The sequence below is a fragment of the Pseudoliparis swirei genome, chromosome 21 (assembly GCF_029220125.1).
Source record: "Pseudoliparis swirei isolate HS2019 ecotype Mariana Trench chromosome 21, NWPU_hadal_v1, whole genome shotgun sequence".
NCBI lineage: Eukaryota > Metazoa > Chordata > Actinopteri > Perciformes > Liparidae > Pseudoliparis > Pseudoliparis swirei.
The window spans coordinates 6522023-6594111 of NC_079408.1; the positions used below are offsets into that span (position 1 = coordinate 6522023).

Genomic DNA, 72089 nt, shown 5'->3' on the forward strand with positions numbered 1-72089 from the left:
CTCCTCGCTCATTACTCTTCACCGTCCCTTGGCTCCTGGAGGCTAGGTGAGACCTGCCAACTGCTCCCAACCAAGAAAAATGTCTGAATTTATGTTCCATATATTGTTTTTTTTTCCACTTTAGTTTCCGTGCAGATTAGAAGGACGAGATATAACATGTTGATTGGAGGTGGTGGTAGATGGCGTGTGTATTTTCGTACAGAGCCATCAGATGTTTCCCTCTGTTCCCGAGGTTTGTGCTAAGCTAATCGAACTAGCGAGCTAACTGAGTGGTTTATTTTTGTATTTTGTTGTCAAGATGCTAAAAAAATATTTATCAAGACAACTTTATCATGGTGCAGCAGTAGAATATTATTCACTATGACGTCTGTTTTTCTTCAGTGGCAGAACAATATCTCAATAACCGTTTGCTGTGTGTTTCTACAACGGGCTACATAGCAATGGAAATGTTAGCAAAATTGAGGAAGTGTGCTCCTCATCCTCTGTCGCACCTCAAACACTGCCTGCACTTAATTTTCCATTCTGCTTAAACAGAGTGCCGAAGCTCTTAATCCTTTATTGGCACTACTTTATTAGCCTGCTGGTCCTGTAGAAAGCGTTCAGTGAAGGGTCGGTATATTCCCATCACTGCCAGCTTAGTCTAGGTAAAGTCTCAGTCATTCATTTGGTGAACCACAAATGAAAAATACACAAGTGAAATCACGTGTGTATTTTTCATTTGTCACTGTTGTTGCTCGTCTCAATGCAACGTATGTACAACATATGTATTTTATTATTGCATCTTTTTCATTACATTTATCTGCAGTCTGTATTCAGTGTTGTTGTTATTACACAGTGTGCTTTGTGGATTATTTTTTATCAACATTTATCGCGTCCACCTTTTAACCCTCCTGTTACCTTTAGGGTCAATTTGACCCCATTCAATGTTTAATGTCGGTGTTCTTTGGGGTCAATTTGACCCCAGGCTGTTTTTCACTGTGTCAATCATATAAGAAATATAAATTTTTATATATTTAAAGGGCTATTTAGGTAGTCAACAAACAAACAAAGTACCTCACACTTAAACTTGGGAAACAATATTAATTCTAATTTTCTGGAGGTTTTAATTGCTGGGGTCAAATTGACCCAGAGGGTAAAATATGTTAGTAAATGTGAAGGTAACAGGAGGGTTAAATGAAACATACATTTCATCCGAGCTATATGGAAACTGTCCCTTTTGTTGTGTTTCAGCACCAAGGACAGCTCCATCCACACAGCGGCGGGAGGCCGGCTTTACACAGGATTGTCGCTCACATGCATGTGCTGCATTTACACAGATCTGTTTTCACATTGATATTACAGGCATGTTCCCTGATAATAAAACAAAAAGAATACTCTGTATTATCTCCATCTCCATGGCTGCAGCCTGCTGACAGGTTGACGTTGTGCTTTATGAGACTGCGGGTGCATCTTGGTAAACATTAAGGTTGACGTACAGTAAGACAGTATATTGTCGGCATTTAATGGTTACAGAGAAAAACAATCCCCAGGCATCATGAAACTTAGTATTTCCACGTTTCAAGGAGAGTATCTCAAAGGCCCATTTTTCTGACAAATAAGCCACATGAAGTCAACGTCAACCAAACAGTGAGTTAGAATGCCTCTGTCTGGAAATGTCAGGGATAGGTCAGAACTGAACGTTTTCTTTTCTCCCAACACATCTACCTGTAGAGTGGAATTGTCAGGGGCTAATAAATGGTGCTCATTCTGTTTTACAGCTTCATCCTAAAAGCAGACGTTGCTACAAGTTCACATAAACTACCGTGGACAGATTTCCAGTACGCTCCCTGGTAATCAATGTAGTCAGAAAAAAACCGTTTCACTGTTTTTTTTTTTTTTTTTTGGTTGAAAAACCACAGTTCTGTCGGCCTTTACTATTATTCAGACATCTTTGTGTCCCGTCCTTTGACTGGTGAATGGAAGGGGCAGTGAGGTAATGAAGCTCATCATGAGGCATAATAGATACAAGCAAGGAGTATGATTTGATGTACTTGGCCTCCATCTCTTGTCCCCATTCACCTAGGTGAAATTAATGAAGTCGAATTCAAGCGCGGCACCAAATTAGCTTTTTTTCTTTCTTTTTTTTTGTAAAATGTTACAGCATCCGGGGCACCTTCGATTAATATTTAAAAAGGCTCTGGACCATGCAGTTTCAATTACCTAAGAGAAGTGAAATGCTGAAAAGGCCTCAAATTGATTTTCTTCCATAGAGCCCCTTTCTTCATAAATAAGTGGAGACCTTCATCAAGACTTGAACATGACTTTATGATTGGTTATGTTTATTTTTGTTGTTGAACTTGCATTTACATTTTTAATTAGCTTAATGAGGGCAGTCAACTTGGCACCAGAATAGTTTCAGTAAGACACTTTTAAGTGGAGAATATATCTCATAAAAGCCGATTGAATTTAGCCGTTGGAAACCAGATCAAACCTTTATTAAATTATATTTCATCATCATATTATTATTATTATAGATATATGGTTCCAAACCTGTAGATAAAGACTGCACAGCGGGTCACAAAATGATTCTAAAGGGTCACCAGAAAAATAATGTGTTTCATTATTTTAAACTTTTCTCTAATCTTTGCTTTTTTTATTTAAAGTCAATTATAATTGGAAGAAATAAGTAAGAGTGTAAGATTCAGTTGAGCTGGTTGATACTAACATACTTAGTGGCCCTTTTACAAAGCCAACCTGTAATTACAATGCAAACCAACACAGGTGTTGCCATAGTTTATTTAAAATTAAATGATGCCTTTTATGTTTAGTTGTTCTTTGAAGATGTTAATCATATCGTATATATTACACAATTGAGGTCATAGCTGCCCCTTATGCGAGTGCAAAAAAATACCTCACAATATAATATAGCTCATTAAAGCACCACCTTTAACCTCAGTGATAAACATATGTATATATATATATATATATGGAATATTTAAACATAAGTTTTCGATGAGACAGGTTTTGTAACGGGGCTGTTGTATTGGATTGTTAAGGTGTACCAAATAAAATGGCCACTTCATGCATGCAACCAATGAAACGGGCTGCAAGCTAGAAGGGCCATGTAAATGTAATGATCTGAGATATACAGTTTAGGGTAGTTCAGCATATTCAAACCAAAACCTACATTTTATTCAGAAGCTCGCAAGACATTTTATTCCTGGAAGTCGGTATGTTTTCCAAGTAAAGCAGAATATGATACACTTGGGATGACCAACAGGTAGCAACTGAGCAGATTGCATCACCTGTAATAAACAGGAATAAATCAAACTTGAAAACCTCCTTCCACAGTCACAATCCGCCTCAGAAAATGAAAGCATTACAATCCACATTTGACTGCATGCATTTACTGTGTACAATGTGTCAGCCTCAGAGCTGAGATGAGCTTCTCGCTACGTATATCATCTAATCCTGCATTTGACTTTGGACATAAAAATGACCCGACATTTGACTGCAGAGGTTTTTAATCCCAGTGATGCAGATCATTTGGAATCTAGCATTACTTTTGAAAGCGCCTTACCTGAAGTTTATTTTGTCCAAATACTGTAAATGTGCTTAATGAAATATTCTATTATGTCAGTCTTTTGACCTTTTTTGTGGTTACTGGTAAAATGGTGTGCTCACAAATATAATCCATTAATTTAGTCACTAATATTTGCTGTAAAAAACCTTTTATTTTGTTCTGCTAACCTCAGATCTGCATGTCTACACTGGTACATGCAGGCCCATACACATTTGCCACATAGTCAGTGACTTGCCATAAGGTGGAGCGCAGATTTAGGAGACTAAGCAGATTTGGGGCGTGCGCCTTACTTAAAGCCAGATCACTCGGTGGCTGTAAACAGGCTTTGGAGGAATCAAACCGTTAAATGGGAAATACATTTATTAATTAAATCCGCTTAGTTCAGGTTCAGCTTCTTTCCCCTCGAATTAAGTGTGCCGGATTTCACAGGATATTAGCAGGCAAGAAGAAAAGAGGGGCATCAGGGTGGCTGCCTGGATGTCACTGTAACCTCGACTCAGAGACCCTCAGACTGAAGAACAGCGGCGACCACACAAAGGGAATAAAGCAAAACTGCTGTAGGAAGATTGAGTTTTCAAACGGCTGAGTGGATAGCAGGTGTACAACGTCTGTATCGGGTAATATTAGATCTAAAAACCTACTTGATGTGTTAGATTTACTATACACAGTTTCGACCATGGTATCGTTTATGGCTTAAAGGTCACGAGCCGACCGTCATTCACTTGCTGAATCCTACATGAAAAGCAATAATGTATGAATAGCTGTCACTCATTCAGACACCAGTTGGTATTCAATAGTATATTTTTCATTTGATGTGTTTTATTCAGCCTTATTAACTGCAATAAGCACTTGATGGTTATGTGCACTGTAGGCATCTTTAAAATGTAAAGCCCACACTGACTAAGTGAAATTGGTTTCTACAAACATTCCCAGCTCTGTACACAGAGCAAACCACCATTCCTCTGCTGATGAAGGTCATGCGATGAGGTCAAACGCTCTCGGGCAGGTTGCACTTTAAACGCAGCTCGTCTTTTTCAATTATTGTTCAAGGTTAAACATAAATTGTTGCTCTCAAGACTGTTTTATCACATTTCTGTTAGATGTTGTCTTTGTGGTTCATAAATCAATATGTGTCAGGCCTTAGAGAAAGCTCTTATATGTTGCTTTAACCGGCTTTAAAAGCTTTTTTTTTTACCCAGAATGCAACACTGGTATGGTAAAAATGACTTTCTTTCTTAATGTATCGAGCTGTAACTAAAGGACCACTGATGGCATGTCTTTGGTATTCTTTAAGATTTTTTTTCAGGACAGATTTTTAGACTATCTTAAACACATATATAGACTAGAAGGGGCACTCGGTAGAGCGCATACCTTCGCATATCACAAGATTGGGCATTGAATTATGAACATTTTGGCATTAGTTGCATGCCAATTGGATAAAAATTGACCGCGCTATGGTAACAAGAAGATTTTGACCTTTTCATGACCTTGACCTTTGACCCGATCGATCCCAAAATCTAATCAAATGGTCTCCGGATAGTAACCAATCACCCCACCAAATTGTATGCGATTCGGTTTAATACTTTTTTTGTTATGCGAGTAACACGCATACAAATAAATAAATACACGGCGATGAAAACATAACCTTCCGCATTTTCAATGCGAAGGTAATAATTGAGGATTTATTCACTAGGATTTATTCATGTTGGGAAATAAAACAATTTTAAAAGTGCTAATTTCAGTTTAATTAACCTCTGTTACAATCCACACCTATCTACGGTGTCTTCTCAGTGATGTCGTCCCTCAGCCAGCTGCAGTCACTTCGTATCCATGATAATATAAAGAGAAGAGGAAGATGAAATATTCCGCCGGCTCACACCGGGTCGAGAAGATGGACGACGGTGAGAGACAGAGTCATCTACTGAAGCCCGGCAGCGTGTCAAATCTTGAAACTACTGAACTACTGAACTACTTTGAACACAGATCTTTCGGAGCCCACTGTCAATGTGCCGAGGTCGAGCCCCGAGGCTGCACTTGAAACAGCCGAGGGCCTCATGAAACATGGAGGACGCCTCACAGCGCCTCGCCATTTCTCTTTGGCCAGTTCGCTTTCACCTCTGCTGCAGCTCTTTCAGCCTAACATTGTGTTCTCTGTCCTTCTCACGTTCCCGTCCCTGAGGCATTGGGTTTCATACTGTCCTCCTTGACCCTGGGACTATGATTTGCAATATAAATATATATTTTTTCATTTGTTAAAAGCTCTGCGACAGATTGTGTAAATGATCAAATCTTCCGTGCAAAAGATGTCAATTGAAATCCCCGAAATGATTTTTGTCGTAGAGTCTGCTAATTCACCCGAAAAAAATAATACATTGCTTTAGCATCGGTACAGCTAATCACTAGCCTAATGGAATGTGTGGTTACTGTATTGATCGGGAGAACAGCAATCACTCATAACCGTTTCTCGAATGATCTGGTGTAGAAACACGTGATCAGCACCTGCTTGTGACCAACAATCGATATCGTCGGAAAGAAAAGCAATTTCTGGAATCTGATGCTGGAAATGTCTCGGTAAGGTCAGAGTTATTGTTGCAGGATTTATGTCAGTATTCTGTAAAAAAAAAAAAAAAAGAATACCTGACAGATGTTGTCATAACGCTGTATTGTCGTGTTTGCACTTGATTGTGTATATTGTTATCAGTGAGTCCGGTAATCCAAATATGTTTTCTTCTCAGAAATTGATTATTAATAAGACGGCACTTTTTGGGGGTTACCATAGATTTGGTAAGAGTGCAAGGCCTTGATCAACGATCAGTTAGTCGGGAATAAAAGTGTCTGGGCTTTGTGGCTTTGGGCAAGGGCGCTCTCTCCCCAAAATAAATTTTTCTCATTTCAGTACTGAGTGTTTCAATGTCCTGAGCTTTTGTAGATGACAATATCGAGACACATTAGAGAAACTGGTTCTTTTGCTTTCCGTTTGATCCATTTAAAAACCAATTAAATCTAAATAATGATGGTAATTGGAAGGAAGAAAAAAAAGGAAAATAAAAACAGTATTCCCTGCAGGCTGAACCTCTCCATGCCCTTCTATTAGTCATTTAAAAAATACAAAAAACGTTTTCATCTACAGCTCCTTAATTGGGACAGACGCTTGCATTAGAGAACTTTAATATGTTTATGTCGTTCCCGTTTGTCTCTTTAAAATACTTGTTCCAATAATGTTATCAAAGTAAAATGGAAAGATGTGGTCATTAAACACAGAACGTTGTGGAGTAAAAACACAAGAGAAAGCTCTTATATTGACTGTTTGGTGAATAACAGTCATATTGATGTAAGCCATAGTCTATAACAAAACTTAAAATTTAAGTACACACATCTTGAATGTACTTCTGGTTGCATACATCTCTGCAGCAGTTTGTCGAAGCCAATTTAACCTTTCTCAAAACTCACTTACAGCAATTTGGAACTCAATTAGCACCAACCGTGCGTTAGTTTATTACAGAAATCACTGGTTTGTTATCATTCAGAATGGCTTTCCTCCTTCTCCGTCTGCCTGGGTCTTCAGAAATCCCTCCAGGGTTGTTAGATACCATATTGTTGAGATAACGTGAATCAACAAGCACAACACAACGCGCGTCTGTGGAGGCAGGTGTTGAGGGCCGACCTGCTAAACGCACTCTGGTGGGTCTGGTGCACCCTGGAGAAGCAGATTAAAGCCCTTCTCAAGACACAGCACGGAGCCAGGGGTGCTAATGTCCTCCCACAGCAACCCACTACTTCATTAGCACCAGCAGTCCTGTGCACTGTGCACAGCTTCATTTACATGTATTTAGATTAGTACATCGAAATTGTCTGTTAAAAGAAAAATGAAGTCCTCACGTCACTGCGGTATAAGTAGCAAGGGACCTAAAGCAGAGCGTATGGCTGTAGACTGTGATGTGATGCAGGTTGGTATTTTATAGCCCTGTTGGCAAAGGTCATGAAGAAGTCATTGGTGCTGAGGATTTAGCTGGATTAAATGCACTGAATGTTAACTGTGGTGGTTCAAATAAGCCTATTTTTGGAAATTTGAGTCAGTTCTTGGTGGTTTTATTTGTAGATAATTTGGGTCTTGTTGTTTTTCAATCCATTTTCTTTCTTTGTTCGGTCCTTTTGTGGATTTTGGCATCTTCAAACTGAGACTCAGGGGTCCTTTATACTGCCCAGTAGGCCCTTTCTGTACTCTGTCCATAAGAAATGGGATGAATATCTTTTTTTAAATGTTAATTATGTCAGGTTCTTGTCACGGAGTGAGGCTCAGGCGCAGAGAAACAGGCAGGACTCAATGTAAATAACAAAAACACTTTACTGAGGCCAAAAAGTTTACAAAAAAACAACAAGGTCCAAAAAGGGGCAGGCAGAGAATCGGGGGTCAGGGCAGGCAGGCAGGGTCAAACAGGCAGGTCAGGAATATCCAGGGCACAGGGACGACGGAACCAAAGACAACAACTATAGACGACCATCCAACCGGAGACAAGGGAAAGACTGACACAATATATAGGGGGGGAACAGGTGTATGACATCGGACAGTAACGAGACAAGAGTGCAGGGAATTAACCAATCAAGACAGAGAAGACACAGAGGAGACATAGGAGACACGGAACAGGGTGTTACAAATTAGCCATATATCCAACTGTTTGCAACAATAACGTCATCAAGAGATATCGTGGAAATGTTGTTTTTAAAGACTTTATAAATCAATGTATTGCCGTGTTTACATTTCACATTTAAAAATATCAATTTATAATGTATCTCTTACATTCTAATTCGAAGTCTAAAGAAGTTCACCGTCAATAGAATGCTGTTGAACTTCAAATTGAGCAAGGACAACATGATGTGCATATATATATATATACATATGTATATATATGTATATATATTAGTGCTGTGAAAAATAACGCGTTAACTCAGTTAATTCAATTACAGGTTTAACTAGTTGGTTTTTTTTAACGCATTTAACGCATGCGCAGAATGAGCTTCCAATCCGTCTGTTGTTGGTCGTCGGGACGAAAAAAAAGTCACTTGCAAAATGAGCTTCCAATACACCACTTCAATCTGAACTCTGTCCGCTCTCATGCAGACGGTCTGTTCATCGGTAATGATCCTTCCGCAGGTTCACCTCCGGAAACCTTGTTACGACTTTTACTTCCTGTAGATCAGGGTCTCAACACGTCGATCGCGACCTGCCAGTCGATCGCGGCGTAGTGTTGGTAGATCGCATGACATTAAAAAGATTGGCCCGCCCCCTGACATGTTCTCTATAGCACGTCTTTGTTCTTTTATTAAACTAAACGTCTGTTGTTGATCGTATCTCCACAGCAGCATGTCATTTCTGTCTCTTCGCGTTGCGTTAACACTTATCGATCTCCGTCTCGCGCGCCACAGAGCTCCGTGCGCGCGCATCGGGACCGAGCAAAAAAAAGTCACTTGTCAATCTGTCCACCTGTCCGTGTCCGGTGAGGTTTCTCGTGTTGAGTCACATGAAGCCGCAGGCTCCACTCCTGGTGGTGCCTTCCGTCAATTCCTTTAAGTTTCACCTTTGCAGCGGTGTCCCCGCCGTCCCTTTCATCACGGCCCAGTTCATGAAGAAAACCCACACAGTCAGTTTGCCTCAGCAGCTGCTAAAAGAAGACTAGAGGCCTTTAGATTGTATCATGGTGGAGTTAATGGTTGACAAACAAGAGAAAAATGTTCTGTTTAACCCTCCTGTTACCTTTACATTTACTAACATATTTTACCCTCGGGGTCAATATGACCCCAGCAATTAAAACCTCCAGAAAATTATTAGAATTAATATTGCTTCCCAAGTTTTAGTGTGAGGTACTTTATGTTTGTTTGTTGACTACCTAAATAGCCCTTTAAATAAATAAAAAAGTTGATATTTCTTATATGTTTGACACAGTGAAAAACAGCCTGGGGTCAAATTGACCCCAAAGAACACCGACATTAAACATTGAATGGGGTCAAATTGACCCGAAAGGTAACAGGAGGGTTCAACATTCTGTTTAGGATGAAGATGCATTAATGTTCCATATGGAAGAAAACTGCTAAATAACTGCTGAGTTGCAGCACCATTGTATAGAAGAATGTATAAATGTATATATCCGCCTTTTGTCATAAATCTCTATGTTCTCACAAAATATACCGAGAATATCGGTAATATGTGATTAATCATGATTAATCCACAAAAACCTGTGATTAACCCGATTAAAAATTTTAATCGTTTCACAGCCCTAATATATATATATTTGTGTGTATATATATATATGTTTATATATATTTGTGTGTATATATATATGTTGATATATACAGGAATGTCTCAGAAAATTAGAATATTGTGATAAAGTTCTTTATTTTCTGTAATGCAATTAAAAAAACAAAAATGTCATGCATTCTGGATTCATTACAAATCAACTGAAATATTGCAAGCCTTTTATTCTTTTAATATTGCTGATTATGGCTTACAGCTTAAGAAAACTCTAAAATCCTATCTCATAAAATTTTAATATTTCCTCAGACCAAGTTAAAAAAAAGATTTATAACAGCTGAGTGTTTGTCAAGGCTCAGGAAACCCTTGCAGGTGTTTCGAGTTAATTAGACAATTCAAGTGATTTGTTTAATACCCTACTAGTATACTTTTTCATGATATTCTAATATTTAGAAATAGGATATTTGAGTTTTCTTAAGCTGTAAGCCATAATCAGCAATAAATCAGAATAAAAGGCTTGCAATATTTCAGTTGATTTGTAATGAATCCAGAATGCATGACATTTTTGTTTTTTTAATTGCATTACAGAAAATAAAGAACTTCATCACAATATTCTAATTTTCTGAGACAGTCCTGTATTTGTGTGTATAGAGATATATATATATATATATATATATATATTACGATGCTGTGTCACTTCTAATGAACGTCTTACTTCCTGCTCATCTCGTTTGTGTTCTTCTTGTCCAACTCTGCGGTGAAATAAGAACTGTATCAGGTTATTGCGACAAAGCGCTGATACAGGTTAAAGAAGATTACCTTTCCGAATGGCGTGCCTTATTAAAACTCCTTCGCTTGTTGTCTCATCTTCATCGCGGATGACAAGTGATCTGAACATCTCCCACGTAATCATCATCCATCTCCGAGTTGTTTTCCTGCTCCTCGTCTCATCTCGCTTCGCGCTGCTAATCGTCGTTCTGATGTTGCTCTTAATTGGCCTTGGCTCATGGTTCTTGACATCTTTCTCCTGAGTTTCCGGCTGTTGATCATCTGTCAATCTGTCACGTTTAACGCGTGGCTCCACTTCTTGAACCGACTGTCTAAACGTCTATCTTTTTACTTTTTTCAGCTTAAGATATTTGTCCCACCCATCTTTGTATTCATGCCTCCACCATTTTACTTCCTCCACACAACCTCATCCGTCTGCTTCTCGCACTTTTCCGGATAGTGCTGGAAGGCTTTACCAAAACAGCAATCTGTCCGGGCCATAGGTTACATTTTGCCATCTGTTCTAAGATTAAATTAGGTGAGGTTGTGTGTTTCTTATTGTTTGGGCCGCCTCTGCCCTCGACAATATTTCCTCTCGCATCAGCTGAGAGTTAAAGAGATGGAGGGAGATGAGGGAGATGACCTCAATGGTAACCGATGTTGAGGTGAACCGTTGTGCTCTGCGTGTGTCTGGTAGCGAGATTAGTTGGCATCTCATTGTGCCAATTTCATATCATTTTATTTATTTTTTTAACCGGCAATGCAAACTCGGACACCTCGGCTACGCCTTATCGCGACTTCATTTTGTTCCCGATATGGGTATTTGAGATGGTAATTACAGTAGTTGCATTGAGTGCCAGGGGAGTGTGAGGTGGAGTCTGTTACTGTACAATTCAGCTGAATGCTTTCTCAACATCTGGCCCATCAGTCAAGCAGAGAGAGAGAGAGACAGTGAGAAAAAGAGAGAGACTCTCTTGAATGCCCCAAGGCTATGTCTGAGAGCACTGCATGCCTTTTGGTCATACAGACACGCTCCCTCTTACATGAGCAGCTTATGAAAAGTGACACAAATACATGTTGCAGACTGCAATAATTGAATGAAAGCGTCACAAAGGCAGAAAAAAACCCGACCGCTCATGTCCGATTGTGAAAATGGCAACAAGAAAAGACGTGAATCTGCATTAGAATAGAATAGAATATACACTTTTATTAATCCCCAAGGGGAAATTAGTTCTCTGCATTTAACCCATCCTTAGTTATTAAGGAGCAGTGGGCTGCGGTGAAGCGCCGAGGACTAAGGGGTTCAGTGCCTTGCTCAAGGACACTTTGACTTGCAACTAATGGGGAGAGCGGGGATCGAACCCACAACCCTGCGGTTGCAGGACGGCCCTCTTACCCCACTGAGCTAAAGCCACCCCAAATAGAATAGAAATAGAATAGAATTACATGTTGAAAGTTGTATTAATTTCACAAACCAAACACCAGTATCAAATTAAAAAGTAAAGTAAATGTAGCTTTTTAAAACTAAGTTGTATTGTTTCTTAGCAACATGCATGGTGGATCCTTATATAACACATTTGCAAATGTGATTTTTATGGGGTTTAGTCCCGTCTTGTGTTAAAGCGTGTGCACCAGGAGATTAAGATGCGTTTCGATAGGTCGGGTCAAGGTGCAACAACACAATGGGTCCGACACTTTGCTCCATTCAATTTGTTCGCATTAGTCCTTCCTCGGTTTGGACACACTCAAGTCCACTTGCAAATTTGAAATAGACCCGTTTATCATTGTTATTGTTGCTAACAAGTCTGTCACACTTGCCGAAGCTTAGCCAAATGCTTTAATGGTGCGCCATTTTCATAATCTTCCCCGAATATGCAGAAAGTTCAAAAGAAAAAAAACAACCAGCTACAAAGCAAACTCTCAAATTTGCATAAAATGTATTAACGTCACACCATGCACAATGCACACACTCCCATATGTTGACCTCGAGCTTGTGGTCGCGCACAGTCGCCTCCCGACCTTGTGAAGCGTTTTCGTGACGTCGTAACTATCGCACCGGTGCGGGTCTCGTCTCATCTAACACCCTCCGCTCATTTCAGCAGATGTGTAATGTGCTTCACCTGCTAAATGACGTGGAACAAGCCTGTGTGAAATGGACTGGCCAAATGAAGCTTGGACCTCTCCCTGTCTGTCCAGGCAATTAGGGAAGGGATTATCCCAGCCACAGAGAACAATCCACTCTCTGCTAATAGACCAACATCTCAGCCGCATATAATGATAATGATGATAATGATAAAGACACATGAGCAGAATATTTATGTCCATATGTACCCACGCAATATATATAGGTATTCTGTGTGAGTGCATATGGACTACTTGCTCATGTGTCTCTATCACAGAATACAGAATACTTATATATATAAATATGAATGGATACAGAATATATATATATATATATATATAAATAGATACAGAATATATATATAAATATGAATGGATACAGAATATATATATATATATACAGTGCATCCAGAAAGTATTCACAGCGCTTCACTTTTTCCACATTTTGTTATGTTACAGCCTTATTCCAAAATGGATTAAATTCATTATTTTCCTCAACATTCTACACACAACAACCCATAATGACAAAGTGAAAACTGTTTTTTGCAAATCTGTTAAAAATAAAGAACGAAAACATAACATGTACATAAGTATTCACAGCCTTTGCCATGACACTCAAAATTGAGCTCAGGTGCATCCTGTTTCCACTGATCATCCTTGAGATGTTTGATTGGAGTCCACCTGTGCTAAATTCAGTTGATTGGACATGATTGAGAAAGGCACACACCTGTCTATATAAGGTATCACAGTTGACAGTGCATATCAGAATGAGGAAGAAACTGGGGGAATTGGGGGTGCGTGAGTGTACACTGAAGGGAATACTGAGCATGGGGGGGGAGAGCACAAATTAGAGAGTGGTTTTGGGGGTAAGGCGTCAACTGACGGAATAGTCCTCCAGAGGGTGGCGGTAATGCACCAATTATATGGATGCCAACCGCCGTAAAAAAAAAAAAAAATGCATATCAGAGCATAAACCAAGCCATGAAGTTCAAGGAATTATCTATAGACCTCCGAGACAGAATTGTATCGAGGCACAGATCTGGCGAAGGGTACAGAAAGATTTCTGCAGCATTGAAAGTCCCAATGAGCACAGTGGCCTCCATCATCCGGACATGGAAGAAGTTTGGAACCACCAGGACTCTTCCTAGAGTTGGCCGCCCAGCCAGACTGAGCGATCGGGGGAGAAGGGCCTTAGTCAGGGAGGTGACCAGGAACCCGATGGTCACTCTGACAGAGCTCCAGCGTTGTTCTATGAAGAGAGGAGAACCTTCCAGAAGGACAACCATCTCTGCAGCACTCCCCAAATCAGGCCTGTTTGGTAGAGTGGCCAGACGGAAGCCACTCCTCAGTAAAAAGCACATGACAGCCCGCCTAGAGTTTGCAAAAAAGCACCTGAAGGACTCTCAGACCATGAGAAACCAAATTCTCTGGTCTGATGAAACAAAGATTGAACTCTTTGGCCTGAATGCCAAGCGTCATGTCTGGAGGAAACCAGGCACTGCTCATCACCTGGCCAATACCATCCCTACAGTGAAGCATGGTGGTGGCAGCATCATGCTGTGGGGATGTTTTTCAGCGGGAGGAACTGGGAGACTAGTCAGGATTGAGGGAAAGATGAATGCAGCAATGTACAGAGACATCCTCGATGAAAACATGCTCCAAAGCGCTCTGGACCTCAGACTGGGGCGACGGTTCATCTTCCAACAGGACAACGACCCGAAGCACACAGCCAAGATAACAAAGGAGTGGCTTCGGGACAACTCTGTGAATGTCCTTGAGTGGCCCAGCCAGAGCCCTGACTTGAACCCGATTGAACATCTCTGGAGAGATCTGAAAATGGCTGTGCACCGACGCTCCCCATCCAACCTGATGGAACTTGAGAGGTTCTGCGAAGAAGAATGGGAGAAACTGCCCAGAAATAGGTGTGCCACGCTGGTGGAATCATACCCAAGAAGACTTGAGTCTGTAATTACTGCCAAAGGTGCTTCAACAAAGTATTGAGCAAAGGCTGTGAATACTTATGTACATGTTATGTTTTCGTTCTTTATTTTTAATAAATGTGTAAAAATTTGCAAAAAACAGTTTTCACTTTGTCATTATGGGTTGTTGTGTGTAGAATGTTGAGGAAAATAATGAATTAAATCCATTTTGGAATAAGGCTGTAACATAACAAAATGTGGAAAAAATGAAGCGCTGTGAATACTTTCCGGATGCACTGTGTATATATATATATTGGATACAAACAATCCATTCTGATGTGTGTGTGTGTACATGCATTACATGTTTGTGAGACACAATAATGGTAAAGAAATAGCCAGGAGCCAGAATGTATACTTGCACAAGCACACAATATGGAGCACAGATGAATATCAATGGAAGCAGGGCAATTGTGTTGAAATTATTTGAAAGATGATAGGAGAAAGTTTCCAGTGTACTGAATGATAAACACAAATACAAAGCCAGGATGGTAGAGGTGGACTGGGAGTGAAAGAGTGAGGAGGTCTGAATGGGCGCGTGAGGCAGTACAACCAGACACACACACACACACACACACACACACACACACACAAGCATGGCCGACCCTTCTAGTGACATCTGGACAGCGGTAATAACACGGTGCAAAATGCCATCGCAGAGAAACTGCATATTAACACCCGAGTAGTGGCATGCTAATGGTAGTCATCACAGACACTCTGCTCAGCTGTCCCTCTTACAGAATGGGAGAAATAAAGTGAGAACAAAATGTTTTTAATGATATGTACCATGGGGATATACCATTGTCATTAAGCTTTTTTATTATTATTATTTAAATGGTTGAGTAAACTTTATTACTCCTAACGATGGCTTTATGCTGGTGCATTATCAGTGTTTGGTAAGTATTGTAAAAGCTGTAGTCTGCATTGAAATTTAGCAAAGACATTAAGTCGTTGTGTACTGTGCAAATATACAAATAAGGAAATAATATTGATCACAACTGGAGTTTTGTACACCGTCGATGGTAATATTGAATTATGACGTCAATATTTTCTCACATTTAGAGAACAATGTGATGACAACATTGAAACTACGCAGTAACAACAACTGACATTGAATGTACAATATCACAACAGTTACACACTTCAATTAGTGTGAGTGTTATTCCACATTGCTTTTTTTATTGTATTAATGCCTCGTGTTGCTTCACTCGGCAGGAACACTCTGTATTTACAATCCTTTCTGCGTGTCAGTGAACAGGTCGGTGCACCGGGAGAAGGCGACTGTTAAGTGCTCCTGTGGGGTTCCACACACCCGGCGTGGCAATAGATTTGATCGTGGCTCGTGACCCTCTCGTGGACTTGGAGTACGACGTAGGACTGATATTCTAGAACAAAGCTTGGTCTGCAAGAAGCAAGACACGGACACAAATTCAAGTAATTGTATGTATACTTAACATAGAATAAATCTATATCGTCAAAATACATTTTTTATTGGCACGTACAAGAGCGCTTCAGTAAAAAAAATCTATTAAAAAAGATTAATGTTTATTCTAATACATTTATAATGGCAATTTAATCTATTAATAGTAATATTTCATACGCAAAACATTTTTAAAAAATACATGTTTATTCAACGTAATGGTCATTCTTGTTTTTGTGTATGTATTGAACGTTATTTGAATTATTCATTAACAATATTTAAATGTTAGGCCAGCATGAATTTGCTCTTCCAGTGTTTCGACCTCATCTTGCTGTGCTGCTATACTCTACCGGGTCATTAATTGTAATCAATTGAATTCACCTCGTGAACCCGTTATAGAAGCATCTAGAGTATATGAAACCGAGGCACCGTGTCTTATTTACGTTCTCGCGGTGTCTCAATGTGTGTGTGCCGTTGTGTGTTGTGAATGCGGCTGTGGGGGGAGTTTCCATTTCTCACGCACTACTGCACGCTTTAATCTTCTGCTGGTACCAGGCAAACAGCAGCTGGCCTTCCTATCAACAGGGTAAATAAATCCCCATCTTAAAATGCACACAAAGACCAGCTCCAGCACAGCTGCAAACCATACTGTACACACTTAAAATCAGCATTTGTGCGATGGGGCCTGGCCGGGCGATGACACTTTGCAATTACTGGGTCCGGAGTGCGCTCACGTTGATCCATCTCATCGGAGCCGAGCAGCAGAAGGTGGAGCAGTGGTTTCATGTGAGACCGTGCTGTGAGGAAACCGAGTTGGTCGCTATAAGTCCGCTAAAGTCTTCCAAATTATAACAGAAGGGTGTCGCTGCTTCCCAAAATGACCCACGCAGTACGGGTGTTTCCTGATCTGATGGATCGCTGGGATCACACTGATCAGGCCAGCTGCGAAAAAAACGTCCAAATGTAGAGGTCAGACGCACCTTGGAACAAGAAGGCAGTTACGGCGAAACGACATCTGACACAAAACAAACAGAAAATGAATTGTAACTCTGGACTACAAAGGCCTTCATTGCCGTACAAAAGTATTACAAATCACTGATAATAAAAAACAAAACGGTTCATCTGACGGTTGTCTGACTCGACTAGAAACAAACTGAGACCTCCAGTGTCCAAGTCATTCACTTTCATCCCCCTACCTCCTCTAGAAGGTTTTGCGGTGCAAGAAACATCAAAGTATTTGCTTATCCATATGGTCTCTACATTCTCTGGGGACAAAAGAACCAACTGAAAAATTAAAGGCAATGTTTCTCTCTAGGCAGGATCTTTAATGCTTCCCCTTCGCGATGTTCCCTATATTGTTATTACATAAATCACCAGAGTTGAATGGTGCTCTCATAGCAAAACAAAGGTTTGAGACCTAGCACGCCCACAGTTTCCACTGGAGAAGGGCTGCTTAGCTATTACTGATAATCAACTGGACTCACTCTTAGAAAAACCCAGAGATGAGGGGAGAAATATTCGCAGTCAGACAATCAGACAAGTGGTAACTGTTCCAACTCATAAAATTAATCCCTGTAGTTGAAAGAAAAACAAAAATGCTACAAAATGCCCGTAGAATTACCCTGATTGCAAAGGGTGGTCTGAACTGTCATGGATATTTATGCCATAGAATGGACAGTTTATAATAATTGTATTCGGTTTTAACTCATATGATGGTTTAATTGTTCTTGCTGACCAACATTTTTTTAGACAATGCATTCCCAGATCCAAGCAGTTAATGTTACTTTTGCCATAAGGAATGAAAATCATGAAAGTAAAACATTTGGATAAACCAAGAATTATAAATGAGTAGATGCATCTGCATATTGCTGAACACAACTTTGGGTCAGTTTCCTTCTAGCTCTCTCATATTTCAAATGAATTTCATATTCATTCATATTCCCTGTCATCATAGACACTCCATCCTCTAAAAGTCCACAAGGAGATTACAATCAGAGGCTTGTCATGTTCAATTTTAGAAGTGATTTGTCTCATTTGCTATCTTCCCATTTCCTCATTTCATTCACTTATGTCACTGTGATCAAAGACGTTCACCTTAGTTTACTTATTGCGAGGGAAAGGACAGGTATTTACACTGGCGCTTTCTATAAGGCTCCCCTGACAGGCTCAAATCATCATAAACAAACCTCGGGACGAAACGAGGTGCAGGATGCAATATTGGACAATATATCTGGTGTTCTGAATCCTAATCATATCAGATGGTGTGGGTGTATTTTTGGGAGTGAGGCAAATCAGAGAGGACATGTCATGATTTTAGAGCTGTGAAATTAAGGAGGGGAACAGAATTGAGGTCAACCCAAGGAAAAAAATGAAATCAAAAAGAGTAATACCGTGATATGTTTAGCGATCATATAGTAAATGCAGACAAAAAAGGTCAGCGCATACAAACAATGCAGCGGCCCAGAGGCCAAACCTTTGGCTCTGTTCGAAACTGATGCCATGTGAAAGGGCCTGAACTGTGATTAGAGACTCCGAGTTGAAACATGTCTCTTAAGGCTCAGCTGAAAGGGCAGCGGGGCGGTGATCTCTTCTGGTCAACAATTACGAGCGAAGCCTCTGGAACAAATGGAAAAAAAGACCCCTGAAGCAGTATCAAACACCCTGTCTGAAATTGAAAAAAAACAACATAAGGTTGAAGAAGATCAGTGCAAATGAAGAGAAACGGTGTCTGAATGAAAAGAGAAGTTGCTGTATAAAATCTGAGTCATTGCTCGGTCACCTTGTTACCGACGTATCTCCTTATTCTCCAGGACACGCGCACGCTTTCCAAACATGAAGCACGACAAGTGGAACTGCACCACCCGCCTTCTACTTTGTCAAAAACATTAACAAAACTGACGTGGTCGCGGTCATAGCAGTGCCATCTCTAACTGACCTTTTTGAAGGACTTTCACCTCAAATTACATTAGTTAGTTTAATTTTTCCGAACAGCAAACCGTATTTAGTTCATCTCACTATACTTGTCTATTAGATATACCTGCGTGTCACACACCCATTATTGTCATCCATACAAACATGTTAGGAGACTAGTCCCATCTGAATCTCTATTGTTTCCTAATTGTGTAATTTTCTGACATATATCCAGATCCCTTCCTTGAGGATAACTATACATATTTAATTGCAAGTGGAGCTCCAAGGAAACGCAAGTCAGTTGGATTTCTCCTCTGGGGACTATGAATTTCTGTTAAAAAAATTCCGGCAATCCCTTTAATCACTAAGATTATTCAGTCTGGTCCAAAGTGGTAACCTGAAAGACCGTCATTCTCGTAGCTGACACCAGCATGGCTTAAAACAAAAGTCTAAAGATGAAAGAGCCTCGAACATAGCAGCTCCCAGACTGCTTAATGCAACCACGTTTTCAGTTAAGTCCGTCAATGTGAGGACCCGATTTAACTGCATGAAGGTCTGTTCTCTAGTTAAATGTCCACAATTGGTCAACTAGCATCACAAGGCAAGAAATCGATGTCAGGTGATCGAGAGCGATATTCCCTAAAGTCTGAACTCGGTACAATATCTTGTTATTTTAAAGTTTGACCACACCGCCCGAATGCCACTTGGAGAGATAAAGCAACCATGTGGTATACTTTATTGTGGGATGCACTTAAGTACTCAGAAAATAAGCATTATTAAAAGTATTCAAGATTCAAGATGATTCAAGAGATTCAAGATGTTTTATTTGTCACATACACACACAGGGTGTGCAGTGAAATGAAAGTGGCAATTATTATTGTCTCATTTCTGGGTGAATGTATGGACATGTCTTCAGTGTTGATATTGTGAACATAATGTGATTCCAAGACATACTATGCAGTTTAGCATTCTGGTGGTTGCTGGATGAAATATTAATCTCAGCTTTATGCTGTCACTTTGAAGTGTGAAAATCATCCACAGGAAAGTGGATCGAGCTTGACTACATAAGTGTCCGACCAATCGGCAAACAATGAGACACGTTTTGACGTTGACGTGACTTACTGCCGCTCAGAACTGCCAAACCTCATCATCATCTGTTGGAACTAGGTGTTACAAATATGAAACGACGCACTATTCTGCGACTGTATGGCCTCTTTTACACATCTGTCCACGTTGAAAACTCATTCTGGCAGATCGTTGAGGAGGAATTCGAACATTTCCGGAACTGCTCAACTCAATTTTCAGTTGAATTGTGAAAAGCAATGACTGATCTCATTCACGTGAGAGGTGCGTGTGTCAAGATATCCGAGAGAAGTGACATTGTTGGCAGCTGCGGCTTCCGTTGTGCCCACCTGACAATATCCCCCGACTGGTTTCTGTTGGTCTCATTAGTATCCTTGAGAAAACATATTTTCCTCTGGGTTGCTGTGAAAAATAAACTGAAGTTGGGGTAAAAGCATACCAGAGACTGTGTTGACAAATCAATGGAAGCAACCTTTCTTTAACACCCTCTCTATTTGTGTCGAGTCTTTTGAAAGTCCAGCAAAAGCTTGTGCAGGGACGAGGTATTTTTGTCATTGACCATTGGCGATGTGTAAATGTACCTAGTCGATGCCCTTAGTGGGCACTTCAACACACTCACAGGAAAGTATGCACAGACTCACAGCGACTCGCACTTATTTACTTACGCCGGAAATGCTTGCCTGGCCAACGTGACGAAAAGCAAACACAGGCAGGAGTGGGATGCAAACAATTAAGTGTGCTAGGAATTAATTGCAAAAAGGACCAGAACAGAAAGTAGAGAGAGCGGGCGATGGGCTTCAATTTTACATCCCACCACTGTGTGTCTAACATTTTAACTTCAGTTATTTACTTGTGGTAATATTTGTATGTTTGCTGATTTTCTAGTTATCTGACAAGATAAAAAATAAAACTTTGAATAAATCTAAGAATTGTCTATAACACGACTCTTCAATTAAAGTTAGAAAAATGTCTTCCCAATTAAGGATGTAAGTTCATTTTTTTCTAAATTGGATCCTAAAGCCTAACCCTACGCCTATCAAATAAAAACTCTGCCATTTCATCATGTCTAGTCTATATGATATAATAACTTCCATGCCACAAACCTCTAAATGTGTATTAGTCCATAGCTGAAACCGATTATATATTCACTCCTGTAACCTTTGATCAAAACAACAATACCTAGCAATTTCAGAAAGGACCAAACACCACATGGTGGGCAGCTTTTCAAAGATCAGAAGTTTAGATTTGTATCCACGGGAGTCTAGATTAGACTTTTTGCGGGTCCTGAGCTGTTCTGTACAGGCAGGTGTGGGCCTGCAATACTGGACCCGAGAAGCTCTGGCGTGGGGCCCGGGCTCTGTCGCAGTTTCTGGATGAGAAGACAGAAGAGCAGATGGAAGAGTCCATTGCTGCCAGAGTCACAGGAACCAGGCTATAAGTGACAAGTGACTGGGTAATTGTTGAAATATTCTCAAAATTGTGAAACTAATTATGTGCATGTTCATCTGGACAGAGCAGCAATGCTCTCAGTATGGGTCACGCTAAATGAGAAGTGGGTTAAGCCCACTACAAAGCATATGGCTGAATGTTACTTTTATGACTTGAGACACTTGTCTTTTAGTTTCAGTTATCGTGTTTCATTTGGATATTAATTAACAACGGGTTTATTGAGAACAAAGGTATCCAGCACACACCCACAGACTAAGCTGCACTCCAAACTCATGTGTACATGTGCTGTTTTTATGACGACCATATTGATCATTACAGTTCATGTCTTACCATGAAACACTAAACCGGTTATAAGCACCTCGTGTTTTCTATCTAAAAAATAAGGTGCTGCAAAATTCCCTGACAGATGAAGTAGAGCTATTTTGTCTCTCTCTATTAACAGAGCTAAATAATAACACATTTAAAAAAAATTCCAATTCCAATTAAATGTTTTGCCCATTATGCCTACAGGGTAAACTATATCAATAATTCTGAGGTTTGGACAAAAACAGCCTCTACTTTATGACACTTCTCATTAGTGACCATGTGAACTTACATTAACCACATGTGGGAAGCAATTAGGGCCTTGTCATGATACAACAGGACGGAGGACCATCTGGTTGCATTGATAAGCAGGGAATCAGGTAATAATACCATGGGATGCTGCATTATTGGTTTGCAAAGGAATAATGTATCTTGTATTGTGTAGTTTTGTTTTATCATATATTATAGGCACTGGTGTACTCTCTACTGTGTTTGCAGTTTGAGATAGAAAGGCTTACAGATACCACAGCAAATGCAGGGTTACCTCTGTTTGGTCTCACTGTCTTAAAAACAAAAGATAAAAAAACAACAAATGTTCAGAGAAGAAAATAGTTTGGGCACCATACACCGGCAGATATAGTAGTTGCACCTTTGCCTAATTTATTGTTTGTTTGCCTCCCTTTTGTCCACTGAGGGTAGCGTCTCATTGGAGATAGAAACCCAAATGAAAGGCTCCAGCGCGAGACGTGACGGAAACACTGCAGAACCAAGCTTTCTCCTTAGCCTCCTGCAAACTGGCCAGTTGAGAAAACAGCGGGAGGAAAATATTATGTTTTTAATTGGTCATATATCTTGGTCTAATTAGTACAGTAGCAGTAGAAGACATCTAATTAAAAAAAGTGCCTTGTTCATTTTGTACTCACCCTAATGAGCGTTAGATGAAATGGTCGATGTTATTATGACGCTATCGCTAGTAGCTGTCGCGTTAGCTTAGTATGAAGACTGGAAACGGGGGGCACCATCTAGCATGGCTCCGCCCAAAGGAAGTCCACTTAGCAACCTCTCGAGAAGCTTACATATCAAAGTGTTATGTCCTGTGTGTTTACCCATTGCAAAGAAAACAAAACAAGACGTTACATCTTAATAAGTGTGACGTGGCGGGAGGCCGATTTGCTGACGCCCCAACCGAGCGAGGCCAGTTTCCCGTCGTTGTGCTAAGCTAAGCTAACTTATTGCTAGCTCCAGCTTAATTTGCACTGTACGGATATGAGAGAGGTATCAATCTTCCCGTCTTACTCTCGGCAAGACAACGAAAATGCCCATTTCTTAAGATGCCAAACTATTCTCGATAATAAACCCATTTTTTTCTTTTATCCTTAAAAAATAAAGTTGACCCTAAAGCCACCTTTTGAAGAGACGATGGCCACAAGAGGCCTACAACTCAAGTAGTTTCCTCACAAAGAGACGTGAACAAAAGCACGAACACAGAGACGAACACCAGCTCACTGCCCTCTAACAAACCAAAACACAAACATGCTGCCATTTCACCCCCGGTGCATTTTTTTCTTTCCTTCGTCCTCCTTTGACACCCCAAGCACGGAAATCAAGAGGCAGGATATGTAACACGAGTTGACACATCATTCCCTCCAGCTACTCTTGGGTAGTTTTTTCCTCTTTTACCACAGTGCACTAATGAGTAGAAAACAAGCATTTGTTTGTTGACGTGGCTGCTCTGTGGCTGTCTGGAGACTCTTGACCGGGGCCCTCGTCTCCTCCAGTGAGCGGGGGGGCATCTCGACACCTCCTGAGCCTCGTGTACACTAGATCCATTATCCCTCCAACTGCCACAATTGCTTGAGTCGAAACACTGACACGCTCTTGACCTCATTTCAAGTTCTAATTCTGGAATGCGTTTCAGCCTAATTTAAGCAAGCTGGTACATATAATTACAAGGAAACAGATTGTTACTTAATTGGAGTTCTTTCTTGAGGCACAGAGGCGGCCAATGTTTCATGACTCGGGTGGGAGACGAATGTTGCGGCACTCGCAGAAGTTTGAGATTTCATTCAGTAAAAGAATCTGATTTGGGGAGCGATGGTGAAGGATGTGAGATGTAGTTTGTGTAAATACATAGCCCAGTGTGAGCAATTTTGGAAAATGCCAGATAGGCTGGCCACAAGACCACCAGCGATGTTGTAAAAAAAACGACTACTACCTATTCTGAAAGCCAAGGGATACTGACCGCCATCACTGCCTCTACCAATTCAAGTGGGATCCGTACATCATGTAATGTCAGAGGTGAGACATCAAATACAATCGAGACAAAAACAGGGAGTTGAATGAAAAGACAAATGTAAGGGGAAATAAGGGACTGAAAAAGCGATAAGGCGGAGCTGAAAAGATCAGAGGAAAACTATGATTGAGGTCGACACTGGAACATATTTTAAGATGACTGATTTACTTCCCGTCTGTGATGCCTCATTCATGTCATGTCACATCCACAGTCCATGTAACAAACACTTGCATGTGTTAGTACAAACTCTTGTTGTGCAGCACAAACGATATTTCTTATATAATGATACCTTCAATTTGATCATTTACTATAATTGGGACCAGGGTTATACTGAGTCCTTGGGACCATAACCAATGGGTGTTCTCCACAGTGCAATAAGACATAATTGTATTATTTTTTACTGTTTCTACATCGCTATGAATATCCTTGTGATACTTCTATCCCAGTATTGTTGCTTACATCATTATTTTTTCTTTATGTAGGGGTCTCAGTTGAGAATAAAACCTGTAACAGAACCCAGCAAGTTAAAGAAAACAACAATTGTATTCCACTATACAGATTAAAAAGGACAAACTTCATTTTACTGTACCTGCTGTAGGCATCAACTTTCTCCACACAGTTGATACTTGAACCATACAGTGTATCCTTCCCCATTTAGGCTTTGGACCGTCACCAATCTGTCTAAAAAGTGTCCTCTTCCCCCATCACACACAATCACCACCCCTCCCCAGAAGCACAAGGCCGGGAGGACGCCCCCTATGTTCTCTGGGAAGAAGCTGATTAACACTTGGACCAGTTTGAGAGAAAGAGAATGGACTAAATAACGGGCAGGGTATTGGTTATGTGCAATAAAATGCAATATATTATTCATTTCATGTATTATAAACCACAGTGCGGGAAGAACTGGGAACATATGTGAGGGTAAAATAGGGTCATACTGATGTACTCGGATTCCGACTCGAGTTTTAGCCAAAGTCTTATGTAGATTTGACATCAATGATGGAAACACATGATCGTAAAATAAGGAATATATATGCAGTGTAAACAATCACTGCTTTTATTCAGATTTACACAGACTTTCACATGCAGCGAGAGACGTTTGATTGAGACCAGCGGTGTGAATATAAAACTGTGTACATTATTCAGTGGCAAAGAGCGACGCGTTCTCTCCGTCCTTTTGTTCACGATGAAGCGCATATCGGTAAGGAAGCTAACGCGACGGGGTAAACACAGACGGATGTGGAATTTACGGCGGCTGCAGGCGCAGTAATGCGTGATGATAAAGTTTCACGCGGTAAAAAACAAACTGCTCTAACTATTGCACAGACGCTCAATACGGTAACGCACACAACGTCTCCGCACATCTATTTCCCGTGTGAGCGGTTTCCAGCAGCTCCCCGTACAACCGCTGCCAGTTTTTCAAACGATCACATTCCCTCGGCTTGTATCATCATAATCATCAAAATGAAATAACGAAGGAAACAACTGCTATAGGGCATTCTCACTTCCGTAAAATAATTGAAAAGCAGTGTGGTGCTTTTGTCTGCATGACTTCATCGGGGGCCGTCGCAAAGCATTTATTCCGTTACATCATTAATGGCATGTTTTCTGAATCCGCGCTGAATAATTTGAATAACAAGGTGCCTGAGTTATTAATTTTTTTCCTGTTTTTCTGAAAATAGTGTCTAAACTTTTGTTTGAATGTTTCTTGCAGCCAATTAGTGGTGCAGTAGTGGGGTCTGTCATCTTTTTGCCTTTCGCCAGGGGACATTAAATACAGGGACATTTTCTGTAAAACACCGTCGAAATGAAGTAAAGATAAAGCATGACTCGTGGATATGTCGCCAATTAGGATGCAAAAGACTTTTTTCTTTTGCTTTGCATTCATCTCTCCTTAGTGGGCCCGGAAACAGCAACAGACTGTGCCGATCATAAATAAATAAAAGTAATCTTGTCACTTTAAGCGGCTGATAACTCATTTTTTATTGTTCATAATTATCATTTTGAGAGCTGCTTACTTACTATTTGTTCCGTCTAAGAAGCATATAGCTACGTGTAAATTGAGTAACTGACATGAGCCATAAATGAAGTCTTTTCCTGCACGCAATTATTTAGGAGTTATATCTTTTGTATTTGTCTCCCTAAAGTGTTTTTATTGCTGAAAACATAAGTCACTGACTTTTAAGTGCAGAGAAAGAAAGGTTGGAGTACTTTCTCTATGCAAATAAGTCACGTCACGTTGCTTGTTGTTATCCCGTCATGCCTAATCATATGCAGAACATCTCTGTTGTCTCACATGCTTTTTAGATTGTTTTGTTTTATTTGAGTTTTTTTATTTCTTCGTGTTATTCTCTTCATCTGCGAGAATCAAATTCTTTTTGACATGGTTGTACATGAGCTTCTATATTTTGCTGTGTTTTTTGTATCCGTCTTTTGTGATCACCGTTCCTTGACAGAAAGAAACCGTACTCATGCCATAAAGTTACACGATGTCTGACAGGGTGAAAATAACTATCCGAAAAAGGCACAACGTGAACATTGTGCTTAATTTGGGTTGAATCTCGATGAGCCCTTCCCCGGATGAAGCAATCAATCGTAAAAAGGCCCCATTTAGGTGGCAGTGTGTTGTCCCCGGTGTGGGCGGGCGAAGAGGAAACCGAGTGCCCAAGTGGATCAATAGCGATCTCCGTCTCATCATCAAGCTGCATGATTGGGATGTTCAGCTCTGGGCCCCGTGCACCAATGATAGCCTCTTTTATCAGCTGATTTAAATCACATTGTGCATCACGATCGGTCTATTTGTGACTCGAGACAAGATCAACAACAACAACAGGCACAGCTCTGAAGAACATATGCAGACAAGGAGACACCAATGTCAGTCGGCGAAGATCAACACCCTTAGGGAAATGGTTTGGGTCTATACGTTGTGGATCTATAAATCAGAGCTAATTATCAAATGTGGAATAAGTGGTAGATTGTGTGAAGTAAGAACTCTGGGTAAATTGCATTTTGCTGACCTCGCTTCTCTGATTTTTCTAATTCTAATATCTTTCTTCGCCATCAAGATTGGATTTCTTCCTCCCCTTCAGAGGACTGGGAACTTAGTCGGGAAAGCTGCCAACTCTCTGCAACAGATCATTCAATCTCCAAAAACTCCTCTGCATCTCATAAGCCCTCTGTGTGTGTCGGACCCTTTTTTTCTGAAGGCAAGGGACCCTTTCTATATTATTTCCTCATCTCATCTCCCCCGATTCACTTCCCGGTGCTCAATGCAGCTCAACCCCTCTTCTCTTAATCCTGCCTTTCATCTGGTGCTGGGGGACCTTTCAGCCGAAGGTTCACTCAAGATATCAATCAGCTGCACAGCTACCAACATGGCGTAAATTACTTACACACACACACACACACTCACACACACACACAAACACACACAGACAGACGATCTTATGGGCTTCCCGCAGTTCCCTGATGGCCACAAATGCAAGCAAAGGAAAGAAACACTACCAGCCTTGCCTTTTAAATTAGCAGGATCTGAATAGACTGAAGTACCCGGTGACATCACCCGAGGTCATTTCTGGTGTGTGTTGGTAATTAGAGGCAATGTCGACAATGAGAAGGCCATCTGTACGACTCCACAGGTTCAGATGTGTAGGAATAGAGAAACGGACCGTCTCTTGTTTCTCGGTGGCATCACGACTCAGGCCTCATGAGATTGTTTATGCTCACAAATAATTCAATATGTACCATATTAGGTATTCTTAGGGATCAATGGCATAGCATGGACTTCTATTTTTCGCTGGATTTTCACTTCAAATAAAACATGTCATTTTTGCAGACACTCGCTCTTGGGCTGGCAGTGTGTCTCTGGACGGGGTTTTTCTCATTTTTTCTATTCCTCCAGTACCGCTGGTAAACAAAGCGTTAGTGAGTGGCCATTTAAAATTCTCTTTTCCCAGCAAGAGGTACAAAACAGTGCAGTTGCTAGCATTTTAAAAGCATTAGCCCCAACATGGCTGTGAAAGTTACGCTGTCATGTTTCATCAAGGCATTGTCTAACTGGGTGAATGCTGGGAGCGTACAGAGCCATAACCCAACCCTCCCCCCTCAGCAGGCTTCTGAGCCTCATCCTACCACAGCCTTCACATGGCATGAATGTCATGCAGATAGTTCCTGGATTTGAAAGGGTTATCCTGTAGACATTCGGAAGACGGGCAGTATAACATATGAGTTGGGAGTGAGTGCTTTGTGGGAGGCACTAGCAGACAAGTATCAGTCAGTTACAGAGAGGTTATCTTACAATGCAGAGACATAATAGATTGTCATCCTCATTCCAAATTATTACTGCGCTTATCTTTTTTGTATGGAAAAGTGTGAGACCAACCTACGGATAATACATTTTTAACCCTTTTTATTGTTCTGGGGGGCTCATTTTCAACACTTATTCAGTCTGCATCTTGTTTTAGTGGAACAAAAAACTTTAATAAACCAACGGCACACGAGCAGCCCACAGCCACATGGCAGACACACAAAGTTACCACACAAAGAACATTGTGCAGCTCAGGAGACGGATGTTTGCCCCAGTTGGTGATGGAGACCAAAGAAATACCCAAAAAACAGATTGAATATTGGGCTTTTAACGGTAAAGTGCTTGGAAACAAGACTCCAAATTAACATCACTCTACTTATGTCGGATGTTTTGCTGCTATGTTCAATATGAAGTGATTGCATGTCAATCCCTTTTTATTCATTCTGACTAATTTGAATTTGAGTTGATAAAAAAAAAATGTTGTCTGTAATTCCCCCCTGTGGCCACAAGTGGTTTATCTGCTTATCATTTAATAATATGAAATATCTGTCAAGCTTTGATCATTGCAAAAGAGAAAAATCCCACTCTTTGAAAGACATCTGCCCCATTGGCCCTTAACCGCTGCACACAGGATCAAACCGTAAATCATCAAGCACACGATTATGAATAAAAGGATGCTAATTCCTCTGGACTGCATACAGATACACAATATCCCCACTGTACGCGCCTGGCACTGCCCAAAAGCCACCAGACTCCAAACAGAGGACATTACAGCCGCACGAAGTTGAGATCTATTTACTGCCCGGATTTAAGAGAGGACCTAAACAACTCCACGTTTGGCACAGACTGAAAACACAGCCACCGGCTTGAGATAAAAGATTAATTGAATATAAGCACTGTTTCAGTCAATGCGCAGCAGCATGTGGGAGGTGGGGGTGTTTATAAGGTTAGAAGAATGTTACTGAACAAGCCCCTATAGCTGAGGCCGACTTGGACCCGCCTTCAAAGAGTTGGCTTTCCTCCTAAAAACGCCACTAAGCTGGTTTGTGGCGGTTTTTTAAGCTCCGTTCTTTTTCTCTTCTTTATTTTCCCCCACCAGCTCATCAATGACACACTTTCTCCTCAGCTACAAAGTCATATGGAATCATTGTACAGTATATTCAAAGTGCCTCCATAGGGAACTATCAACATACATTTTCTCTGTTGTTTTGCCACGATGTTGATTGTCACGCTGGCGGTACGTGTTAAAGAAGGATTATTTAGCGGTTGCATCGGGCCATTTAACTTCAGTACCACGGCCAATCAGGCAGTTTATCAAATGCCCAAGAATAACACAGTTTACTCAAAAGTATAGTATATAACGCCTAAAGATAAAATAAATATGTATGTAACAGATTGTAGTGGAAGGGAAGAGCTTGGCCTCTTGGACATGTAATTAAAGTGCTGGGTGAAACATCTCATGTGGGAGCTAGAGAGGGTTGAACGTTCTTAAATATCGGTCCCGGATGAGCAAAGGTTGATGATGAGGTGAAGTCTTGCTCAAACACTATCACTGTGTTCCAAATCGCTTGCTGTTTCTTTTTACTTTTATTTCATGCTCCAGCTGCTCTGACAAAGCAGCTCTACTTTTACATGCAGTGTGCATTTAATTGGGACGTACTACTCCGTCATAACATTGCACCTTGGATGTAGCCCCTCCTTCTCATCTCCACACTGCAGATAGCTGAAGATTGTGGGTCATAGTGGCGATAAAAACATGCAGGCTTGCCAAATGAGATCCTATTAATAGGACAGCCTGGTATTTTTTGGCATTGTATTTTCTTTGGCACTATATTTGACATATTATGCTCGGGGGTATCATCATTTTCTGGCATACTTAATAGTATTGTGTTATCTGTATACATCTACTGAGGTGTCGTGATCATAGAATTATTGTTATTTTGTAACGAGCCTTCTCAATTATTTTCTTCCCCAATGTAAACTAACTTTTTTTAAAGCACAAGGTTAATTAGGGTTACATTGAGAGGCAGTAAAAAAAAAATGTTTTAGAGGAAATTCAAGAAATGTCAGCCCCTTTTTTTTCTTTTTTCTTGGTCAGTATGTCCTAATGAAGTCAATCTCCCGCTGGTGCAGAAGAGTCAGGAAGACTATAATTAATAGCACCCTCGGGTAAACGCACAAGTTCATTATATCCAAATACCAAGTTGTAATAGACCGAATTTAGAGGAACATCCTTTCAAATAGTGAGCTCTATTTGGCCGCCTACTTTTTAGATTGGAACTTTAGTTGGAGACGATTCTTGTTTATAGATTAGTTCATACCCAAGGTAAGGCTATTTTCACCTGGATACATGCTTGTTTACAAGCATTCATGTGTTTGCTCTTGGTAATCAGATATATGAAACAGACTTCCACCTCTTTATCAAGATATGTTAGCCTTTTAAAGCTTGATTCACTTAAATATTCCCCCTCTCCCCCCCTCTAGCCTTCAGTAAGTCATGTTCCTATATGCATCGTTGTTTTCCCGCAGTTGATAGCTCGCCTTTGTCAGACAATCTCTCACACGGGCCGACTATATCTCATTGACTTGCCAACATGGCACATGATTTCAGCCAAGATAATGCAACTGCTGTTCCATGATGTTTTCCCCTCTCTTTTTTTATGGCTTTGAGTCTCCAGCATTTCATTGAGCCATTCGCTCTCTGAATTGCTTTTTTTAACGCTTTTCTTCAGAGCAGCTGTCCCAATGTATTGACGGAGACAATGCAACACATTTCTATACCCCACGCATTTCCCTGGCAGGTAAGAATGATGCCTGTGAACGTGACTATTTTCAGCCACATCTGCGTTGCAGTAACGGCACATGTGTTGATTGATGTGCTCCATCCGAGTGAACTTAACTTCAGACCCGTTGTTTTTTCACGTGAAAGTAATTGGTGTGACATGCAGATGACAAGATACACACATATATATTTATATATATGTAAGTAGCAGAAATATGGCTTTACTTATGTGCAGTGCCGCTGCTAGCCATGTTGGTGCCTTAAGCATAACTCCTTCATGATGCCCCCCCTGAGATAGGAAAGGGCACCCACGGTGAGCGGGGGGGGGCACTGCTTATGTGACACGTTATTTATTTATTTTCTATCATAAACTCCCTATGTGGCTAATCATGGTGTGCAAGAAGACAGATCTTGGCTTCTGCTTCTCTAATCTGAAAATAAGCGCCGCCATGAATGTGAGGAGCTACATTCAGATTAGTTTAATCCCCGTAATGTATGTTCTTCTTCCCGCGGTGGTCCTGACAAACTGCAACCAAGCAGAAAAGCAATTACAATCAAAACACTCTTAACATTTAGAGCAAAACCCCCCCCCCCTTCGGGTTTCCCTCCAAAACTTTCCGGTCTTCCATCCGACACACACACACACCATGCTGAGCATTATAATGTGCACACCTCTGCACTTTGCTCACAAAAAACACACGTCTTCAAACACACTTACAGTCGCCAAACCGTTTGATGTGGTGAAACCAAGAGGCAGCTGTTAATTAAAACTAATTGAAAGGATCACGTTGGTCTCAATGTATCCGTTAGACTTTATTTTAGATTTCTTGAAAGGCATCTCATTATAAAAATTTGAAATGGATCCTAGTGCCCCACTTTTCACGTCACCTCTTCCCGCGAAGAAATGAAGGAGATCGAAATTAAAGCAATAACGCGAGCGGCGCCGCATTTCAAAGACGATGACTTGTGAGCGGTGAATGATATCTTCCACGCCTGAAGTGCAAGAGTTCAGCGTGCGCTGATCAAGGCCCTAGTGTGCCATTTTGTAAGGCAGGTGACTCCTCACATTACCAATACACTCGCACCATCAGAGCTCCTGTCACTTTCTTTTCACTCCAACATTTTGCCATTCTACCCCATTTTCAGAGCTTCGACTCGGTAATTGCCAAACGGGTTTCACTGCCTCAAGGAGGACATTTGACATGTTGCATTTAAACTTAGCGCATCACGTTAACAAGTTGAATTTAATGCCGACTGCTTATGAAGTCAAGTTTTTCAATATTTGAGTTACTTTTTTGATTCTGTAGCTTTGAGATTAAACTACATCATTCCATTTGAAGATATGAAAACAGTGAGGACAGACACTCTGAATGACACCTGTAATGGCTTTCATTCTAATGGTCCATTACGTATATTATGTGTACTTTATTTTCTTCTTTTTTGTCTATTCTTTTGGGCGACGAACAATTTTAATTGGTATGTATTTAACACACCTGGAAACTCAATATCCATGACTAAATATACAACAATTGGAATAAAAATGAGGAAACAAAACATTATTTGGGGATCATTCACCAAGGGTTCAAAGATAACTTAACACTTAATCCATTCATTTAAAATGGGTCGGCGTTATAGTGTAAAATGCTGCAGAAAGCAGCAGCTCTGAATCTCAATGTGAGCAGTCGGTGAGGGTGGAGACATGAGGATCCGTCAGATCTGTAGCAGTGCTGTCAAATATCAAATGCATTTATTTTATTTTTTTCTGAAGAGGACACGCACAAGGTGAAAAGGAAAAGTTGCTCTTCAACAATCAGAAACAACATGTTTTGACTGCTTGGCTGTGCTTTGAACAGAGTTGTCTCCCTGGTAAAACACACGCAAATAATCCCATAACTGTCGCAAAATTATGAGACGATTGTGAGACGGACCAATTGTGAGTTCTTATTGGTGCATATGACATCTTTTTCTGAGTGGGCTCTAAACTATGCGGAAAAAAACGTGTTCACAGAAGACCTTATTATCCGACTCAGATACACTATTATCCTACTAGTTTTAAAATTGTATATATTGTGTAAAATGTTCACGTGAAATAATAAGTAAGTAATTTATTTTCCATTGGTACATACATAACGTGTACATACTGACAGACATTAACAACAGAAAAAATGTACAAATGGAGGACCGTCCAAAGACCGAGGTCTGTAGGCTCCTCTGAGATGAGGAGTTGGACGGCCCCTCCCCGAACCCTTTAGCCCCGCCTCCCAACTACTACAGGCACACAGACAGTACACACACACATGGATCAAAACATAAAATGTTGTACAAGCAACAACAAAAAAACAGGAAAAAGAAAAAGAAAACCAAAAGAAAAATTCATAGCACCCACTGATTTACTAGTGGTAACCCATGTGTGCAGCATAACAACAGATGCCTGTATTTCCCTGTTGTCACGCCAAAAATACAACAGCATTCAGCCTTCCTGTTCTTCCTTCTTCCAGCTGCTGCTTCATGTGGAAGAAGATGTTTCACAGAGTGGAATACTGACACTACTTCTCGTATTTACAAATCGCATTCATTGAATCAATATTGAACAGTGAGGGTGCCGCTAAGAGCCTCATTTAGCATAAACAACTCATTTCCCGCCGGATCTTAAAGGCTGTGATTGGCGTTTCGTGCGCCTGAGCTTGTCGCTAGCTTCGCAGCTCAAGCCCATCCAGGCGCCTAAATGCCTCGGCGCCGTCAATGGACCATTCAGATGTATTTATGTTGCTCTAGCAGGTGTCATTTACTCCGAGCAGATTGTGCTCAGAGGATGCCGATAGTGAGAGATTGCGCGACTGGGTCTCTGTCTGTGGCTGCAGATGAGGTAAACGGTGGAGGACAACGTGCGTTTATTGTTGATATGATCAGCCGCTAATTATCCACGATGACAATGACGGAAATAGAAACGCACCCAGGCAAAAGCATGAGAAAATTTCTTCACATCTTCAGAAGACGGGAAGAAAGTACAAAAGACCAAAAGGTTAGTAATATGCTTAAGATCCTTTTTAACGCATTTTTCAAAATTGTCAACCGTACAATGAAAGAGTCAAAGTAATCTTCAGTGTTAAGAATGTCAAAGTAATATGCAGAAGACTGTCAAAACTCCTTTGTGCACCTTGCAATTAGATGGCTAAGAATATATTCTTTTGTCGAATGTCTCCCACATGCACTGGTAGAAATCTGTTGCAGTAGCCTAGGAAGCCATTCTTTATTTCATACAGTGAAACAAAGAGATTGCTCCTTAAATGATGTTATGAAATAAATCCATTATTAATCGCCTACTCTGATTTCTACGTTCCATATTGTATCAAGTACCATTTAACTCTGTTTTCCTTTCAAGCGGACTCATTTTAAGGTTTCCCCAGCTTAATAAAGTATGAAACATGAACAATATGCAGTGATTTATATATATGTTTCAACAGGATCTTGAGTGGGGATTCAGTTTAAAAATCAATGCTATAGCTTTTAACAATATCATAGTACCACATACTTTACATTCACCTTGATTTTTTCTTGTTAAAACTAGTGCATTATTGTTATGTCAATTAAAATATGACTATTTTGACAAATAGTCCCATTCATAATCAATCCATGCAATCAAAATAAAAGTGTTTCCGATCAATGTGTATATGCTGGTAGATTTCCCTCAGACAACCTGTTTAACCGTGTGGCGTTAGGTCGCGCAGCCTGATGAACATTGTAATAGATGTGGGGTTAAACGTTGTCTTCTTCAAGCTTCCTGCGTCTACTTTGACAAGCCATTCTAAACAAACTAAAGATCCTTGAGCACCCACTTGTGAAGCTCCAGGTCAGACTCCCAGTAATTACTGGGGACCCATAACTCAATACTGCAGCTATAAAGCAGGAGAGCCTATATAGAAATGCCAGATTACAGATGTATTGATTTCTGAGGTCCAACCAGGTTGGCGTTGCCATAGCTACAGTGCCGTTAGCAAAACATGTCTTCAATGGGTTGATTAGTCTTTAAAAGGGCAGTGATAACAGCATGATGCAGCATTATGAATACATGACTTGGCTGCCAACAACACCAGTGCTATTCAGAGTCCAGCGCTACTAATCTGGGATTTGATGCCCTTGACAGGCTACCAATTTACTTGCCATGCGTTTTTGTCAGGCCTGTCACTTCATGCATGTGTGAATGTTCAGTGAACCCATTTTCTACAAGAATGTGGAATTAGGAGGGTGTGTGTTTAACCCTTTAACTGCCTGCTCTACATTTTGGTAGAGCACATTTTGAGTCACTATATCTAATTGAAAAAATGTATTGACCATAACTTAACCTGATTGAGCTATCTCTACCACTTGGTTGAGGTATCTTATTGTAAAAAAATCTACTAGATGTCACTGTGTCTTTAAGAAATAGGCCTTCTTAGCTTGCCTCTTCACAGGAAGTTAGCAAGACAAATTTTCCTCCAGACATGTGGACATTATTTGGTGAAAATCTCAAAGGTAAGTGAATTTATTTGACATATTACAGCACTTGAGGTCTTACTGAACAGAATTATGTAACTTGATACCAAAAAAAAAACCGGAATAAGGGTCAAATAATTTCCAAAAAACATGCTCTACCAAACGGTTTAATTGTCAGTTCATAATATAGGTAGCGAGTTAAGCTAATGTAAATAAAAGTCAGTATTTGCTTTGAAATAAAACACATCTGATTATTCATTGTTGTCAATATGATACAGTTAATGTTATTTCATCTTATATATGCTAAAAGGATTTCATAAGTAGGATTTTTTCCTGTCGAAATAACTGTTGTTACCGAATGGTTGATTTAGCATGTTATGGTAAACGTAGTGATTCGAAGATAATAAAAAACAATAGATATGAATATTCACTGCAGTTAATATATATGTAATGGTATTCCATTCCTTTCTGGTTTACAAACAACAGATGGATGCTAAATCTTTTTACGGTGCAAGGCCACGCAACTTTTTGGCACTTATACCAGAAAATCCTCAAGACTCTGATGCTGATCTGAGTGATGACGATGACCAAATTGAGGATCCTGATTATCAGCCCACACATGCAGAAGACACTGGGGACACTTCTTTTGAATCCATGGATAAGGAAGAGGTTGCCTCAACAAGCACAACTTCAACACTGCCTCCTTGTAAGAAGAGCAGAAAAGGGAAGAACACCCTAAAAACAGTTTCCATGGAGGAGCCAGAGGACCCACCTGATCCAAACAAAAGCACAAGGAGAATCTGGAAGCATGAAGACATTGAGGAATTCCAGGTTCCTGAATCAAGATTTGAACCCCCTGAGGCTGTAAAGACACCCTTCCAGTACTTCAAAATGCTCTTCACTGACGAGATGATTGAACATATTGCTCATCATACCAATCTGTACTCTGCCCATGAGTTGAGTGATCCAATCAAGACTAGCCCTGAAGAGATTGAAGATTTCCTGTCAATACTACTCTTCATGGGTGTGTTCAACTTCCCAGCCATGGAAGACTACTGGCACCACGAGTCACGTTTTGATCTGATAGCTGATATCATGCCGAAGAAGAGATTCCAGCTGTTACGCCGGTTCATTCATTTTAATGATAATCAACAGTGTAACGACAGTCCAGACAGATTTTACAAAATCCGCCCCCTCTTTGATATGCTTCGTGAGCAGTGTCTCCTGATTCCATCCACTTACAAGCACAGTGTGGATGAGGTCATGGTGGCATATAAAGGCACACGGGCTGGCACTCTCCGCCAATATATTGCCAACAAGCCAGACAAATGGGGCTTTAAATTGTTCTGCCGAGCCAGTTCATCTGGCATCATCCATGACCTACTGCTCTATCAAGGGGTATCCACATTCAATGTTGCCCTAAGTGAGGAGGAGCAGGGGCTACTTCTAATGGTAATAACATTATGCAAAACCATAACACAGCCACGTCTTTCTGTTGTCTTCTGTGACAACTACTTCACCAGTTTCAACTTGATCCAGAAGCTGAACGCAAACTTGGGTGTCAAGTTCATTGGCACTGTCCGACCAAACCGCATTGGTGGAGCTACCTTGATGGTAGACAAACAGCTGATGAAGAAAGGACGTGGAGCTTTTGATTACAGGTCTGCTGAAGGGGTGATCGCAGTGAAATGGTATGACAACAAATGCGTCAACCTTCTGAGCAATGCCTGTGGGATCATGCCTCTTTCAACTGTCAAACGGTGGAGCAAAGTGGCCCGTGCAAAGATTAATGTCCCGTGCCCATCACTCATTCCTGCCTACAATCAGCATATGGGAGGCATTGATCTTTCTGACATGCTGGTACACCTATACAAGACCCCTGCCAAGTCATGGCGATGGTACATTCCCCTCTTTGGATACATCCTTGACTTGTGCATCTCAAATTCCTGGCTGGTCTACAAGAGGGATTGTGGCCTACTGAATGAAAAACCAATGCCTCTCAAAAGATTCCGCCTGGCAGTTGCCCACAGTTTGATGAGAGTCAACAAGCCAGCACCCAAAGTTGGCCGACCATCGTCCTGCTCTCCACTACCTCAGAAGAAACGCTACACCCCAAGACCCTCACAACCACAACCAGATGTGCGTTACGACAACTGTGGACATTGGCCGCTTCACTGTGACAAGCGTGGGAGGTGCAACCTGTGTCCAAAGGGTGTGTCAAGATGGAAGTGTCAGAAATGCAATGTTTTCCTGTGTTTGAATGCAAACCAGCAATGCTTTGTAGCATACCATGAGAAATAAAGTGGATCTAATGCACAGATGAGGAGTATTGAGACTGAAATGATCGAAATGCAAAGTTGTTCTGTGTTTTGCAGTGTTCCCTTTGTTTGAATGAAAAACAAAATAGCATATCACCAAAAATCAGAAGTGTATCTAACATTTATGCTGTTTATTACTGCCATGTTACATTGTATTTGACTAATTCTACTATTTTGGTACTTTTACCATAAAGTGACATCTCAACCGTTTGGTAGATGCCTGTATTTACAAAATTGTGAGGTCTGTATCCAAAAATGTTTTTGATTGTTGTTATTACTGCCCCAAAGAAGTAAAATATGCAAAGAAATAATTTTTCCATTACTTTTTTCTTGGTGAGGACATTAAAGGGTTAAAGTATAGGACGTTGTGGCGGCTGTCCTGTGCTCCAGGAAACGGATATCTCTTTTCAACCATTACTGGATGGCCTCCTCCTTTATTACACAATTACAAGCATGTTTATTTCCAAGACAAACTGTTATAATACCGGGCATTACTAGTAATAATAATATGAATAGTAATAATGGTGTTAAGACTGTATTACAATATCCAGGTGTGATTACATAGTGAGGTACGAATGTACTATATTTTTCCTGATGTAATAATGCATTATTATTCCAGAATGCATTGGTATAGTCCCCCTGAACTGTCATATGTATCATCCATATTACTGAAATAGCACTACTCTCGTCATTGTGTAATCTGTTAACTATTCAACATAATTGTGTGTGGTTTTTTATGCATCACATTTTAGAACTGGATTGGATATTTTTTTGTAATTTGTCACAAAGGCTGTCAAATAAATGTCATTAAAAAAAAACATACCATGAGCCTGGAAAGCATCTCAAAATGGTGCTTATGTATGTTATAGCTCAAGAGAAAATCCATAAGAAGAGCAAGGCCTTTGACACCTGGCATATGTTAATAAGCACATTGTTTATTGTGCTTTAATTCACTGCAGACTTCCTCTTTATCAAAACCAAGACCACCTCTGCTGGAAATTCATTTTGGTCACTGCTTTGTGTGTATATTTTGTTTCCTCTGTATATTTAGTATTAGTATTTAGTATTGTGATTGTTTTTTGTGTTTTTATTTTCTATTAATGCTCTAACTGCTGTGATCCTGAAATGTCCCCACTGTGGGACAAATAAAGGATTATCCAATCTAATCAAAGTTTTTTTCGCTAACAGAACTGGGAAAGCTTAAACATGTCAATCCAAAGATGAATAAAATTGCTTCAGTGGTAGATCTGATATTTAAAAGAAAATAACACACCTAGCCAGTAAAATCTTGTTGATACATTGAACAATGTTTGCAGAAGGCCGATTTCCCTCGCCAGATGTCGAGAGTTGACCGTGAGTCTCGTCGAGGACAAAGTGGCCGCTCACCAATCAGGCAGCTACTGCTTAGCGGCAGCACGTCCGGGTTCTCGTGCGACCCTTTTCATCCACGTCGCTTTCAATAAATTACCTTCCTCTGTAGCTCCTATACATCTCAGCGTTTGTTGAGGAGTCTAAGGGAAAGAGAGGGGGGGGGGGGGGGAGCTGAATGGATGCATCCCCACTGAGCCTTTTTCTTTTTGGTCTGCGGAGGCAACAGCAAACCTGAAGTGGCTACAGCCCTCCTGTAAATCATATTGCCTCCCAGTGATCCCCCTGCCTGCCTCCATTGTGTCGGCCCTGTCCGCTCCGCTACCCCGTGTGTCAGGGCGGCTCACTCCCGCAACGTGCAGCGTCTCTCCCCTGGCTGCTGCCTCTTCCTGTGAGCTTCACGCAGCTGTCTGTTTCGCTTCCTCTAACGCCCCGCATCGCCATTCCCCCCCCCCCCATCTCTCACTTTGTCTTTAGCCATCAACCCATCTCTCTCTCCTCTTTTCCATCCCCCTCCTCTACTCTCTTCCCCTCTCCACCCTCCACCTCTGAGTGATTTTATGCCCGCTGAATATGCAGGTCGGAGTGACACGCCATTGTAATAATGCCTCATCGCCTTGCTCTGTGTCTGTACAGACTTGAAATGAGCTCAGAGAGAGAGAGACCCCCCCCCCCCCCCCCAGGGTGGATTGTTTTGTCTAGTGATGCCTCTCATTTTTATTTTACATACATTTCGTCCTCTTTCTTGTGGAGAAAAGAATGGAAAAAGGACAATTTGACAGAGCAAACAATAAACAATTTGCGTTTTCTTTTTTTCCGTACCGTAATGAACTGAAACCACAAGACACAAATGACACATTTCACACTCGCTCTGTTTGATCCTTTTTCTCTCAGCACCCGGGACATTGCATCGCCGCTTCTTGTCGTCCCCCACGTTTCTCTCCGCCTGCCTATATCCCTCTGCATTCTCCCTGGAGATGGCGTGTTCCACACTGTCCTCTTTTGGATGATTAGAAAACTGCATGCGCTGAGCGGAAACCCTGCAGTGTTGAAAGCATGAGCGGGAAAGAAAAGAGTGATGGGCAGAGGAAGAGAAAGACCAACAGCAGCAAATGCTCCCCCCCCCCCCCACCCACACCGTCCCCCCGTCTCCTCATTCCCGAGTATATAAACTGCGTTGCATTGTCAGCATGCTTGTTTGACTTTGACTATCAACATCAAATCTATTTCTTTTGAAATGCACTGTTGTCGCGACGCACAATGAATTGTTTGTGTGCACTCGGCACTAAACAGACGGGTTTGTGTAGCCTGCATGTCAACAATGAGACTCTCTGGTTCTGTAACTATAACAGACTGGTCCTCAATATTGATGCTCTGCTGTCTTCTCTGTGCACGCATGCCCATGAGTGTGTGTGTGTAGACATGATCATATTGTTGGACGTTGAATGCATGTGATAATCATTGTCTGTGGCGATCAGGGTGAACACCTGCATCGAAGCTGCGAGCTCTCTTGCCCTGGCAGCGTGATGAATGGCTCTGCTGGGAATAAAAAAAAGTCAAATCCAAGTCTTTTACAATTGACCGGGAAAAGAAAAACAATGTTCCATTTGTCAGTGTCCAACAGCAGAGGTAGAAGCACCTGTTGATTGTGTTAGAAAGTGTGTTATTCCTGGGAAGCAATAAAGGGCATGTATTCAAGTACTGTACATTTTAATGACTTGAGTATTGAATGTAGTTCCTTCATACTTCTGTTTCACCACATTTCAGTCGGAAATATTTCTACAGCACGCAAAATTAAAATAAGGTTTTTATGAACAAAAATATGGCATGAGGTAAAAGTGGTTTCTGATAAAGATATTAGAATTAAGGTGCCGTCCCTCCGTGTGTGTTGTCATCCTCCCAATCGTTTATACAGCACCTTTAACTACGATGTGTACCATTCAAGCTTGGAAGATTGTTAGAACATTATTTTTAATGCAAAGACACAAACTATGGCCGGTTTTACAGAGTGAGAATTAGCTGTATTTCCCTCTCCTGAACTGCAGTACCTTAAATAATTGAGGTTTACGCTTTTGGGTTCTACTTAATGCGTTTTCATTTAATTGGAAGAGTCACCATTTCTCTGCATTGCGTAGTTTGTCTGAAAGAGCAACTTTCAATTCACAAACTGTACCTTTCACATCTTGCAAAAATGTAACCCTCACAACTCCGTCTGAATTGCTATCTCAACCGTGGTTTACTTTTAAGCCGAGGTAACGTTAGCGGGATATAGGCTACACAACCCTGTATCACAAAAATTACGTTCCCCCAGACCTAAAATACAATTTGCAGTTACGTTTGACTGAAACGTATTTCTCTCCAAATTACGTTTAAGTGAAACGTATTTCTCTCCAGATTACGTTTGCATTTGACGTATTATAATTACAAATACGTCTCTGATCAACGTATCTTTGCCGTTTGTTCTCTCTCTTTTCTACAATGCTGTTATGAATTGTAAAAAGCGTCCTCTAGTCTTATTTATTATTATTGTATCTGTTGTTTCGCCTGCGTATTCTGACAACAATAAGCGTTGTAACGGATCATATGAATTGGCGTGAAGACTTACTGCTGGTGACTCTCCTTTATTTTCTTTTTTTAGGTGACAATACATTAATTAAAACTCGTACACTATCACCACCTCATCACCACCTTAACAGAGTCAGTCCCATACGGGTCAAATCAACTATTAAACTTGTTATAAAATGCGCATCTGTCCGTAATCTATACCATAAAGTTCGCATTTTAACCTAAAAAAAAGTGCGTTTCCTTTTAACCTTTCAAAATAAAAGTCCGATTTATCTGTTAAGCGGAAGTAGTATAAAACGTCTATATTTATTCAAACAATACAATATAAAAGGCATACATACATCAAAATCAATAAGGAAAATGCCAAACAGTCAAACAACTCAAAACAATAAACCCTTCATGGTGTTATTTACAGGTGTGTTTACTTCTCATCAAACAAAAAGAGCAGGTACCCGGAAAAATCTGGGAAATAATTTGGGAATTGTTAATAAAACATGATTTACCCTTCAACTTCCACTGATATGCATGCAAACTAATACATCGTTTCACACACACACACACACACACACTGACAGAAACACATAGACACTCATATACGTACACACACACACATACTCACACACACAGACACACACTCTCATACGCACATGTTGCACACTTGGACATATGACATCCAGGCGTGTATGGTTTTTGAATGGTTTATATCAACTCACGGAAACTGAAAGCACAGAAACAGAACACACTCAGCAACATCACTGCAGACTTGCAGGCTGTGGATCTATCTGGCTAACTACTTTATACATATACATACAAACAACACATTGGCTTACACTATCACTCTAACTACTCCATTCACCCTGGCGACATTCTGCACGTTCACACAACTCTCATTCTCACAGGTTACAGGTGGTTACTACTGTTCCTCACTCGCTAGCATGACTCTGACGCACTATATACCCTTCGACACATCATCACATTCACGCAACTCCGACATACATTCACATATTACCTATTACATATTCGGATTACTGACGATGATCCCTGTCGCTACCTTTATATAGTTAATCACGTTTACTGACCTGAAAGCACAGAAACAGAACACACTCAGCAACATCACTGCAGACTTGCAGGCTGTGGATCTATCTGGCTAACTACTAGCGGAAGGTTTTCCCTCGCTTTCATCCAGAAGGACCCCTGAGCTGACCTGAGTGCCTGTACCATTGTTAACCCTTCACACACATGCATACACACACCAGGAGAATAATGACACAATTAACAATCAATAACAATACAAATACAATAAAATAAATATCAATGTCCAGTGTTACTGAGGGCCCCACACACACACTCTTACACACGCACACACTCTTACGCACACACACACAGACAGACACACACTCACACACACACACACACAGAATGACAGACACACACTCAGACACACATACAGACACTCACATACATACACACACACTCACACACACACCCACACACACACATTTACACATGCACACACACGCATACTCTGCAGACTGACCCTTGACCTCCCAATTGTCTCTCAGATATAACCCTCCTGCTTTATATTTAATATATTATATTTACCTAACTATAAGACTTTGAGGTCATGAGGGGAATCCCCTCCAAAACTTTCACAAGAGAAAATTGTCACCGTGCCAATAACCCTTGTACGATCCTTAAAACCAGTCTTTTAGTACATTTTTTATACTTTCAATCAACTTAAAGATCTGGATTCTTTTCAGATTCAAAGAGGGGCCTCTGAATATGAATACCCTACAGGTTTGGACCGATAGCTCTGAGTTAAGGGCCCCAAAACAGGTCCAAAGGGTCAAATTGGGTAAACATGTCAGAGCTTAGCTTTCTTTTCCAGGTTGTAGCCCCTCCCAAATGGGGTAGAATACAATTGAAATTGTTCATATAGTACAAACATTTAAGGAGTTGTTAACCTTTGAAGGAAGGAATTTAGTTTTTAAACCCTTCCCAAGCAGGGATGCTAAGTGCTATATGTTGCCAGCCTACATGGTTGTGACCCATTTGGGAGTGGCTACAACCTGCAAAAGAAAGCTAAGCTCTGACATGTTTAGAAGAAAAAAAAGTTAAAATCAGCCCAAGCTCACAACAGGGTCTCAGATTTGTTAAACCACACACCCTCTTCAAGTCCTGGATTTCAGACAGCCAATTAACTCTTGTGGGTGTTTCAGAGGAAATATCACCCCATCAACTCATTGTAGGCCCTGTCCTGAGTGTCTGTGTTCAATTTGGGATTTCCAGGACGAATATTTAGGAGATTATGGCCATTTTTGCACTTGTCAAAAAATATGCAAATTTAAGAGAATAAGGCCCAATTTGACCCTTTGGACTTGTTTTTGGGGCCCTTAACTCAGAGCTATCGGTCCAAACCTGTAGGGTATTCATATTCAGATCCCCTTCTTTGAATTTGAAAAGAATCCAGATCTTTAAGTTGATTGAATGTATGAAAAATTAACTAAAAGACTGGTTTTAAGGATCGTATAAGGGTTATTGGCACGGTGACAATTTTCTCTTGTGAAAGTTTTGGAGGGGATTCCCCCCACGACCTCAAAGTCTTATATTTAGGTAAATATAATATATTAAATATAAAGCAGTAGGGTTATATCTGAGAGACAATTGGGAGGTCAAGGGTCAGTCTGCAGAGAATGCGTGTGTGCATGTGTATTTGTGTGTGTGTGTGTGTGTGTGTGTGATTCTGCCTGTGTTTGTATGTATGTGAGTGTCTGTATGTGTGTGTCTGAGTGTGTGTCTGTGTGTGAGAGTGTGTGTCTGTGTGTGTCTGTCATTCTGTGTGTGTGTGTGTGTGAGTGTGTGTCTGTCTGTGTGTGTGTGCGTGTGTAAGAGTGTGTGCGTATGAGAGTGTGTGTCTGTGTGTGTGAGTATGTGTGTGTCTCTGCCTGTGTGTGTGTACGTATATGAGTGTCTATGTGTTTCTGTCAGTGTGTGTGTGTGTGTGTGTGTGTGTGAAATGATGTCTTAGTTTGCATGCATATCAGTGGAAGTTGAAGGGTAAATCATGTTTTATTAACAATTCCCAGATTTTTCCAGATACCTGCTCTTTTTGTTTGATGAGAAGTAAAAACGCCTGTAAATAACGCCATGAAGGGTTTATTGTTTTGAGTTGTTTGACTGTTTAGCATTTTCCTTATTGATTTTGATGTGTATGCCTTTTATATTGTATTGTTTGAATAAATATAGACGTTTTATACTACTTCCGCTGAACAGATAAATCGGACTTTTATTTTGAAAGGTTAAAAGGAAGCGCACTTTTTTTTTAGGTTAAAATGCGAACTTTATGGTATAGATTACGGGCAGATGCGCATTTTATAACAAGTTTAATAGTTGATTTGACCCGTATGGGACTAACTCTGTTAAGGTGGTGATAGTGTACGAGTTTTAATTAATGTATTGTCACCTAAAAAAAGAAAATAAAGGAGAGTCACCAGCAGTAAATCTTCACGCCAATTCATATGATCCGTTACAACGCTTATTGTTGTCAGAATACGCAGGCGAAACAACAGCTACAATAATAATAAATAAGACTAGAGGACGCTTTTTACAATTCATAACAGCATTGTAGAAAAGAGAGATAGGCCTAACAAACGGCAAAGATACGTTGATCAGAGACGTATTTGTAATTATAATACGTCAAATGCAAACGTAATCTGGAGAGAAATACGTTTCAGTCAAACGTAACTGCAAATTGCATTTTAGGTCTGGGGGAACGTAATTTTTGTGATACAGGGTTGGGCTACATTAGTGCTGGGGAAAATGTAAATATACCACAAACGATATTAAACTGACCAGCACTGTGACAAGCCGGCTAACGCATAGTAGGAGTAGTATGAAATGGGATAAGAACCAACACATGGTGTGTCTCCAATAACATTCTCAGAGAGCTCTGAACTTCACTTAGGATTTAGGAGAATTCTCAGGAAAGGTACTTTACGTATATATATTTACATGACTACGTTTATTTACAGTGCAGCTCATTTTGGTACCGAATCTATTTCATATGATAAAGGCTCAGCTTTCATCAGTGTATGTGACTGCTGGCCGGTCTACAGAAGAAGTATCATTGGTCGGCAAGTACATACTATAAAAACCAATGAGATCGACCACAAACATTATCACAGTCTTATCTCTAGCTTTCCATGATCTCACTGTCATTCAGCATTTGGAGAATAATCTTCGTCTTCTCCCCATTTCATCCTCCAATTAAAAAACTTCAAAGATTAAGACTACATCAACAAAACACATGTTCAAATCATTGAAGCAAACAATACAAACACGCATAAGCAAGCATCATAAATATTACAAATATTGGGTTATTCTCTCAACTTTCTACATTAGGAGCACAATATGCTTTGTAAATATTATCTATACTCTGATATAATCTTAACTACTAGTGTAGATTCTTATAAAACATCATTCTAATATTTTTTGGAGAATCTTCTTAGTCTGGAAAACTCTTTGTAATAGGGAGCTTCACAAATACGGCTCCAGGATACTTCCTCCACCACTGGTTAACCGCGACTCTTTAAGCTTCTTACATTTCAAACATGATTTACATTCATGGTATTGTATTATTTAATGATGTAACAGGGTGAATCTAAAATAAGGGATCGGCAAATTAAAACAGCTGTTGTGGAAAAGTTACCTACAGTAATGGTGAACCAATAAGGCAAAAATAAACAAACCCTTGGGCTATCATTATATTGCCAAGCTCGTTCCATGTCCATGCGCCCCTGGCTGGTAATAACCTTTAGCTAATTACTATTTCGCCTGCATCTTAATATCAGTTCATAAAGCAATGCAGCACTAATTTGGGAAAGAGAGTGAGATGATATCCAATTAGAAGCATGTCTCTTGTCTCAAAACAAGCCAGCCGACCCAATTCATCTTCACCTTGCATGCCCCGCGGCTACATGGTCGGAGGGCAAGTTTCTTTGAAAGCATCGCCGGTGTTCCCTGATGGTTTAACACCGTCAGAACACGCCAGACAAAACAAAAGTCCCGCTGATGATGAGGACAAAGCTGGGGATCAGCTGGTGTCCCTGCTTATGTGGGAAGAGCTCGTATTATTAATATTCTTTATGCAGGAAATCTGGGCACAGTCCTTGTCTGGCAAAGCAGAGGCTCTTTTCAATAGAAACCATTTGGAGAAAGAAACTCTCCCCACCTTGACCTACATTTAACACATCCTTCTGGATTTGTGCAGCGCTTTCACTTCAAAAGCCACACAGCAGTGATCGCTGGACTCCGTTTTCTATGCTCTTTGTGCACCTTAATAGCAAATGAGTTACTTACAATAATAAGTCAACTGACTTAACTAATTAAAAACCAATCAATCCTGGTTGAGATACACTTTGAGAGAGAAGAAAAGCACACACGCTGTAATAAGAATCACTCGAGGAGCAGAAATAAAACAAATATTCATACGGTTCTTCTGCAATACCTTCGTGTCACGAAAGAATGGCCTGGCCTGCCGGTCATTTCCTGTTTTTAGCAGAGACTGGTGGGCACGAAACCGGCCCTTTCCAGAATAGAATCAGATTAGTGTCACCGGGCCAGCTGCCGTGAATGGGAGTCATGTCAGTGGGTGTCGGCGAGGGGTCTGTCTGTCACCACCCCGCGTCATTTCGGCGTGATGGCCTCGTCCCCGTAGACATCGGAGAGTAGCCGATGTAATCTGCAGTCATTCAGCAGTGACCTGGAGAAATGGAAACCTACGCTGGCGGTGAGAGGCAGGGCCGAGACAGAAAGAGAGAGAGCGATCGGGTCAGCTCATGTATTTATCCATCTGACACTCTGAACTCCGCAAGACCCGCAGAAAACCATCCCCCCCCCCCCCCCTCGTCACATGAAGACACATTTCTAATGCGAGTAGCGGACGAGGAACGGTAAAGATGTGGGATTGAAGAGCACTTGGCTAATTGACTGAAATGATACATTAAGACGTATGCTTATACCAAATTGCAGGAAACGCTCCAGCATTCTCTTAAATCACGGCGTAAACACTTGAGGCTCGGGTAAATAGTCAAACGGGCTTGGTCTCCTCCTGATCTGACTGATAATGAACTCATTTGAATATATTTCTACCCTCGTAATTACAATCTAATCGGAACTGATGGATCATTTGGGCCCAACCTGCATGAAACATTCATTATTACAAGCCCCAACACATGGTCGGAGTATTTTCCACATCAAACACCGGCATTTAGTACGAGGAACAGACTAATGAGGTGGACACGCCACACAAATGCATGAAAGCAGCAACCGCCTGTGTATTTTGTGCATTCCAAACACCGTGCATATAGTATGTCCGTTTATACACACATAAAAGCACATGGGCAACATATAGATATATCTACTATGTAAACTCAAAACGGATGCTTGATAAACACACAGAATGGCTTCAAAGCCTGGATGGCCCCTCTGCTTTGCCCTTCCAAACAACATATGGTGGAAGAAAAAAAAAGTCATCTACTGACATATTAATGTATTCAATTGCATTTTTATTATTAGAACAAACATTAACATAATACTTCACTTGGCGGCCGTCCAGCCGTCTCCAGTATCTAGACTGATGGTAGCTTGGCTTGGCTTTCCCCACGTCCCTGACCTGCATTCTCAATGGCCTCCTAAAAAACGAGGGCTCGGGGCCTCTTCGGCGGCAGAGGGGATTAGCCATGCAAGCACTTCCTCCATTTTGGAGATTTTGTTATTGAGTTGCACTTTGCCAATGCTAATTGCCTGAGCCCACGCAGGGTCAAAGCGAGCCACCTCCCCGTTGGGATGGATCTCTCCACTTCATCTGGACATTATATTACCTCCGGCCATGATTTGCGTTAGCAGGCTTGAGTTTAATTCCCCTTAATCACATTCAGGCACCCCGGCAGAATCAATAAAAACAACAGTCAGGGCCATCCTTTGTCCAAGCTTCCATTAAGGAGATGGAAGCCTCAGCCTGCTGCGCTGGAAACTTTGTTGTTCAACTAAATATGAGGTATGAAAACCAAGCGTTGTAAAGATTGCTTGCTTCCGCATTGTAGAGAAAAGACAAAATAATCTCAGCGCAGGGTCCATTTATGAACCGCTCTGGAGCTTTCAAATCATATCTCATAATCTTCATTTGGCAGATGGAGTTTGTCCGGTTGTCATGAAATTGTAAAAGTTTTCAATTTTCCACCGCTGATGAAATTCACATAATGTGACGAGAAGCTCCAGAACAGATACTAAAAGAATTCCGGATGCTTCCGCGGAACTCGGTGTATCATCGCCATGGCGTCCTGGACTGGATCCGACAGCTGACATTAGCTGCCTGAGAGGTCGAAGGTAACGGAGAGACATTTACAGGTCAACGCTAATGCATGAATACATGCGTTTGTGCATCGCATGCATATGAGAACAGATGTGCTCGCTATGAGTCACACATGTCACATCTGTCAGGATTGGACTTTTACACGCTCCACATCCCATGTAAATTAACAGCGTGATGATACACGGGAGCGACATATACCGAGCTGGAAAAAGAAGGATCTTGAATGTCCATAGTGATCGCATCGAGAAATAGCTGGAGGTGTGCGGCACACGTGTGATTCATCAGTATGTATGAGTATCCTGTGTGTCAACCTCCATCAACAATTAATATTTAATGCAATAGCTATGCTTTAACAAGTCTCAGACCAATCTTCTCGTATAAAGCGGGTCTGTTTAAAAAAAAAAACACATTAAGAAAAAAAAAAAGAAGAGGGAATGGATTTCTAAATGGGCTAATTAAAAGCAGAATTACAGCAGAAATGTCCACTGAGGAAGAAACAAATCACTTTGAAAAATAGTATGATAAGGTTTTGTCATGTTGGCTTTTTATAAGTGAAATGTTTTCAGGATGCAGATTGCCTGCTCCTGAATCAGTGATCCATTTAAAGACACGTAACGTCACTTAATGTAACGTGTCACGTTAAAGTGTCTCTGGAAAAGAAGCTACTTTTGTTGTTTTAAAGACGGGGCAGTTTATTGCTGGCGCGAAACGACAACATAATCTTCCAGCATCTTTTAATTTAAGTGGTAACTAAAGGGTAGCCGGGAATTTTAAAAAGTCAGCCCTCATCCTGAAGCTCTCCACTTCTGTCCTAAGCTCCTCCCACCAGACAAGCAGATGCAACTGTACACATTGTGGTCATTACACTCCAGCATCATCCCAGTCTTTATTATGATTCAGATGCTGTTTATAGCATTCTATGACAAACTTGTGGCCCTGTAAAGAAGAGATTTCGTGATTCGAGGCTATTACGAGCGACAATATTGGCAAATAGTTTCAGCAATGAAGAGAAAACGCTGCTGATGATTTACCCTTCTGCTAACCATAGCCACGGACCAATTGAATTACAATTACTGAAATTGTATTACGGAACGGTTGGCCAGTAGCGCTAAAAATAAACCCACTACCCCATCTTTAAATCGAGTAAAAATTATTACTTATCGTGCTCTAAATGCTCCACTGTATCCTGCTCGTCGGAAACTTTCTCTCCATATTTCTTTGAGTGTGTTTCCTGAAAACTGCTTGCCGCTGCAAAATTAATCAAGTGTCATGTATACAGTAAAATGTAGCAAAACAATAACATGCTGATAGAATATTTCAATTTGTTTTTCTGCTATATTTTTGCTCAGCGCTTATTGTCTTTACAATACATAAATTTTGCACGGTATATTTATATTGTGTGTGCGGGTGTGTGTGTGTGAGAGTGTGTGAGCGCGGGTGGGTGACGTCGGTCCCAGAGACAGTATTGATTCACAGTGGTGTCCCCGCGGTTCACCAGTGTGGCCAAACGAGGACTGGAGCACACAGCATTTTTAATCTGTCAAGATGTCACCAGCTCCGGACCACAGGGGAAAAAAAAGAGGGGAGGGGTGAAGTTTGGATGGAAAGAGAGAGATGACACCCAACAGTAAGTGCCTGTGCGCACACACACACACGGATCCACGCACACACCTGCACACAAACACACATCAAGCCTGCCAGTCAGCCACTCGGTCTATGTCCATTTGAGGGACTCGACTTGTGCCCTTTATCTCCCCACGGACGTTACAACAGATCTCGCCGAGTTGTACGACAGCTCTTCTTCATATGCAGCACAACTACGCACTCATGACCTCATTGATGGCGACTGAAGAGGATAGAGTGTGTGTGGTGTGATTCGTTATGTTCTGGAGATCAGGGAAACTGACTGCTGAGTAGTTCTCCCCCCCCCTCCCCCCACACCGACCCTCTCCAATGGTTTTAGAGCTTTTTATTCTGTATGTACGGGTGGCGTTCAAATTAAACTTGCCTGTTTCTATTTGTCAGTGTTGATGTTGCAAGCTGGGGGTTTTGTGGCAACAGCTGAATCCCAAGACAGCTGCAGTGATGTCGCAGAATAAACCCCTGAACATTTGCTTTCATAGGCAAACATGCTGAAAAGGTAAGATGTTAAATTACAACATTGCTTTTGGGCTGCAAGTTGAACCTTATGCAATGCAGTGTGGTTTACACAAAACACAAGGTTTTCTCAGAGGAATAGTCAAGACGGTGTTCCTGGGAGATGGCACTGTTACTTCAGATGGATGGCAACAAGCGAGGCGGCTATTAACAACAACAACTTGCTTTCTGCAGAACTGGATTGATGTGCATATTTCTATTAAAGCGTTTTGCTTGTACTTTGTTCAGTAAGAGTGGGGAAATATTCAATACAGAGGTCAAAACTCCAGCAATGCTTGTAGTATAAATAATTACTTTTTTTACCTTGTGGCCTTCATCGTGGTAGCCATGAAACACGTGTTTTCAAAAAGGTTAAATTACTCAAATGAAGTCTAGGAACCATACACAAACATTCCTATCAGCCAAATGAAATACACATTTCAGAAAGTTGCAAATGTACTTTTCTTAGGATTATTTTCTGGGGTATAGTGTTTAGATAATTGCCATATTAAGATGCAACTGTGATTGCTATGTATGAATGCACGTGGTGCTGTCTATTGTTCCATGGAGAAGGTCTTTACCCTGAAATAGCACAATAGGAACAGCTTTCTCCTCCACTGGCCATGGTGAAGTGCTGCCTATGTATTACAATAATCAAACATATTTACAGAAGGGTATAATTTGAAAATGTTAATTCTCCCGGTGATAATGAACAGATTAAAAATACGTTGGCAGTGATGCAGATGCTACCGTGGCACCCACTCGTTCACATGCGTCTTGTTAGTTACTGTTTTGCATGTTCCTCCGTTAATGAGATCTAACCCTTTTCAGAAATGGATTAAAACACAGAAACAAAATTAAATGAAATGCTCATCACATAATTCACAGAGGTTTGTTATTTTATTATCGGCTCTATTGACATGAGTTCAAGTGTTGTTAAAAGTAAAAACATTTTAATAAGCCAAGCTCACACATACAGCCTCATTATATAACTAAACAAGATTCCACACTCAGACTTTTGCCTTTCCATTGAACAACTTTGCTCCTTATTAAGAGTCGACGTTTTGTTTCTCAGGTAAAAGTGAAAGAGCTCGAGTTATCTCGTCGTGCTCCTGCGCAAGCAGAAAGTTAGTGCCGCCTGGAGAGAAACACTTAGATCCAACACCAGCCCCCATGTCGGGATAAATATATTACTTTTGAGAAGCAGTCCGCTTCATGGCTCGCCGAGACAAAACATATGAAGCAAAAAATTGACAGTCTGGCACTATGTGTTGAGGGTGTGGTTAGGAAGCGGTGGCTCAAGGAAATTGGGAGGGGGATTTATGTGTGTGTGTGTCTACTTTGTTGGAGGCTCATCTATAATGTACAAAGACAATTAAGTTTGAGCAGCGGCCGGGGCAGATAGACAAGTCAGTTGAGTGGTGAGGTGCAGATAAGAATGAATGCAAATATACAGCAAGAGTGACAGATTAACCTTGGACAAGGTTGAGCATTAATGCTGTGAACAGGCAGGGAGCACTGTGGTGCTTGCTGAGGTAAAGCTCACACACACACACACACACACACACATGCATGCGTGCACAAAAGACAAAAGCGTTTTCACACCCACATAGTTTAAAGACAAGGCGTGTGGGCATGCGTCCAAGACAAGTACACTCTCCCTTATGTTCACACAGTTCTGCATGTTAGCTATACACACGATTGATAATTGGTTATTCATCAATCACGGCGTTCAATGTTCACGTCGTGCACTAAGTATTGCTTTAATATCCAATTTAAAGCTGCACTCGGCAAAAATGCCAACAACTTAAATGTATATTATTTAAATCTCCCGACGGAGGAGATGATCAAATCTTCGAGCCGTATTGATTACAGATAAGTTGCCTCCCTTCTTATCTCAATTCCACAGCCATCAAAGTCGGTTTGTACTCTCACGCCGTGCGATCGTGGTCAAGATTGCGGACTCCAAGAGAACATTTGAAGTTATCCATTATCACGTAATTCCTAATAATGAGGAATTCTTGCAATTTCCGTGAACTCAAACACCAATTTTTGATAATATTTACGGGTGGCATCTTTTCTAGAAAAGGAATTCAGCGCGTACGATTCAGTGAATACACCCAGAAGTTTACGGTCACCTTTTCCTGCGTTAGATTGTGCATGAACGTGTGCACACGTGCAGACCAAGAAGGTGCACGACGTACTGTAAGCGGGAAAAAAAGATTGAGAAAATGCTCGATCGCGTCACACGTTTTGCGCCTCCCGGTAACACAGTCGATCACGCTGTCACGCAACCATCGCTCCCGTTGAAGACGAGCATGCTTAACATGCGACACAATGCTAACAGCGCCCTTCACGGGACTCTAATCTAGCGGCAAAAGTCGTGTCACCTTCCGACTCTCTTCTATTACGTACTGATTACTTTCTCGGAAGATGACAGCGGGGAGCGAGCCAGCCCGCACTGTAGATAAACGACAACAGCTCTCTCCGTCGCTGTCTATTCCGCTCCCTCTCTTGACGTCACTTGCCGGGAGACGGTATCTAGGAGCAGGTCAAAAATTGTGCGGCAGAGGTTGGACACTCCAGGTTGTTATGTGCTGAGCAGATGGAGGGAGGAAACGCTGAATTCCAATAAAGCAGCTAGAATTGGCCTGACTGTACTGTGTTTGTCGTGTCGCTCTGTGCTGGCCTGTGTTGAGGCCCGGGGGGTGTGAGAACCTGGGCCGCTATGTAAAAAGGATGGCAGCGGGGAAGTGGCTTTAGGTGACTTGCACATTGCGGGGGATGTTATTCTTTTTTTTCAAAGCAAGTGACTGATTTCGACTGTATATGAACCAGCAAGCGGAGTCTTTGTATCGTCTATCATTGCACCACGAATGAATTAAGTGTGTGAAAGTGTGTCTTGATTGTTTTGAGATCACGATTATTCAGTAATTTTAGGGACATCTTTTTATTGCGCTTTCACGTTTAAATTTACAAGAAAACTGCTTTCACTGCCAATGTTGTGCTACATTCTGGAGAAGGTGAATGAAGAAAATAGTATAAACACTTTTGTACCCAACATTAAATCAACAGAGCACTACTTTTACGTTGTGCTACAATCCAGCTAATGCCCACATCTTTGCATCAAAATAAAACTTATACGGTTCTCATTTCACCTGAAGCAAAATATAAATAAAATTTACCCTCAATAAAGGGCTCACGAAATAGAAATATGCCATCACAGAACCACAGACCTGTTTGGAGTAATAACTGCGTGAGCGGATCACGCATCTCTTGTCCAGTGTCTTGACCATTGTTCTGTAGTCTTCATTGCTGACACTTTTTACTGGACACATGAAATGCGATGGCACCCGTTATTACCGTCGCATTGAAAATGCGGAAGGTTATGTTTTGATCGCCGTGTATTTATTTATTTATTTGTGTGCGTGTTACTCGCATAACTCAAAAAGTATTTGTGGCAGCTGTCCCCAATCTGGCCTCGGCTGCTGACTAATTGACAATCAGTCAGCTGCTCTGACTGATTGGCAATCAGTCAGCAGCCGATGCTGCTGATATAAAAGGGCAGCAGAGCTGGAGGGAGACAGGCAAGTGAGCAGAGGCGCAGTGTTGCGGTCTGCTGTAGTGTGGTGTGTTATCTAAATAAATATGTCATCCAACGAAACCTCTGTGTGCCTGGCTGATCCTTGGAGCATTTGGGGGAAACCCATGGGTAGCGGCAATAGAGCTGCTATAGTATTCAACCGAATCGCATGAAATTTGGTGGGATGATTGGTTATTATCCGGGGACCTTTTGATTAGATTTTTGGATCGATCGGGTCAAAGGTCAAGGTCATGAAAAGGTCAACATCTTTTTACCATCTATCCAATTGGCATGCAACTAATGCCAAAATGTTCATAATTCAATGCCCAATCTTGTGATATATGAAGGTATGCGCTCTGCCGAGTGCCCGTTCTAGTTTCAGAGTGTCTTTGGGAGGTGGATGGATACGCCGTCGCGCTATGCAGGATCACTGTTCTGGTTTTCTGGGTTGACGTTGAACATGGAGTGAGGTAACGTTAGCTTTAGCCTTCATGAGTTCGTCATAGTGTAGTCGGTGGGGATTATGCAGGTGGTTGCTATGCGGCGCAGACACAACTCTAACGCACGCTGTGCACATGATTGGTTCTTGGTAAACAGCTTGCCCTGAATCCCAAGAACTTCCAGACATCGGATGCTGATCCTTTTCGACGGGACGAGCTCCTCGCCTTCTGCTCCCGACATTTGATTTACCTTTCACACCGTCTGCTCTCTGCTCTGTTATCGGTCTCCCGACTCTTCTACTGCAGACAGAACTTTTTTTGTGGCTGCCGCTCCCATCTCGTTCTCCCCCTGGTGGTTGGCTGAGTTGAGGAAGTGCTCGATTTGATAGGTAGCAGATCACGCATTTTTAATATCGCCGTAGATCACGCTCATTTAATTTTCGCCGCCAAAATCGTGATGGCTATTCAAATTTGATTGAGTCAAATGGTTGTTGAACAGATACACGTCATGGAGGAGGACTGCTTTTAATCAGAATGTGGCAGAATATCATCAGTATCGTCTATTTGTATGTCTTAACAAAGAAACACGACACACGCCATCTAAAACATTCAGTCAGAAGTTTCTGTTGGTCTTTTCTTGACGAAGAAAAAAAAAAGGATGTCGTGTACCAGACTGAAATGTATCAATACATGGCGGTAATTATAGAGCACTTTTCTACAGTGCAAAGTCTGTACAGACATTCATGGCCCCAGATGATGGATCCCAATTACTTTTATGTTCCCCTGACTTTTGCTCACGTGCCTCTATGGAGGCAGGACTTTCTGTTTTATAGTGCAAAGGCTCGAAAATTACTGGGTGGAAGGCCATAAACAATGCTCATTAGCCAATTTTAGCATTCTTATATGCTAAACTAAGACAATGAACATCGGTAACATGACTTTTAAATCAGCACCTCTGGTGGACTATTGGTCTTCTTTACATTACATCACGCTTGGGTATTTTCTGAAGAGAAGTCATCGAAAACTAAAGTTTTGTAAGTCAAGAAATTTTGGGAAAATTAAATTTCCTGGATAGACAAAGTTGTCTTTGCACAATATCAAGTGGACATACACGCGCTCCTCACAGATGTGTGATATAATAGCATGAATTATCTGTTTACCCAGACTCTTGGATGATGTCATACTTGTTTAATTGTTACGGCTTCAAAAACTTGTGTGTGATTCACCACCTGTGATTTTTTTTCTTACACTGAGGGATAGTTCATCGACCGGGCCCACCGCGTAGACCCTTGGAGCCTATTAGTGAACATTTCACTCTGAACATGTCTCAGTGCATTCCCGTCCAATTTATCTCGAAAAAGGCACAACCCTAATAGGCGGTAATGAAGGAAACAAGAGTTTTCCGCTGATTCATCTTCCAGTTTAAAGATTTTCCCTACTGTACGTGAAGTTAATAATAAAAACCGGCAAGGCCAGATGAACAAGACGATAGAATCAGGAAGGGGTATGGGCCCGAAATAAGAACATGTGAACACAGGCACTGATGGAGTCGCAACTCATGTTGAGTCGGTCGCACCAATCATGGAGTACACGCAGCGCACAAACACACACCACAGAGTAAGACAATCATAATTGGAATGACGGGGAGTGAGTAGTTTAGTGGATGACAACTGTGATACGATATCTTTTTGTTTTGTTTTTTGGAATGGTGCTGCTAATGGGTAAACATGAGATGATTAATATATTAATACTTAAAAACAAAATTGTGTTGTGACTGCTGAGGAGGAGGACATCAAACTGAACAGGCTGTTAGATTGTCACGGGGCGTACATCGTGTCACTTTTAGCCTCAAGTGATGGCAACAAAAACATTTTACATTTAGGACTTGATGTCAGGCCATTAAAAACTGCTAAATAGAGTGAAGGGACTGAACACATTGGTGTCCTTGGTGACACTTTATAATAACTACATGCTATTTCGCATCAGTTAAGTTTAAGTAAAGACTTTATTCAACTCTTTATGAAGCAGCTCTAACATTAACACTCATTAGTATGCAATTCATAAACTAAGACTATGTTAAAATGTGATTTATAAACATGTTTTGATACTGAAATGTCATTTATAATTGCTATGTAAGGCATAGATAGTCCTAACTTTAGATGAGGTTACACAAAAATATGTTACTAACGACTAGTAATAAAGTAGACCCAATCATGAAACTCTAATAGTCAAGCTTATGAATCAAGAATAAAACATTCATAACTAATGAGTGCTAATGTTGGACTAATGCTTTATGAATGATGAATTAAGTGTTTACTCATATTTATTTAAGTTTAAATCGTGTGTAATTATAAAGTGTTATGATGTATGTCTGATTCATTGAGTGGGAACTTTGAGGAAATACAGTTGATTATTTTAGTTCTTGCTTTTTTCTATACATCATTTTTACATTTCCATAGTGTCACACCTGTATATTTATTTGGGCCACGTAGGAGCCAAGTTCATAAAAGATGGATTATCGGGTTCAAACGCATTCGTTCAATGCATTTATTCTGTCCACCTCTGTTTTCAGGAGCAGATTTCTGTGCACTCGACATATTTTGATTTCTTTACTTTTTCCCGGCCTCTGAACTGCAGTGTCCTGGCTCTGTACCTCATAATGCCCGACGATGACAGGCACATTTTACTGTTGCCAGTGCGGATTTTGTCCCAGTAAATGTGATAAAAAACTTTTTTTAGCCACAGGCGTACCCAAGTACAAAGACATTTGGCTGAGAAGGACGGTTCCTGTTCTAATAACCACAACAACAGGAGTGAAGCGAAATAATAAACACTGCTGCCAACAGGGCAGACAAAACCTAAGGAGAGTCACTCAAACAGTGGGGGGAAATAACAGAGAAACCATACTATACTTACACTAAATAGGGGTTGTAAAATGAATGCGCTGCTGCTGCAAAACAAACACAGTATACAATTGGTCGGGGTCAGAGTCAGCACCGTGGACAGAGGATGTGACCAACAGCAGTTACGGTACATGGTTTTCCTGCTTTTTCAACCTTTATTCTTTACTTGGAAACAGCAGTTGACAAAGGCATTCTTTTCAGTGGTCCTATCTCTTTTAATCATATCGAAAAAAATCTTATTTACTTATTTATAGAATTATTGTTTTTATCTATTGGACGCTTGATGATCAGCGTGCACTTCATTATCTGTTATGCGCCTCGCCGTTGGACAACAGAGAAATCTTTTATTTTTTATTTTCTATACACGTCAAGAAGTTGACAAAGGTGACTTTGACTTTTTAAATAAACATGGATGTGAAATTGTTTAATCAACTGCTGTGGCTGAGGTAAACAAAAAGCCTTAAAAGAGGCAGAGCACTGATTTTGTGCATGCCGTTGTTTAATATATGCTGTCAATCTGATCCTCGTTTAGGAATGAAAACTACAATTTCATTTGATAGTGGACAGCATGCATTATGAACTGGAGGTTTTCTGGGAACTGATAGATGTTGTTATTAACCAGGAAGAGGAATTCCAAAGAAAAAAACGATAAAAGTTCAATTATGGTAAATGCAGGATCTAATATTTTTTCGGAACTTAACCGCGACTGGAAGCTTAAAGTTAGCACATGCTTGAATCTTGACGGTCCTTTTTATTAATCATTCACTTTCAATTCCTCCAACGTTATGATCGTATCGTAGTAGTTTTGTCTTTACTCGTTATGTTATAAAAGACAACGTAACACAGTCTTACTTTTTAGAACATAAAACCTTGATTATTAAGGGAAGGCAAACAGTTTTTCTTGACTCTCACTCACCTCATACTTCTTAAAAATTAAGAAAGTGTGACAATACTATTAAGCATACAGGGCCCTTTAATGAGGGAACTGACTGACTGGAGATTTCAGTTTTAATAATCATAGCATAACTTCAGGTTATTGAATGACTGTTCTCAGTTATTGTTTGGGCTTTAACGATAGGTTAAAAAGTCTGCAGTATACAAATAATAAACCTTCAACTGAGGCAGCTGTTTACAGAAAATGTGGGCGGCTTGAATTCCTGCACATTTATTTGATGACTGCGGAAAAAAAATTGTCACTTCAACTTGTTTCAACTTTTCAATGTACAAGAAATAACTTATTGGGTCCAGTTTGGTCTTTTTTCCAAGAGGGATTTTTATTACCTGGAAAATTTGATTTGGAGTGATATGTTTATGCCAGAGCGGTGGACAGTCTTTTTTTTAATAACTATAGGATACATCAGCGCTTCACCGATATACTTCACTTTTAACTCTAAGGCTTTGTGTGTGTGTGTGTTTAGGCAAACTGCGTAGGTGTGTATAATTATATGACTCAGAAGTGCTGCAGACAATATTATTCTCTCTCCAACGCTCCCATTCCCCCTCGGCTGCTCGAGCAAGGGAAGGAGAGAGGGAAAGGTTACAGCAGCATGGCCGGGTATTGAAATTCAAGACCACTTCACCTAGCCCAGGAGTGGCTGTCTGAAGATTAATGAGCTATTTGGGGAGAGTTCAGCTATTTCACATGCACAGGGTCCACATTAGTGATATAATTAATTTTACAACACTGGGGTGTTGTCACCCCTCAGTAGCATGCCATGCGCCTATGATAAGCATTCTCTAATTAAACAACACACACGCGCACATACACAAAAAAGGTTTGACATTCAGATTCTGTGGAGGAAAAACCACCTCATGCTACAGTCGAGCCACAGGGCCGATCCTTCTTTCTCCCACGGGGCACCTTTGCATGAGTTTTACATACTTTAGAATCAAGTAATTGGCTCGATGTTGATTTTGGTGTCCTCATCGAGGCTCGGAGAAATTCCAAATGTGCAGGTAAGCCAAGTATTTGTGACGGCGCCGGCTCCTGTGTCGGTCCCCTCGCTGTGGTTTCTGCGGTTGCTATGGCCACGTGGCCTGGTCATGTTCACCAGAGCAGCAGCTGTCCTCCCCCTCCCTGCTGCTGCCGCCTTCACTGCCTCCCTGGCGGCACAGCTGCCATCTTGTTCACACTGAAAAAACAATGTCGGCAGCCGCGGCGACTGCTCGCTGTCGGAAAGCACCTGCGATGTCAGCTCGCTGAACGAACATACGCAAAGCGCGGTCTGGTTGGAGTATTAGACGTTGGCGAGCAACGCTAGCTCGCCGAAGGTGTTCGCCGAGCTTGCGAGCTTCAACGTGGCTGGGTTTGAGTACGTCATTTTTTATTAGCTTTGGAGAAAAGCATCTGCCGTATGAATAAATAGTTTGTATTTTACACAAGAAGTGAGGAAAATCGAAATGTTTTAGCTTCAACCCAGCAACGGAATTAATAACACACACCTCAAGCCCTGCAGACCTCGCTCCTCAACTTCACACAACATGCACTTCATGAGACATGAGTTGGTTTTATGCTAATCTTCTCCCACATCTACTGTGTACACATTGTTACGTGTTGGCTGCACCTGTGAATAATAGGGTTTGGAGAGATCAGGCATTTTTTACCTCTTAGATTATGGCGTTTGACACCATTAAAAAGGAAAATTGTTCATGGATACAGCTGGGGATTTGCCTAAACCTGTCTTTAGTGGCTATGTGTTTATAAATTGTAAACAAACAACTAGAATGCCAGTGGTCAGCACATGCCATGAGAAGTGTTGTCCAATAAGGAACTACGGTTGCTATTTAGCCTCCAAATGCCATGTGCAGCTAGGTGCAAACAGAAAACAGAATAATTTATATTCTGTAGTGCTTCAGCTTAATGGAACCTTGTAGTGGCTGCTCTGCAGGGGAACCAATGTGGTAATGGAGAATTAATTTGTGTAGATGAATGCTATGGTGATTGTATGATTTATATTGCCCCACATTAGATGCAAAATGGAATAACAACTTACTTTACAAACTAGCATCAACAAGACCAGTAAGGAAACTTTAGCATAACCAGGTGGATTTTAAGACTCTGGTATTATTTCAATTATTCTGACATATGAATGCAGCGAAGCTAGCCTTTTCAAGTTTCCTGTTTCGTCGTGCTCACCAAGAAACCGCCAGCAGAGATGCTTCCTTTTTACTATAAGGATGTTCTGAAACCGGGCACTTCGCAAATGATGGAAAACAGGCTTCCGGACGCGCTTGAATTAAGTTATATCAACATTTAATGGCAGGAAGTGTAAAACAAACATTCAAGGCCTCACGATCGCGGTCTTCATCGGGCTCCTCCGCCCTCGAGGTTCCAGTGGAAGAAGAATGCTATCTCTAATTCACAAAGTCTAAGACTCAAAATTAGCCAATCCTCACTCTCAAAGGTGAGTCCAGCCTTTAACACCTAGTGATTGGTTCAAAGTCCCGCTAGAACAATGGAGGGGTCGAATGTCATGAACCCCCGGGCAAAACGTCATTTCCAGTCAAGTCGCTAAACAAGTATTTTCACAATAAAATCCCGTCTATTATTGTCCGCATTAAAGTCACTTTCACAATAAAAGTCGTCTTGTTATTGTAAGTCACTTCACGGAATTCAACCGGCTTCGTCAATCTATAAAACTAACATAGTCACTCTCATGCAACATAAATTAATTCTTGCCATTTACATTTGCATAGCATAAACATTACCCCTATGCTTCATAACACATTAATAACAATATCAATATTGTCCCTAATATTGTATATTATAATATCTTTCTATATGTATTAATTTAAAGCATAAGACCTCTGCACATGTTATCAAAATAAACTATTACAACCTAACATTACCGTTGTGCTTGAATAGTCAAAATTCATATCATATCCATCCAACTAACCTTTTATTTTGTGAGAATAAAACACGGACAAATGGATTAAGGTACACGTACGCCTACGAGCAGTTTTCTACAACAAAGCTGAGCTGAATCTTTGCACTGAAACAAACACAAAGCTCCTAAAGGAACCGTACATGAGCAGTGGGAATGGAATGCATATTTGAATTTCATGATTTAGTGCAGTGTGTTACACAGCACTGATTTAACTGCTGCTTTTTCTGTAGTCTTAATAAAAGGTGATGAAGCACCGCACTGTTTGTATACGTTATCCCTCAGATGTCGGCTGGAGGCCGCAGTGTGTGTGTCTGCTTGTGCACCTATGCTTGCTGTGGTGTCCTCAGGCTATATATGTACACGTACTCACACAGTACTGTATAGCAGCTAAGTCGTGCTGTGACCTCACTATTTATTTTGCATTATCTTCTTTACTATATCACCATGTAGGAAAAGTCTCACTGCTCTGTGCGTATTGCCATAGTTTTACATGATTATGACAAGTCAAAAAGTTGTACACATATCTCTGCGCACTAGATGCTCAGTCCGAACCAGAAATTGACCAGGAGGCACATCTATCCAGTGGTGATGGGGCGAGGCGGAGGGATAGTCAAATGCTGCAGAGGTTTGCACGCATCAATTTCAGAGGTTATGCAACATTTCACACTTAGAAGACATCGGTGGAGTCCATATTTATGTATTCAGTAGCTTTGAGACCAGTTTCTCTCAAGTTGTGCTTGTCAAATCTGTAGCTGCAATGGCTGTGGGGAACGTTTCCTTTTCTCTCTTTTTTCTTTGCATCAAACATCATAAATAATTTTGCATTTAAAGCAATCTTCACATTTGTGCTAGTTCATGTGCCAAGCAGGCTAAATAGAAAATGCAAGGCCCCGCCCGAAGAGTCTGTTCCTTTCTTTTGCAGTTGTGTTAACATGAAATATTTGCTCCTCAGTGCTTGTGTATTCACAGAATGTGGCCTCTGTGACGTTATATCTATAAGCACAAATGCAATCATGTCAAATAAATATGTACATCTGCGGACATGTGGATTCATTCTGCATCACAACAATGTGCACGCATCAGTGCACCAGTTTATCACACTATAAGGATATTCTGAAACTGGGCACTTCGCAGATGATGGAATCAGGCTTCGGATGCGCATGAATTAAGTTAAACAATATATTTAATGGCAAGAAAAGTAAAACAAAACGATCAAGGCTCACGATCGCGGTCTTCGTGATGGTCCCGGGCTCCTCAGGATCCAGCCTGAAGCCCTCGGGGTTCCGACGAAAGAGAAAGCTATCTCTCCCTCTACAGAGTATTAGACTCAAAATCAGCCAATCAATCCCTCTAAGGTTAGTCCATCCTTTAACGCCTTCTCGTTGGTTCAAAGTCCCGCTAGATTAATGAGGGGTCGAATGTCATTGAACCCCGGGTCAAAGCGTCACTTCCGGTCAAGTCACTAAACAAGTATTTTCACAATAAAAGTCCCGTCTATTGTCTGCAATTAAAGTCACATCACGGGCTTCAACCGGCTTCGATAATTATGACATACTAAACATAGTCACTTACGCAACATACATTAATTCTTGCCATTTACATTTGCATAGAGTAAACATTACCCCTATGCTTCATAATACATTAATAACAATATCAATATTCTCCCTAATATTTCCTATTATATCTTTCTATATGTATTAATTTAAAGCATAAGACTTCATCTGCACATGTGCAAAATAAACTATTACAACCTAACCACCCAACCTGAAAGCGAAACAAGCCTCCCCTGACAGCAAGCCTCGCATCCCTCCAAGTTTGCCGCTTTACCTCGGCAGCTTGCCTGATAGGTAGCCCAGTCAAAATGGGCAGAAGTAATGGGAGACAACACAGGCGGAGGCAGTGCCAACAGCTCGCGGGTCCTGCTTGTACCGTGCTGTGCCCGTGCGACAGATGGATGAAGTCTCTGGACTGATTAATGTGCTCACTGGCCTGTGCTTCATTGGCCGCAGCAATGAAGGAGTTCGCAAAAGTCCTCCGGATATTTGTTCCGTCTCCACAAAACAGGCGGTACCCTTGTTCTGGCTCCTCATCCCGCTGCAGTTTGAAGATCTGGATGATGCAACCAAGCATCATGTGACGCGGAGGTCAACCGCACGCTATTCACTGGCAGAATACATAAATGAATCGAAGGCAAGTCGAACCTTGTGAGTGCATGAATGTATCCCAAATACAGGGTTCTTACACATTTTAACCAATGGAGTTCCAGGACTTTTCCATGACTTTAAACCAAATTTCCATGACCAAACTGAAATCTCAGTTATAAACATGAACAATGAAGAAAAAAATTGCGTATTGAGAGCGTACGCCAGCTTATATTTTGAGCATCTTTCTTTAAAAAACATATTAATTATTTCAAACTCGGCGTAAATGAATACGTGATTATAACACATTCCCAAGACTTTTCCAAAACTTTTATGATTTAAGTCTTTTCCATGACTTTTCCAGGCCTGGAAATGACCATATTGAAAATTCCATGACTTTTCCAGGTTTTTCATGACCGTACGAACCCTGCAAATAATAATGGAATACTGTGATAGGGTGGGACAAAAAAGAAAAAAGTCAAGGTCAAACTTATTTATAGAGCCTCTCAACAAAACACATCACTAAGTGCTTCACGAAGCAAAACGTGACATGAACAGTGGATTGAATTATGCAGGCTGCTCATGTGGTTTTAACAAATCGCAAATACGTCCTCCCTGGTTTGCCTGCGTGGCGCAAACCACTCGTTTCATGTCCCTGCTTATCTGATTTTGTTTACATGCCACAGTGCTCTAGTATTTGCTCAGCGGAGGAGCCAGGGGAGCCACTCTATTAAGGCACCGTATATAAAACAGGAAAACAAAAATCAATAAGCGCCTTCTCTTCGGGGCCAGGCCAGCGCCGCTCCTCGATCACAGCATGGTGACACGGGGAGCTTGACGGAGAGCCAACCAGGACGCCAGGACTAATAGTCGTCAAAGCCAAGTGACAGTGAGGCTCATCTGTGGTGAGCAATATTTCCTCTGCCTCCCCAAAGATCTGGCCGGTCACTGTGTGTTATCCCCCCCTCCCCGGATAAACCTCACCTCCTACACACGGCACCTATACTGTACGTCACATCCAGGCTATAAGCTCCAAGCTCTCCACTGTCCCTTATAATCACAACAATGACAGCCAACCCCTGGATGGGAAAACAACTGCAGTTTTTGTTCTACAGGCCACCTAATGCTCTGCTGACACACAGTTCCTCCTTCGCGCCCACTTCTCCCACTTGTTGGTATGTTTGATCCCGTCTTTAAGCACCTCTTCTTGCCCCTTTGAGATTAGTGGCGGGTAAAGATGAAGAATTGCATTTTCAGCACAGTGACATCTAATCTGTTTGGCGAGCTCTAATTTCCCTCGACGACGCAAGAGCCGGTGGGCCACAAGCTCAGGACAGACATACTTTTGTCAGAGGACAGGGATGACACCGTTGGAGAACATTGCATACTTGTCCTCATCTTTCAGTCCATCTTCTCGGCCCACAAAGCATGTTTTCTGTCATTTTCAATCCCTCATTTGTTTAGATATCGAGGTGTTGTTGTCTGTGCCCAACATATTTCGTCATGTTTTCAAAAGATCTGATCGTATTAAGCTGCTCCGGTTTCAGCCAGGCGACGAAGCGTTATCCAATTCAGTCCGTCGGTCCACCACATTGTTCCAGAAAGATCTTGCATGGGATGGATTGCCATTACATTTGGAACAGATGTGCATGGTCCCCAAAGGATAAGTTCCTGTGATTATGGTGATCATTTGACTTTATTTCTTTAGCATGTCAGGTGTTCATTCGTAGACATTGCATTTGAATAACTTTGGTAATCCCTGACGCTTTTTGGAGAGCGATCATCCGGTAAAAATAGCAATTTGACCAGTACCCTTTTAATGTGAAATACCTAAAAGAAAAGCATCAGCCTGAGCTGCACTTTAGGTTTAATGGTAATTAAAGCATCACTGCCATTGTGTCCAAGTATAGCCTCCCTATGCCACTAGCATAGTTCAACTCTTAGCCTTTTTCTACAACCCGGCTGAGACATTGTCCACAGCGTTTGTCCCAAAGTCATTTTGAAACATTGCATGGATAAAATACCCTTCATTACAAAGCTTAGTAAAGAAAAGGAGCTCAGAAAATGAAGACTGTATTATATTTTATTAATGACAAAGAGTTTTACTTTCCTTGTGGAAACAGACGACAGCAAGTTTACACCTTGTTTTCCCTCAAAAATAGCAATCCCCATTTGGTATCGAGTTAGAAACTGTTGGAGCGGTGCACCCCGAGCTCAATTGCAATTAACAGACAACAGCCTCCCATGAAACTTAAGCATAAGCTAAGATGAGGAATGTTTCTTTTCACTAAAAATTAGAAACATTGCTTTCCCGGCTTCTCTTATCGAGTAGCGTATTAGGAGGCGGCAATGAAAAGACTATAGCACTGAGGTTACTATTTGTCGACACCAAATAGAGGCTATTTTTCATCCTGACAGGTGTAATGTGGCCACGTTATTGGCATAATGTGCGAGTAAGACGAGTAACACAGGAGTTTCTTAATGGCCTCAACCCTCTCGTGTGAAAAGGCTGTCATTTAGGTTTAAATTAAATTAGTGCGCTTGACACTTTGACACAGCAGAGCGGTCCCTCGTCCACATCTGTTCCCGAGAGTCATCTTTCAATTTCGTGAAATCAGAATTGCGTTGTCAAATTGCAGCCTCGTCTCGAGATCCATCGCTCTCTCGTTCATGTGTGGCGAGTGCCCACTGCACCTCGGTGGAAGCATTGGGTAATAGATTGATCACAGGCGGAAAGAAGGATGGAGGGAGGCATAGATAAGGAGGGAGAGGGTATTACTGGAGAAAGGTCGAGTGAATCAGATCTTCATTTTCTACCACTTTGACACGTGTCGCAGCGGAGCCTGCTGCGATTACATAACAATGAGGACCCGCCGAGTTCACCGCAGGGTGTCTGCGATAGCTGCCTGTTAAATATACGTGGGGGCTTCGAGGCAGGCACGCAACAGGCCACGTTTAAAAGGCCAGTGTCACATCGAGTGGACACGAAGCTTTATCAGCTCAACGTGTCACGGGTAATGACAAGACAGTGTTTGCACTGAGAAAGTCCCAAATTTCCTTTTAAATATATATTTCGTCCCTATTAAAGCTCATCTGCTGTGAAAATATAACATCCAGCTCAGAAACAGGCAGACCAATTGTATATAGAAATGTATGACAATGTTTACTTGATTTTTTGAAAGACATGGCGTCTTTTACATTACATTACATGTCATTTGGCTGACGCTTTTATCCAAAGCGATACAGTACTGTTACATTCATTCACTGTAGACGCAGCTACAGGGAGCAACTCAGGGTTAAGTGTCTTGCTCAAGGACACATCGACTCGGGCAGGGATTGAACCTCCAACCCCCTGATTGAAAGACGGACCTGCTACCCACTCACCCATAATCGCCCATTGTCTTGAGTTCAGCAGAGCATGAAAGTGCCGTGAAAGTAACCGCTGATGAGAAACTCCTGTATGTTTAGACTTTAAAGAGATTATATTCGGTTCCCTATGTTTTATTTTCAGGACTGACAAGCTGTCTCAAAAATCACTTGCATATTAAATAACCTCTCACACTTTTGAATGATAAAACAAGGTTATGGCCGTGTGCATTTCATCATGGAAACATGGTTCTTATGTCATGTAAGTCTGGGATTTGGTAAGATTTGTGTATGTCACGACAATGTGGATTTCATGTGCAGATATATTTTAAGTTCCACAAAAATAATGTATTTGCCAGCCTGGATGTTTGACCTTCACTGTGTTGGTTGATGTATGTGAGGTGTTTGACATTAAAGGGCCGTTTTCACAGTAATCTGCTTGGAACCTCTAATGGACACACACTGACAATAGACTGTCAGAGAACATTTATGAACTAGTGAATCAAAAGAAACTGAGTGATTATTTAAGTCACCTGTCAATCCAAACTTGTCATCTACTTATAAAGCGTGGTTGATGTCAACTTGACTGACCAGCGACTCGTATCACTACCACGTGATTAAGGACTCACAAGACGGGAGAGTCACATGACTAACAACACTAATGACTAACATGACAAATATTTTGTGACCAATTAGCAAAGTTTATTTTTTAATTTGCACAGGATACAGATTCCCTGCAGTCTCCTGGAAGGAAGTCCTGTTTTGTTTCCCCTCCCGTCTCATTATTTTTCTCTGTTTCTTCTAGTATTGACAGAGATGGATTTCCGTTGAAGTTAGTTGGATCAGTTTTAGACGCCAAGAAGAGCTGACAAACCTTTTTAGGGTCGTATTTGACGAGTTGGGGGTGATACCGGTTTGATTGGGCCTTTGGATTGATGGTCGGCCTCATGAGCAATTTGAAGATGTCAGGTACAGCTCTTGGAAATTAGGATGCACTTTTAATGGACTGATAACCTTTAGACACAGCCCTACTATCAATTTAAAAAGCACAAATAGACCATAATTCTGAGTGACCACTTACTAAAAGCCCAAAAGAGTTTAAACCTCCAGTTTAATATTAAGAAGGACCTTGTCAGTCTGAGTAGAACATGGAGCATTGCCTCCAAATGATCTAGCTCACTTCTGAAAGACCTCAAGCAAGAAGTCTTTAATATGTCGGTGAAATCGCCTCCGATTTGATAAGACAACTCTTCACTATCTCTGCCTGTCTGTCAGCGAGTTGGATACTGATGGCTGGTCTCTGATGTGGTGCAGAGCATTAACCATGTCATGCATTTGCACAAAATGGTCCTCCATCACCCCACCGAGCACTTAGCCTGGGCGGCGGGGGGAGACCCGGCTCATCCCAACCCTGACGGCTGAGACCATTAAGGTGATGCACGGCGGCTCATTCCTCATCCTACACGGGAAGGGTGATGGATCCACTCCAGCCCCAGGCTTCAAATGGGCCTCCCTCGGAGGGAGGAGGTATAGGTAGGGGAATAGGCGTGGGCGCAGTTGTGGATGTGTTATGGAGAGTTATGAGGTTGAGCCGTGTGTAAAGGTGCAGAGATACTTCCCTGCTGACCATGGGGGTGTCACGGGTTCAGCTCCATGTTAAAGTACTGTTAAATATTTCTAATTTATGAGCCTCGGTGCTAAGAGATCAATTTCTTTACGGGGTGCATTGTGAGTAATGGATATTACGATAAAAGAACTATTAATTTTAAATAAATACCCTTTTTTCAATTTATGATGATCTGGAATTGAGTTTGCACTACAGACGAGTAAAGCGAGGAACGTCTCGTAAAAGCAGACGCCACCAGCATGAAAGATATTTTAATTGGTCAACATGCCATTTCAGGTATTAATTATTCAGCATTGATACAAATGTAATTAATTACACTTGTTTAACCTCCTAACTTCCTCAATTCGGTTTCCCACCCGAAAAATTGTTCCACACGGTTTTGTTGACAATTAATCACGGTGGTGAGAATGAAAAAGAAAAAATTAAACATCGGAAACTGTTAAACAACCTTGTTAACAGCAGAATATACCTCTTTCAGCACAATTTATGATAATGAAATATAAAATCATGCTTACTGTACAACACACATGCTCATAAATATGCATACGTGCACGTGTTCGCGCACACACACACTCAATGCAGTTTAATGAATAATCACAAAGTCATAATTACCTTCTAACAACCTTTTTCTCACTACAGTGCATCTTTGTGATTGAAGTCCACCCACATTGAGTTAATTGCATTTATTCCCCGATGCCACAAATATGCAATTAAAATGCAGGCATTACACACAGCCCTGCAAAATCATCAATACGGTACTGCAGTTAAAAATAGGGCCGGTGTTTGCCTCTCGAGTGCAACCTCAAATTTGTTTCTGGAGAAGTGAGGGCAATGAAAGACATGCTCCGCCATTGGTTTTGTTATTGTGCATTAGTATCACTGTCATTTTACTTCAGTGGGAAACATATTTAAATTAATATTGTGATGTATAATTAGTCTGGCAACAAAAGGGTTACATTTTGGTCGAAAAGTCGATAAATCATGACCTTTTTATAAAATTGATTTGTCTCAGGATTTCAAGCTGAATAAACAAAAATAATGTTGACTATGGCTGGAAGTATTCCAGATTCATTTCATCTGTCATAATAGACTGTCTCTGTTTGTTTTTATTTTATTTCAATAAATCAGTTTTTTACATAGTTTACTTGAGAACTTTAGAGGCTGCAGGTCACATCCTCATTTGGTTCAACTCAAACAAGAACATATAGACTCTCAGGAGGCTGGAAGAGCAATTACAGAACGAACTTTAAATATATGGGAAGAACTTTAGCTACTAAAGCTGGTGCTGTGTAACATACCTATGAGAAACAAGAAACACAACTCTACATGTCTGGAAAGACAGAATCCGTCTATGTAATACAAATCCTTTGGAGACATCTGTCAATATCTATTCAATTCAATTCAGTTTATTTGTATAGCCCAATTTCACAAATTACAAATTTGTCTCGGAGTGCTTTACAATCTGTACACATAGACATCCCTGCCCCAAAACCTCACATCGGATCAGGAAAAACTCCCAAATAACCCTTCAGGGGGGAAAAAAGGGAAGAGAGGGAGAGCAACAGAGGAGGATCCCTCTCCAGGATGGACAGGTGCAATATATAATGTCATTCATTCAACATATGCTTGTAAATACTCTTTAAAAAGGAACATTGCAATGGTTTTAAACCGAAGTCTCCCATTTACATGTCTTGGGGAGGATCACTGCTTATCTGGAACCTTGTTGTGGTTCCAGACGGAGCTGATGAATTCAGAGAAAATTAATAAATCCCCTTAATAAATCTTGGGTTACAGAATTAGAAATAAATGAGCTTACCAGAGCCGTATAGCCCTAATCATCATAGCTTGAAGCTACTGTCAAATTGCATTGCGGTTATTGTCGGTGCGTTTTGAGTCCAACAGTGTAATGGAAGTAAATGTCATATAAAGCTTTGTTTGCGACCTCTTTTTACAAATTAAAAGTTTCAAATATATTTTTAAGATTTACCAAAACCCAAGGCAATAACTCAGAAGCTGAACATCACTTAATCTTCCAACTACCTTGAAAACTAGTTGATCTTATAGTCAAAATATAACTCAGTGAAGCAGATTTGTAATTTTCCTTCAATTGCCCAACCAGGCAACACAGCTCACGATATTCTGGTTTCCAATTTGAAAACTAATGATGTAATGCAATCCATAAGCCCTCGTGGTGGAAAAACAAATGTAAAGAAATTATTATAGCTGACAAAGGGCTCAAAACTGTTTTTGTGGTGGTTCCCACGATGAATCAAAGGCCCCTAAGACCAAATTGTACCATTATGACACGCACACACAAGAGCAACACTCCATGGCGGCTGCTAGTCAGTAAGCGGTGAATAAACCGTGGATCATATATAACGTCTACATCCTCAAACTTTGCTTTACGGGAAACAATTATCCCCGTTGCTTACATAATTGCGAGGACAAATTCCTACGGGAGCGAGAGAGACGGAGGCCGGAGCACAAGTCATCATCTCGTCCAATGAAACGCGGTGAGTGGCCGCGCACACGTGTACCAGCCTGAGGCCCGTGCATGCTTGCTGGAGGCTGACATTTAGAGGAACTTATGCATACAGGCATGTATGTAATGTGCCGTATGTGAGGGAGCAAAGTACGGTAGACGCGTGGAGCGCACAGGCGGAAACTCTTAATAATGCAGCTCGTCGAGC

General features: G+C 41.1%; 1 protein-coding gene across 1 annotated transcript; it reads left to right on the forward strand.

Annotated features, from left to right (window-relative positions):
- The first annotated feature begins 36179 nt into the window (after positions 1 to 36179).
- LOC130212138 (piggyBac transposable element-derived protein 3-like) lies at positions 36180 to 37994 on the forward strand. Its single transcript, XM_056443278.1, has one exon. The coding sequence runs from the start codon at positions 36180 to 36182 to the stop codon at positions 37992 to 37994; it is 1815 nt and encodes a 604-aa protein (XP_056299253.1).
- The last annotated feature ends 34095 nt before the right edge of the window (positions 37995 to 72089 follow it).

Excerpts from the sequence above, each read along its gene's own strand:
- LOC130212138 (XM_056443278.1), top strand. The coding sequence starts at position 36,180 with ATGGATGCTAAATCTTTTTACGGTGCAAGGCCACGCAACTTTTTGGCA.